Source organism: Gossypium arboreum, chromosome 13, assembly GCF_025698485.1.
Source record: "Gossypium arboreum isolate Shixiya-1 chromosome 13, ASM2569848v2, whole genome shotgun sequence".
Classification (NCBI taxonomy): domain Eukaryota; kingdom Viridiplantae; phylum Streptophyta; class Magnoliopsida; order Malvales; family Malvaceae; genus Gossypium; species Gossypium arboreum.
In genome coordinates, this window is record NC_069082.1 from 107,503,130 (window position 1) to 107,564,077 (window position 60,948).

The window sequence follows — 60,948 nt, forward strand, 5'->3', positions numbered from 1 at the left end:
TGGCCAACATTTTACAAGAAATATATCGAGATGTGGGAGTGTAAGTATGATTTCTTGCCAACGCGTAAACCATTTCTCACACTGAAGTTGACAACATCTATAAATTATATGGATTGGTTTAGGCATAATTGCAAGTCGTATCTACTGTCGGCTTCAAAAAGGAGTAGAAAATGTCGTTGTAGAAGGTCAAGACAAAGGCCCAACAATCCTAGGTCGGGAGATGAAGATGCGGCGAGATTGACATTTGCCCCATCTACATCAAAAGACTCGATTGTCGTGTAACCTCCCGATCAATGTGGTTCATTTATATTTTCTTTTAACCTAGTTTTTTTGTTACAACCATCACAACACGCACACTCGTTCCTGGCATCATCAGCTTCTATTTCGATTTATTTTACACAACCACCACATTACGCACAGTCTTTCCTTACATCAACACATTCAGCACCAGTTTATTTTATGCATGCATAATAGCACGCCCATCATTCTCTGCATCAACACCTTCTTCATGGATATATTATGCACGATCGTCACCGGCTATGCCTTATTACATGTCTATCCCACCAACAACATCGAAGCATTCGATATCACCTTTAATTTCCACCTTCTATCTGTAACCATATAGTGGCTTGTCAATAGTGTCGCAAACACCCCTAGCATCGTCGTTCTATCGAGGTGGGTCATCCTTGCAACCGTCAACTCAACTCGAGGGGATCCACAATTGTGGCTAAGACATGATTGAAGGAGACGAAGTTAGCAATCAAAAACGATGTACACGTCAAGGTGAAGCCGAAGTCGATGAGCAGCAGCCAAATCAAATAGTTCGACGGAACCCTAGGTGTGCATGACGCCCACTCGATTGTGGCAGACAGTCGAGACGCCCATGATTACATTATTCGTAACTTTGTAATTTTTTATATACTTTGTTTTACATCCAATATGTACACTTATTTATAATATACGAAACACATTTATTAAATTAGTTTGATTTGTATGCAATCAAGTTGTAAATTTAAAATTTACAATTCGAATAACTCGAATAATTGAATAATTAAAAACAAATTTTATGTGTAAAAATTATAAAATTTCAAAAATTTCTAAAAATATATAAAGAAAATTTAAAAATTAAAATCTTTGTAGAATAATAATTTTAAAGACCAAAGTTAATTAGCAATTCAAGTTTATCATACTTCAGTATTTTTTTATTTTGCTTTGAAAAAGTTTTCAAATATATATGGTTTCAAATTTATGTGTTCTAATATGGAGTTGGTTATACTGGCATAAGATTATAATTTGACATGTTTAATCTTTAAATTTAACTCAACCAATTTTACTCAATTCGACTCGACTCGAATTTCATTTCACTCAACTCAATTCGGAAAAAATTTAAGTCGAGTTAGGATGATAAAATATGACTCGTCAACTTGATTAACTCAAATTTTTTCACTAGATTTAATTGAATGCTCAACCTTACTTTACAGCAAAAATTAATGAATAAACGAATAAGTTAGTGTTTTAATTAGCTCTTCCACACATGTGATTTTTACATTTTCCTCCATCAACTTTATCCCGAGAATCTGGAGGTTCGAAGGCTCAAAAGAAATAAAGTTTTGTGGTTGAATGGCCAGAGAGAAAACACTCTTTGCAGGGGGTGCTTTCATCTGACATGGCAGTGAAAATGCTTCCTACAGGACGCGTTTTCAAGTTACACATCTGACATGTCAAAGAAAAACATCCCTTGCAGGAAGCATTTTCACTGCCATGTCAAACGAAAACGCCCTTGTAGGGAGCATTTTCCCTCTGGCCATTTCAACCACCCCAGCTTGATTGCTTTCTGAGCCTGCAGTCTGAGATTCCTGAGATAATTTTTTTCCCTTTATATCCCACCACATCCCCTATATAAATGCCCATTCTTCATCCCTCTACTCACCACATCTCAATCTCTGCTAAACTATTTTTCTCTTCTTCTTACTTGTTGAAATTTTCGGGTTTAAAGATTTATTTCTCTCTTGCTTTGAGGGAGATGCAGTCATAGTTTTAAGTTGTGTTTGGGTTCACGGTGGTGTCACAGAGTTCAGTAACCTACAAATTTTACCTACTGTGTGGGTTTGGCGCCATCACCTAAGAAACCAGGATCACTTTGCAACTCGAGGTTCAAGTTGACAATGATTATACCGTATCAGGTTAAAGTGTAATTAAAACTTCAAATTTACAAAGGTTATGTTGTCAAAGGATTACACATAAATAGGGTCGTAATTGATGGTGCTAATGCAGGCCCGACAACGAGTCTTCTCGTTAGAAGAGCATGTTTCATAAAATTCAAACATAGGTGCAATGACGGAAAATGCAAGGGGTCTTCCAGTATAATCGAGTTATTTGTGTTGTCCATCTCCATCGAAGGCGATGACCTTGTTAGTATAACATGTTACACCCTAATGCTGTCATAGGTTATAATAACGAGGTCATCACCTTTGGTGGTGGTGGATAAGACGTATTACTTGATTGTACTAAAACGCCGCTGCATTTTTCTTCCTCGTATTTATGTTTGAGTTTTTTAAAGCATCCTCTTCTGATGAGAAACTCTTTGACGTGCCCGCATAACCACCGTCAATTACTACCTATTTATGCTACATCTCTTGACAACATAACCTTTGTAAACTTGAAGTCTTAGTTACACTTCAACCCCAAACTATATAATCACTGTCAACTGGGACCTTGAATTGTAACGCGATCCAGCTTCCTGGGTGATCGCTCTATACTCACATGAAAGATGAAATTTATAGGCCATCCTGCTCCACGACATCACTGTAAATTCAAACATTCCTTAAAACTGTAACCATGTCTGTCTATCTCAAACACGGATAAAAATCAAACTACAAACTTTTAATTTCCAATTGCAAGAAAATAATAATAATAATTTTTACCTAAGTAAAAACGCGTCAGTGAAAACACTCCATGTATAACGTGTTTTTCTTTCTCTCTCCAAAAATAACGTAGATCAATAAAGTTTTAGAGTTTTAACCTAATTTCTCAATTATTTTTTAGTATATTTATAAAATTATCCATCAATTTAACAATAAAAATATTAATAAATTAATATTTAAAATATTTAATAACATAAAAATATATAATTTATAAATTTTGAACCACTTCTTATAAAATATTTATCATTTCAAAATTAAAATTATTCTATATTTAAATAATTAATTGATGCAATTTTTAAATAAAATTATGATATATAATAATGGCACAATCAAATATAATAATTAAATTGATATTTATGATATATAAATTTCATTCATGATTCATTATGCAACTAAAATAATTAACTATGAATAATAATGTGTAAAAATATAGATATTTTCGTAATAAAGATAGGTAAATTTCATACAAATATCAATAAGTTAATTACAAATATGGGTTTTGAAAAATTATTAAAAGTTCTAAAAATATATAAAAATTCTTAAAATTCATTATTTATTTTTGAAACTATAAATATATATATTAAATTATAGTTGTGTAAAAATTAAAAATCATAAAAATTATATAAATAAACAAAAATGCGTATTAATACATTAAAATTTATACAATGAACCGTTGTATCTCTTCTTCTTTCTCCCACAACTGAATTTAGAGGTGCTGAAGAATAATAGTCGTTAATGAGTTGATTTTTATGTGTGAAAAATAAAATAAAATAAAAAATAAAGAACACACAAATTTTACGTGGAAATCATTTCGGGAAAAAACTACGGCCAGAGGAGAAGAAAATTCACTATGTCGAAAAATTGAATTCAATACAAGAGGAATAGACTATGTCTATTTATAAGCTTGTAAAGCCATATTCTAATAGGATTGAAGCACCTTATCCTAATCAATATAAAATAGATGGATTTTAATAAGGTTTAAAAACCTTATTCTAAAATAAAATAAAAGAAGTCTAGTTCTATATGGATTTTACTTTTATTTTATTTTCCATTGTATTTTATTAAATAAGAATTCGGGTCACTTAATTCTAACAATCTCCACCTTGACACAAATTCTCAATGAACAAGTTCTTCATCGCGAACTTTTAATTAACAAGTTCTCCACCTCTTCCATAAAATCCCTTAAGGGTTTAACTTCAATAATGAACACCAACCAAGTCTAAGCAATGCTCAAACTTGGTTATAGGAAGTGACTTAGTCATCATATCTGCAGGATTTTCATGAGTACTAATTTTGCTCACAACAATATCACCACGAGCAATAATATCACAAACAAAATGATACCGAACATCAATATGTTTTGTTCTCTCATGAAACATTTGATCTTTTGTAAGAAAGATGGCACTTTGACTGTCACAAAATACTGTACTGATTTGAAGGTCTTCATTGAGTTCACTAAATAGTCCCTTCAACCAAATAGCTTCTTTACAAGCCTCGAGAATCGCCATGTACTCGACGATTGGTAGACAAAGCGATCGTAGTTTGCAAAGTGGCTTTCCAACTAATTACACAACCTCCGATTGTAAAGACGTAACCTGTGAGAGATCTTTTTCTATCAAGGTCTCCAGCAAAATCAACATCAACATACCCTATGACTCTATCTTTAGTTCTTCCAAATTGTAAGCAAACATCAGTAATGCCTCGTAAGTATCTTAAAATCCACTGAACTGCTTTCCAATGTTCTTTACCGGGATTTGCCATGTATCTGCTAACTGCACTGACTGCATATGATAAATCTAAATGTGAACAAACCATAACATACATGAGAGATCCCACTGCACTAGAGTATAGAACATGTGACATGTACTCAATCTCATCATCTGATTGTGGAGACAAAGCCGATGAAAGTCTGAAATGGGCTGTTAAAGGAGTACTAACAGGCTTAGTACTCTGTATATTGAACCTGCAAAGAACTTTCTCAATGTACCCCTTCTTACTTAGGTACAATTTACTTGTTTTTCTATCTCTGAGAATCTCCAAACCAAGTATCTTCTTTGCTGGTCCTAAATCTTTCATCTCAAATTCTTCACTTAGTTGGGCTTTGACCTTTCTTATCTCTTCGTTATCTTTTGCTGCTATCAACATGTCATCAACATAAAGAAGTAGATACACAAAGGAACCATCACTGTTTTTCTTAAAGTAAACACAACTGTCTAAACTACTTCTTTTGAAATCATGAGAAGTCATAAAAGAATCAAACCTCTTGTACCATTGTCTTGGTGACTGTTTCAAATCGTAAAGGGACTTTCTCAGCAAGCAAACATAGTCCTCTTTTTCTGAGACTATAAAACCCTCTGGTTGTTGCATGTAAATATCCTTCTCAAGTTCTCCATGCAGAAATGCAATTTTTACATCTAATTGCTCAAGCTCCAAATCATGCATGTCCACAATACCAAGCAAAGCTCGAATCGAACTATGCTTAACAACTGGAGAGAACACATCTGTGAAGTCTACTCCTGGAATTTGACTGTAACCCTTTGCAACAAGCCTTGCTTTATATCTGGGTTCTTCAACTCCTAGAGTCCCTTCTTTTTTCTTAAACACCCATTTACAACGAACAACCTTTTTATCTGTAGAAAGTTTCACAAGGTCCCATGTTCTATTTTTGTGGAGTGATTCTATCTCTTCTTGCATAGCAAACACCCACTTTTCTGAGTCTTACAGCTAACCGTCTCAGAATAATTAGATGGCTCTTGATTCGCATCTATATCTTCAGCCACATTTAAAGCATAAGCAACTAGATCAGCCTCGGCATACTTCTTTGGAGGTTTAATTTCTCTTCTAGTTCTATTTTTGGCGATAGAATATTGTGGTGAAGAAGCAACTCTATTCTCAATTTTTGTTCTGGCTTGAGGAGTTGACTCTGTATTAATCTGATGCTCCATCTGCTTTTGATTTTCTTTATTGAAAGAGTCTTTAAGAGATAAGTTAGGTAGCATAGCAGTTTCATCAAAAATAACATCTCTGCTAATCACAACTTTTCTATTTTCAGGACACCATAACTTATACCCTTTTACACCAGCTTTATAACCAAGAAAAACGCATTTAATGGATCTCGGTTCCAATTTTCCATTATCAACATGAGCATACGCAAGACACCCAAAAATATTTAAATCAGAATAATTAGCAGGATTACCAGACCATACCTCTTGTGGAGTCCTTTTCTCAATGGCAACGGATGGAGATCGGTCAATCAAAAAACATGCAGTAGAGGCTGCTTCTGCCCAAAATGACTTCGGTAAGTTGGCATTTGACAACATACATCGAACCTTCTCCATGATCATTCTGTTCATTCATTCTGCAACGCCATTTTACTGTAGAGTATGATGAACTGTCAAGTGTCTCATGATCCCTTCTGACTTGCACAATCTATTAAACTCATCGAGCGTAACTCTAAGCTATTGTGCATGCGGAGGTATTTTATCTTTTTCCGTCTTTTTCAATCATAATTTTCCAAGACTTAAATGCGGAAAACACATCGCTTTTCTGTTTCAGGAAGAATGCCCAAACTTTTCTGGGAAAATCATCAATAAAGGTTAGCACATAATTAGCTCCACCTCTCGAAGGCACTCTGGATGGCCCCCACAGATCAAAATGAATATACTCCAACGTTCCCTTCGTATTATGGATTCCTCTAGTGAATTGAACTCTATTTTGCTTCCCAAAAACACAGTGCTCACAGAAATTCAGTTTGCAAATTCCTTGCCCATCAAAAAGTCCTCTTTTGCTCAATTCTGCCATGTCATTCTCACTCATATGCTCTAGGCGCGTATGCCAAAGTTTAGTAATATCATCATCTGACAAAGAAGAGGAAGCAACAACTGCATCACCAGTAACAGTAGAACCCTGCAAAACATATAACTTGGCAATTTTTCTCTGCCCTTTCATCACAACAAGGGACCCTTTGAAAATCTTTAAAACTCCACTTTCAACTGTGTATCTGTACCCTTTTGAATCAAGAGTACTCAACGAAATTAAATTTCTTTTCAATTCTGGAACATGTCGTACGTCACTAAGTGTTCTGACAACTCCATTAAACATCTTAACTTTAATTGTTCCAACACCTGCGATTTTACACGAAGCATTATTTGCCATCAAAACAACATCTTCAGACACTGTTTCGTAAGTTGTAAACCAATCTCGATTGGGACTCATGTGGAAGGTGCATCCTGAATCAAGTATCCACTCCTCACTTACTTTAGAATCATTGACAGAAGCGACTAGAAGTTCGCCATCGCTGTAGTCTTCTACAACATCAACTTTACCGGAATTTTCTGGTTGTTTTCCCTTTTGATTCGCAACTTCCCTTTTAATCTTATTTTGTAGCTTATAGCACTCAGATTTAATGTGCCCTTTCTTCTTGCAAAAGTTACAAGTTTTACCTCTATTTGAAGACTTCGATCTACCCTTAGATTTACCATGAGGATTCCATTCCTGTGTCCTACCACGATCATCATTAGCATTCCGATCTTGTCTCCCACGAACAATGAGACCCTCTCCTTGAGAGTCAGATTTAACCATAAGATGTTTCATCTTATCATACGAGGTTAAAGAATCATAAACCTCATCAATTGTGAGAGACTCGAGGCTATATAAAATCGTGTCTCTAAAGGTTAAATAAGACGGGGGCAACGAACAAAGTAGAATCAACCCTAGATCTTCCTTATCATACTGAACCTCCATGGCCTCCAAGTTTGAGAGAATTTCTTTAAACACTGTTAAGTGTTCGTGTACAGACACACCTTCCTCCAAACGATGAGCATAAAGACGCTGCTTCATATGCAACTTGCTTGTTAGAGTTTTCGACATACATATTTGTTCTAGCCTCTTCCATAATACAGCGGCAGTCTTCTCTTTCATCACATCCTGCAAAATTTCGTTGGATAAATGCAGATGTAATTGTGTTAATGCCTTTCGATCCTTACGCTTCTTCTCTTCATCTGTTAATGTCGAAGGCATCTTATCTATCCCTAGCAGGGCATCCTCCAGATCCATTTGCGCAAGAACTGCTTGCATCTTAATATGGCACAATACAAATCTGGTGTTGCGATCCAACAGCGGAATTTTATACTTCAAAGACGCCATTACTGTAATTGAGATAAATAACCCGGAAGCTCTGATACCAATTTGAGAAAAATAAAATAAAATAAAATAAAAAATAAATAACACACAAATTTTACGTGGAAACCCTTTCAGGAAAAAACTACAGGCAGAGGAGAAAAAAATTCACTATGTCGAAAAATTGAATTCAATACAAGAGGAATAAACTATGTCTATTTATAGGCTTGTAAAGCCATATTCTAGTAGGATTGAAACACCTTATCCTAATCAATATAAAATAGATGGAGTTTAATAAGGTTTAAAAACCTTATTCTAAAATAAAATAAAAGAAGTCTAGTTCTATATGGATTTTACTTTTATTTTATTTTCCATCCTATTTTATTAAATAAGAATTCGGGTCACTTAATTCTAACATTATGAGTAAAAAAGCTTGGCATCCCCATGTGATGTCCTTATTAGCTTGGTGGCCTCTCACTTTCATTAAACCCTTTAATCTCAGTTTATTATTTGAATTAATAAAGTGGGAATCTGTATGTTTCTAAAACCCCATCATCATGACCGCATGCAATATTTCATCACCGACTCTTCACTTAATCAAAGGAGTACTAAGTTTAAATAGGTCTGTTAAAACTAACATCGATAATGGTAATATAAAATGATCGCAAAGCAAAAAATAAAAGAAAAAATAAAACACATAGATTTTATGTGGAAACTCTTTCAGGAAAAAACTACGGACAGAAGAGGAGAAATTCACTAATGTTAAAAACTAAATGATATAAGAGGAGTTTCGATTATATCTATTTAAAGGTTGAAAAACCTGATTCTAATAAATGTTAAATAGACAAAATATAGTTCTATACATATTCTACTTGTGCATCATGATCCGTACCACTGTATTTTCTTTAACAAGGATTCAGGTTACACAACTCTAACAAGTTCCCTAGTTGCGCTCATTCCTAGTACACAGATCCTTATCATAATAGTCAACAGTATTCTCTGGATTCTCCAAATTTTCTTAGATCATCCCAAGACATTGCAAAACTCGATTAGATTGGTACCACTCAATGCAAGAGAAGCATATAAACAATATACACGTATTAAAAACATCATTGTGTGTATATGAGTCTATCGGAAATAATCTTTTTCACCTAGTATGACATTCATATCAACTTTAAAAATAGTTAAAGAAATGAATTTAAATTCAATTATGTTAATAATTATATTAATTAAATATCAGCATAACAAATAAATTATTGAATCATATGATTCAGTCTTAATAACTGATTGTATCGCTATGATACCATCCTTCTAGTAAGTTGTATGGTCATGATGTTTGGACCATCTATTAAAATATCAAATGTTAGTACTGATATAAATCGTTTAGAATGTAATGCCTTTTTATAACATATGTGTCTAATTTTACCTTTTAGCAAGAGAGAAACTAAGAAATTCATATGGATGGACATTAGCCACAAAAGTCAATATCAACCCCCATAATTGCAAAATCACAAGGCAACCATTTCCTTCATTGTTACCCAACATGTGCACCTTACACAATGTTTTATATAGCATTCCAAAACTACTGAACCCCCACTGTAACACTTCTAATTCAATGTCGTCACTGGATTAGGTCACGGAGTATTAAAATAACATTCCAAACATTTAACAGTTCATACTATAATTATTCAATCATGATTACAATTAATCAATCTCATTCCATTCATAAGCTAATATACATATATGGACCTAAAAACGAGTCTCTAAGGCCCTAAGAATAGTTTGGAAACATTTCGGGGTCAAATCGCAACATATTGGAAACGTTAGGAAAAATTGAAAAAAAAATTGGAACAGGGGACACACAGCTGTGTGAAATGCCCCAGACTATGTGACTTTTAAAATTGGGGCACACGTCCATATGTGTTACTCGTGTATGACACACGGCCATGTGACAGACCGTGTCTCAAGCCGTATGCACTTACATGTACCTTAAAACTCAAGTTTACCAAATTATGGTTTCTTGGACACTAAACAATCGATTCATCAATCATATAACCTATTCAAAGCACAATTAAACATGCTCAAAACATGCCAAAACAACCATATTGAGTATTTAATTAATGTGTCATTCAAAAGCACCTCAACCATGTACTAAACAATCAAGTAAGTCATTTGAATCAATACGCTATCTAACATCTACCATATGCACTCAAGCATCAACAAAATGGTCGAACATAAATATACATTGATTCATTATTCTAACTCAAGAGTGATAAACATGTTATAAGGCTAATACCTAATTTAACACTTCCATGTCAACCAAATTAAATTACCAATTTTAATAGAACATCTAGCTTATTTAAAGAAAACATCATTTCCAAACATTTATATATATAAACATAATTATATCAACATATATACATCATTTACCAAGATTATAACTTATATATCATACAAGTAACATTCATCAAAACGAAAGATTTTAATCAACTAATACCCCCTAGGTACATGCCAAAAACATAAAAGAGGACATCACCGACGTTGAGTACGAGATTTTTGTAAGATGTTGATTCCGAGTCTACTATTTATCTAACCTGTAAACATGAGAACCAATCCACATTAAATAGATTTTACTTATTTGAATAACCACAAGTATATCTAAAGCATTTTAATTTATTTCACAACTTTAATAATCTAATTCAAGAAATATGTCATATCTTTCAATGAATAAATATATATACATAAGTAAATATAATTCTTCCTTAGTAATACCTATAACCAACTTTCTTCAATGGTTCATATAACCTTGATGTATAGTCCAATCGATACATGGCACCCAGTGCCTAACGGATAAACCGCGAAAGAGTTTGCGCCCAACGCTAGTCGAATAAACTGACAAATGTGTGCCTAGCACTAGTCAGATAAACTAACGGAAGTTGCGCCTAGCACTAGTCGGATGAACCGAAAAATAAATAGTGAGCCCAACTCTAGTTGGATATACCAAAGATATTTGCGCCTAATGCTAGTCGGATAAGCCGACAAATAAATAGTGAGCCTAGCTCTAGTTGGATATACTAACGATATTTGTGCCCAGCGCTAATCGGATAAACCAACGAAAAAATAATTATTTATTTTCACAATTTCCTCATTCATTAATTAACATCATCATTCAAATATGAACATAAGATTGTATATTAAGTATCTAAATAACATCTAATTACTAATTAAATAAATGATTAATAAAAAGGTTAAGTTCGAGACTAGGAACTTACAAAAATACGACGGATGCTACAAATCGAAGACGTCTACTCAGTGATCTTTTCCTTCCTACGGTTGATACCCGATCTTGTAACACCCCCTAGCCCTTATCTGTCCCCGGAACAGGATTATGGGGCATTGCCAGTCAATATAGTTCAATTACAGTCATTAATTAAAATAATTGTTTACACTTATCATGAATTTAACATATTGTCCCTTTAATCAGCCCAGAAGCCCAATATGAACATTAAAATCAATTCGGGACTAATTTAAAATCACTACGAATTTTTCTCAAAATTTCAAAATTTTCCTTATGAACAGTACCCACACACCCGTGTGGATTGCCCATGTGACTCACACAGCCGTGTCACTAGATCACACGGCCATGTCGCTAAGTCACACGGCCGTGTTGAGAGCCCGTGTAACTCTCTGACTTAAAAGTATTAAGGTTCAGTTTTCACACTACCAGTCCACACGCCCGTGTGCTAGGTCGTGTGGACTCAAAATGAGCCTTAAACAACAAAATTTACAAGCCCTGCAATTTAAGATACCAAACATTCCAATAACCATTCATTCAATTACTTTAAGTCACATTCAAACCTACTTAAAACATGTCAAATTAGATATTTTATGTGCCTATATGATGAATCTTTTTAAGTATTTCACATACATTTTCAAATAGTTCAAATTCATACTAATTAAGCAATTCCTACCATATACCATTACCAAATTTAAAATTTACTTATTTCACTTTTACATTCATAATTCAAAATGACACTTATATGAATAATATATCCTAGGTATGTGTCATTACTAATAATTAATATACTTCTCCACTTAGAGTTCGGGATCGGCTTGGGATACTGATTCAACGATCTAACTTTAACTTATCTTGCACGGGGAAACAAACCGTACGCTGAGTATGAACTAGAGGTGTGCATAAATTTGGGCTACTCTGCCCGACCAAGGCACTTTGAAAAATGGGACGGTTCGGGTAAAAATATAGGCTCGAAATATAGGTTTGGGCAAAAAATGAGGCCCGTTTAAAAAATGGGTCGGGCATCAGGTAAAACTTTTTTGGCCCGGGCCCGGCCCGAATTATATACTAAATTTTTTTTTAATCATATTTACATTTTATTTTCAATTTTAATATAAAAATTTTTATTATATTTTCAATTTGTGTATTGTTTTAAGAATTGGTTTAGTTTCATTTTTTATTTATTTCTTGTTTTAATATTTGTTTTATGTTTTTAAATGTATTTGATTTATTATATTTTAAAATTTTTATTTAATGAAATAGGCTAAAAAAAATTTAATATGGGTCGGGCAGGGCTGGGCTCGAACTTAAAAATTTTATTTTGGGCCGAGCCCGGGCTTAGAAAACGGACGTAAAATTTTGTCTGGGCCCGGCCCGGCCCATGCACACCTCTAGTATGAACTCAGTGGTATTTCTATAATCCGAACACTTAATAATATGAAACATTCACTTAAAAATCATATAAAAATCACAATTATATATTTGTTCAAGTTATATATAAATCCTTTATAACTCAATCAATTCTTTCATCTACTATCCCGTATAATTTTCCACAATATGTTCACAATTCACTTGAACAGTAATATTATTCACTTATATCCCATTTAGAGTTACATAATTCATGTGTTTCAATCATATTTCAGTTCACTGTTCAATATCAATAAATAATATTTAACAATTCACATTTCAATCAGTAATCCGTTTTATTCCAAGCTCAATATCAGTCAATATTTTTCAATATCAATCAATTTATCAATATCATTCAGTAACAGTCAGTCATTCAGTACCTTTATTTACCCCTATTAACATGACTCGGACATTGACGGATACACGGATCCAACCAACACACTAATACGGCACTGAGTGCCTCATCGGCTTCTTGATAAAAGAATAAAGTACGACACACATGGTGCCTCATCGAATCGAAGTCGAAGTAACAGTACGACACTTATAGTGCCTCATCGACTCAAGGTTGAAGTATCCCTGAACACTTCTAATCCTATAGCATGTCAACTATATCCGACTTAGCCCGATACTATTAATAGGGTTTTAATCAATTTTCAATTTTCAATCAATACATATTTCAACTAAAATATATATATATAACAATTAATCACATAAATTAATAAATCAATACAATTCAACTTACATTTTCAATAACATATATTCAAATTCCACAATAATCACATATTTATATTTATTTCACCACATTCTCAAATCAATCCATTTCAATTGTAAAAACATAATACAAATAATTCTTACCTTAATTACTTACCATAACATTCAATCAAAATATAACAATTAATAATTAATTTCTGTAACATCCCGAATTAGGGCCTAGTCGGAACAGTGGTTTCGGGACCACAAATCAAACGTAAGAAAACTTATTTTTATTACATTTTTATGGTCTACGATTTCACGGAATGATTTCTTGAAAATTTCGTTCGAAAATTTTGACATTTGGACACTCAATTTGGTCAAAAGGACTAAATTGTAAAAAGTGCAAAAGTTGAGTTCTACATGTCAGAGGTGTCAAATTGTTATGAAATTTTAAATGGGAGGTCCTTAAATTTTAATTAGACCATTAGTTAATTTTTGGAAAAAAATAGATATGAAATGGGTGTAATAAAATATTTTTAAGTTAAGGGCATTTTGGTAAACCAATAATTAAAAGAATTAAAAAGCCAAAATAGCCAAAATTTGGCCATCTTCTCCATGTACCAGCAAAAAACCCCATGAAATCCATGGTTAGGGTTTGGTTCAAGCTTCCAAGCTCATTTTTAAGTGCTCCTGAGCCCCGTTTTTAAAGTTCTTTGCATTTTTGAAATCCCGGTAACATGTTCTAGCTATTTCTTATTTTGAGCTAGGGTTTATGCTTAAAAATTTACCCATGAGTAATATGCATGCATTTTGATTTATAATGGTAGAAAATGAGTGTTGGGTGTTTAATAAACGACTTTTACAAAGCAGTTTCAATGAAAACGTCCGAAAGGACTCTTTTGTAAAAGTTGTAAAATTGGTCATAAATGGGTGATTTTTTGGAAATTGGGGGATGTTATAGTTATGAAAAATGATCAGCATGCCATAAAACATAAAAAAAATAGGATGAAGTTTAATTTTCGAGCATTGGGGCAAAAGTGCAAATATGCAAAAGTTTAGGGGTCAAAATACAAATTTGTAAAAATATGATTTTTGGACCCCTATGAATAATGTGACTAATTAGTAGACTAAATGTGATATTATAGATAAAGGAAAATAAGATTCGGACTTAGAATGAGGTCGAACAAGGTTAAGCACAAACTCGAAATAAATAGTCGTACTCGAAACCGAGGTAAGTTCATATGTCACTGATAATGCAATAATATTATTGTTCATACTTGAACTTAAATTGATGTGTTAACATTGTGTGATGGATATTTATTTAGTTTATATGAAGATTATATATTATAACAAATGCCAAATTATAATTATATGTAATACCATGTTTATCTTATGGACTAATGTTTAAATAAACATGGAAATGTGTTGAATTGGATGTACATGGCATGAGCAGCTATGCATAATGAGATACTTGATGAAAAGAGGAAAATCTCGGTTGAATAAAAAGGAAAATTCGATGGATAAACCATGGCTTACATGACTTGAGATCCTGCATGTGTTGCAGAAAAGGATTTAGCCCGGGCGGGTAATCCGTGATCTCAAGTATGAAAAGGATCTAGCCCGGACGGGTGTTCCTTAAGTGATTGAGCCTCCCGAAGAATATACGTGTATTAAGGATTTAGCCCGGACGAGTAATCCGATTGGGGTCTGAATTTAGCCGAGACTGGTAATTCAGATCCGAGCTCATTGAGAGTGCTTGTCATTACAAGGGATTTAGCCTGGACTGGTAATCTCGACATCACTCCATGAGTTTATAATACAGGGGATTTAGCCTGGACTGGTAATCCCGCCGTAAGATGTGAGGTTCGCGGGAGTGCACACATGAAACGATCACTTGTATGAATTGACGGTGAACGGGATATCCATCGAGATTTCAAGAAATTCAAAGAGATTAATATGAGAAATGAAATAAAAGGTTATTGCCATGATACATCATGTATGTTATATGATAATATTATGATGCATGTGAGTTGTCATGTTTGGACGAGTGCGGTGCTAAATGATAGCACAGGTAAGTACTCGAAACCCATAAACACGTGCTTGACATGTGAAATGAAATAGAATTATGACGATGGTGCAAATGAACGAATGATAATAAGAGATATGAGTCTAGTTTCTGGGAAAATTAACGGATATTAATTTAGAGTTTCGTAGCTCGAGTTATAAATAATTTATCTACTATAACTCGAGTAGACAGCTTGACCAGAATATGAATAAAAGCATAATATTGTTTTGCTTAAGGAAACATGTTGTTATAATGCTTATTATTTTTATATGGACTTACTAAGCCTAAAGCTTACTCCCCCTTTCCATTTCTTTTAGTTTTGACAGGTCAGCTCGGGGTTGGAGATCGTCAGAGGCAGCATCACACTATCGAGCCTTTACCCTTGGAGTATTGACATGTACATGCTAAACGTGTTCAAGTGAGTGGCATGTGTAGGGACTTAGTTTTTCTATGATCGATGTTGTTGTGATTAGCGAAATGTATTGGCTTATAATGATTTGTTGTATGTGGCCATGAGATATGGCTTATAATGATTTTGGCTTGTAAGCCTATTCATCCATGATATGTGTAAATGCCTTGTGATGTGGGTATGTGATTATACTTGTTCACTATGTATAAGAAGTATATGGCATATGTACATGGTGAGTGCCTTAGGACTATTTGAGGTGGTCATGGCTATAGAATAAATGTATGATATAGTAATAAGTTGTTAGTGCCCTGAACATAGACGTTTAATCTATAAGTTAGTAAACATAGTATAATGATATAAGGGGTAGAAAAGGGTGACTTAAGGCTTGGAAAATAGCCTATTAGGGTCCACATGGTTGGACACACGGGCGTGTGTCTAGACCGTGTGTGACATACGGTTCCCTCCCATGGGTGTGTGCTATGGCCGTGTGTCCCTTGCACTTAAAATTTTGAGTTAGTATAGGACACGGGTGGGTCACACGGGCGTGTCCCATAGCCATGTCTCAAAGTCAGTGTTGCCCACGGGCTAAAGGCATGGGCGTGCCCCAAGCTACACGGGCATGTGAGTCAACACGGCCCACCTACACGGGCGTGTGGCACTCCAAAGCTAGAAATTTATTAAGTAGCCCAAAGTTTGCCGAATGTTTTCGGTTTTGTCCCGAACCGCTTTAGTGTATGTTATAAACCTCGATGGCTTGTATAAGGGACGATATGCGTATGTTCGAAAAATTTTAATTTTGGGCGAAATTTAGTTATCCTGTTTTGTATGTTTATGAATGTTTAAGCCTGGTAATGCCTCAAGCCCTGTCCCGGTGTTGGATACGGATGAGGGGTGTTACAATTTCATTGTTCAATTCCAACCAATATCTATTCCAATTCAATTATTCATCTCAAAGCACTTACTATACATATTAAGTAATAAATTCAACAATTAAGTATTAAGTTCGGATTATAGAAATACAAACCGTAATTTCTGAGCTAACCCTCGTTGACTTTGCCTTTTCCTTCCTTAACTAAGGTTTTCCGGAACAACGTTAGCTACGGAAATTAAAACAATTAAAAATTATCAATACACTACCATTCAATTTCACATTGAATATTTCAATTTTTATTCAAATTTTGTCTAAATTCCAATTTAGTCCCTAAACCTAGTCCCTAAACAGAGACTAACTGTTATTCTTCACATTTAGCTCAATATTTTTATTCAATTTCCACTTTAAACTAATTTCAACTCTCTAATTTGACCATAAAATCATAATTTCAAAATTCTTTCAATTTAGTCCCTACTATTCAAAACTTATGATTTATTTTACAATTCGATCCTTATTTCACTTCTAACTTGAAATTCTATCAATTTAACCCCTAATTCTTCAATTTATTCAACATGAACAATATCTAGAAATCTAATAACTTTTAAAATTTCCACTTAAAACAAGTAGTATTTATCTCTAAGATTCCAAAAACATCAAAATTACAAAAACAGTGACTAAATTAACTTACCACTTAAGCTTCAATCTCTAAAACCCCAATTTCTCCTTCTTTTTTCTTTCTTTCTTTCCCTTCTTTGTTTCGTTTGTTCTTTTTATTATTATTAATAATATTATAATATAATATAATATTATTTTCTTAAATAATAAGTAAATATGTAATAATTACTAATATATGTATTTCATTTTTCACATTTTATCATATACACACGTACATTTGTCAACTTTTGGTTTATTTATAATATAATAATATAATATAATTAATAATAAAATAATATGTTTATATATATTTTAAAATATAAAAATCTAATATTTTATCAACATATGCCGCCTCATTTATTGCATTAGGTATAATTTCCTATTTAGCCCCTTCAACTTTTCTTTAATTTATAATTAAACTTTAACACTTTATTCAATTTAATCCTTATACCTAATTAATCTTTATTCACCTATCCACAATATAATTAACCTCACAATTAACTTCATAAATATTTCTAATAAATATTTACGAATCTATTTTTCGAAACCGATACCCAAAAATATACTTTTTCGATAATGATAAAATTCGGGTCATTACAGATCTATTCTTCTCATGATCAAATTAACAAATTAATTTCATTACTTAATTTGAATATCATACTTGCTTTTAATTAAATCAATTAACCTTAGGTCATAATTTATACTTTTACCCTCAACAATTCACATTTACTCAACTTAATCAGTAACATCAAAATTAGTTTGATTGCATCTTCATCTAATTTCCATAACTAACCACGTATACATATAATTTATTAACAATCCTTAAATTCTTGAACTTTATAACTTAACACCATACTAGTTTAATTTATAGCATTTAACTCCTTGAAAGATAATACTAATAAAACTCATAATACAAAATATTTTACTTGCTCACTAAACTTGGTAATTCATCTCAAATTTCCAGCACAAAGAGCAACCCACCAAAACAGTCCCTAGACTTCACAAAAAATTAACAATTTAACCTCTAATTCTATTAAAATAATTTCAAACATTAGAGTTTTTCAACAATGGCAACTTCCACAAATATAATAATTTCTCTAAATTTCCACATGGGTAATTTACTAGATAATTTTAAGGTTCCAAAAATATAAAGTTTAATTAAAAAAAATCAAATCATACCAATAAAGTTAAGTTAAAAAATGAAACTTAAAAGGCTGAATGGTGCTAAACTTTTCCTTCTCCAAATCGGCATGCAAAAGAGATGAAGCTTTCGTTTTGTTTCTCTTTCCCCACTACTCTATTTGTTTCTTTTATTTTATTCATATTTTCATTTCATTTTATTTTTATTATAACTTAACATAATTACTAATTTAAGCATTATTATAAAATTAACAGATATATATATATATATATATATATATATATATAATTCCCTCGTAATTATCCACTAACCAAAACTCATCAAATTAATGGACTATCTATTTAGATAGTCCCTTATTCTAATCCCACTTTGAAATTTAATACTAATTGCTAATTTATCACCAGCTTATTTTAATTTAATAATTCAACCCCCAAAAATTTTTATACTCAAACTTTTAACCCTTTAAACAAATTTAACATCTTTGCATTCAATACATATACCATTAAATCCTTAATCCAAATTTTAGTTTTCCTAAATCAGTTCCTATCAAACCAATTTATATTGTTTTCCAGCATTCCCTTAATCACTATTGTGAAAAATAAAATAGAATAAAATAAATAAAAATAAAGAACACATAAATTTTACGTGGAAACCCTTTCGGGAAAAAAACCACGGGCAGAGGAGAAGAAAATTCACTATGTCGAAAAATTTTTACTCAAATACAAGAGGAATAGACTATGTCTATTTATAGGCTTGCAAAGCCATATTCTAGTAGGATTGAAACACCTTATCCTAATCAATATAAAATAGATGGAGTTTAATAAGGTTTAAAACCTTATTCTAAAATAAAATAAAAGAAGTCTAGTTCTATATGGATTTTACTTTTATTTTATTTTCCATCGTATTTTATTTAAATAAGAATTTGGGTCACTTAATTCTAACAATCTCCACCTTGACACAAATTCTCAATGAACAAGTTCTTCATCGCGAACTTTCAATAAACAAGTTCTTCACCTCTTCCAAAAACCCCTTAAGGGTTTAACTTCAACAATGAACACCAACCAAGTCTAAGCAATGCTCAAACTTGGTTATAGGAAGTGACTTAGTCATCATATCTGCAGGATTTTCATGAGTGCTAATTTTGCTCACAACAATATCACCACGAGCAATAATATCACGAACAAAATGATACCGAATATCAATGTGTTTTGTTCTCTCATGAAACATTTGATCTTTTGTAAGAAAGATGGCACTCTGACTGTCACAAAATACCGTGCTGATTTGAAGGTCTTCATTGAGTTCACTAAATAGTCCTTCAACCAAATAGCTTCTTTACAAGCCTCAGTAATCGCCATGTACTCAGCTTCAGTGGTAGACAAAGCGACTGTAGTTTGCAAAGTGGCTTTCCAACTAATTGCACAACCTCCGATTGTAAAGACGTAACCTGTGAGAGATCTTCTTCTATCAAGGTCTCCAGCAAAATCAGCATCAACATACCCTATAACTCCATCTTTAGTTCTTCCAAACTGTAAGCAAACATTAGTAGTGCCTCGTAAGTATCTTAAAATCCACCTGAATCGCTTTCCGTGTTCTTTACCGAGATTCGCCATGTATCGCTAAGCGACCGACCGTGCATATGATAAATCGGACGTGAACAAACCATAGCATACATGAGAGATCCTCTTGCACTAGAGTATGGAACATGTGACATGTACTCAATCTCATTATCGATTGAGGAGATAAGGTGATGAAAGTCTGAAATGGTTGCTAAAGGAGTACTAACGAGCTTAGCACTCTGCATATTGAACCCGCAAAGAACTTTCTCAATGTACCCTTCCGACTTAGGTACAATTTACTTGCTTTTCTATCTCGAGAATCTCCATACCAAGTATCTTTTTGCTGGTCCTAAATCTTTCATCTCAAATTCTTCACTTAGTTGGGCTTTAACCTTTCTTATCTCTCTTTATCTTTTCTTTGCTATCAACATGTCATCAACATAAAGAAGTAGATACACAAAAGAACCATCACTTATTTTTCTTAAAGTAGACACAACTGTCAAAACTACTTCTTTTGAAATCATGAGAAGTCATAAAGGAATCAAACCTCTTGTACCCTTTGTCTTGGTGATTGTTTCAAACCGTAAAGGGACTTTTTCAGCAAGCAAACATAGTCCTCTTTTTTCGAGACTATAAAACCCTCTGGTTGTTGCATGTAAATATCTTCCTCAAGTTCTCCATGCAAAATGCGGTTTTACATCTAACCGCTCAAGCTCCAAATCATGCATGACAACAATACCAAGCAAAGCTCGAATCGAACTATGCTTAACAACCGGAGAGAACACATCTGTGAAGTCCACTCACGGAATTTGATCTGTAACCCTTTGCAACAAGCCTTGCTTTATATCCGGTTCTTCAACTCCTGAGTCCCTTCTTTCTTTTAAACACCCATTTACAACGAATGCCTTTTTACCTTTAGGAAGTTTTACAAGATCCCATGTTACATTTTTGTGGAGTGATTCCATCTCCTCTTGCATAGCAAACATCCACTTTTCTCGAGTCTTCACAGACTAATCGCCTCGAATAATTAAATAGCTCTTGATTAGCATCTATATCTTCAGCCACATTTAAAGCATAAGCAACTAGATCAACCTCGGCATACTTCTTTGGAGGTTTAATTTCTCTTCTTGTCTGTTTTTGGCGATAGAGTATTGCGGTGAAGAAGCAACTCTATTCTCAATTTTGTCTTGGCTTGAGGAGTTGATTCGTATTAACTGATGCTCCACCGCTTTTGGTTTTCTTTATTGGAAGAGTCTTTAAGAGATAAGTTAGGTAGCATAGCGTTTCATAAAAACAACATCTCTGCTAATCACAACTTTTCTATTTTCAGGACACCATAACTTATAGCCTTTTACACCAGCTTTATAACCAAGAAAAACGCATTTAATGGATCTCGGTTCCAATTTTCCATTATCAACATGAGCATACGCAGGACACCCAAAAATCTTTAAATCAGAATAATTAGCAGGATTACCAGACCATACCTCTTGTGGAGTCTTTTTCTCAATGGCAACGGATGGAGATCGGTTGATCAAAAAACATGCAGTAGAGGCTGCTTCTGCCCAAAATGACTTCGGTAAGTTGGCATTTGACAACATACATCGAACCTTCTCCATGATCGTTCTGTTCATTCGTTCTGCAACGCCGTTTTGCTGTGGAGTATGACGAACTGTCAAGTGTCTCATGATCCCTTCTGACTTGCACAATCTATTAAACTCATCAGAACAGAACTCTAAGCCATTGTCTGTACGGAGGTATTTTATCTGTTTTCCCGTCTGTTTTTCAATCATAATTTTCCAAGACTTAAATGTGGAAAACACATCGCTTTCCTGCTTCAGGAAGAACGCCCAAACTTTTCGGAAAAATCATCAATAAAGGTTAGCATATAATTAGCTCCACCTCTCGAAGGCACTGGACGGCCCCCAGATCGAATGGATATACTCCAACGTTTCCTTCGTGTTATGGATTCCTCTAGTGAATCGAACTCTCTTTTGCTTCCCAAAACACAAGGTGCTCACGAAATTCAGGTTTGCAAATTCCTTGCCCATTAAGAAGTCCTCTTTTGCTTAATTCTGCCATGCCATTCTCACTCATATGCCCTAGGCGCATATGCCAAAGTTTAGTAATATCATCATCTGACAAGGAAGAGGAAGCGACAGCTGCATCACCAGTAACAGTAGAACCCTGTAAAACATATAACTTGGCAATCTTTCTTTGCCCTTTCATCACAACAAGGACCCTTTAGAAATCTTTAAAACCCCACTTTCATTGTGTATCTGCCCTTTTGAATCAAGAGTACTCAACGAAATTAAATTTCTTTTCAATTCTGGAACATGCCGCACGTCACTAAGTGTTCTGACAACTCCATCAAACATCTTAACTTTAATTGTTCCAACACCTGCGATTTTACATGAAGCATTATTTCCCATCAAAACAACACCTTCAGATACTGTTTCATAAGTTGTAAACCAATCCCGATTGGGACTCATGTGGAAGGTGCACTGAATCAAGTATCCACTCCTCGCTTACTTTAGAATCATTGATGAAGCAACTAGAAGTTCACCATCGCTGTAGTCTTCTACAACATCGACTTCACCGAATTTTTCATTTGTTTTCCTTTTGATTCGCAGCCTCCTTTTAATCTTATTTTGTAGCTTATAGCTTTTCAGATTTAATGTGCCCTTTCTTCTTGCAGAAGTTGCAAGTTTTACCTCTGTTTGAAGATTTCGATCTACCCTTAGATTTACCACGAGGATTCCGTTCCTGTGTTCTACCACGATCATCATCAACATTCCGGTCTTGTCTCCCACGAACAATGAGACCCTCTCCCTGAGAGTTGGGTTTAACCACAAGATGCTTCATCTTATCATACAAGGTTAAAGAATCATAAACCTCATCAACTGTGAGAGACTCGCGGCTATATAAAATCGTGTCTCTAAAGGTTGAATAAGACGGGGGCAACGAACAAAGTAGAATCAACCCTAGATTTTCCTTATCATACTGAACCTCCATGGCCTCCAAGTTTGAGAGAATTTCTTTAAACACTGTTAAGTGTTCGTGTACAGACGTACCTTCCTCCAAACGATGAGCATAAAGACGCTGCTTCATATGCAACTTGCTTGTTAGAGTTTTCGACATACATATTTGTTCTAGCCTCTTCCATAATGCAGCGGCAGTTTTCTCTTTCATCACATCCTGCAAAATTTCGTTGGACAAATGCAGATGTAATTGTGTTAATGCCTTTCGATCCTTACGCTTCTTCTCTTCATCTGTTAATGTCGAAGGCATCTTATCTATCCTAGCAGGGCATCCTCTAGATCCATCGTGCAAGGCGCTTGCATCTTAATTTGCCACAACGCAAATCGGTGTTGCGATCCAACAGTGAATTTCATACTTCAAAGACGCCATTACCGTGATCGAGATGAATAACCTGGAAGCTCGATACCAATTTGTGAAAATAAAATAAATAAAAATAAAGAACACATAAATTTTACGTGAAACCCTTTCGGAAAAAAACCACAGGCAGAGGAGAAGAAAATTCACTATGTCGAAAAATTTTTACTCAAATACAAGAGGAATAGACTATGTCTATTTATAGGCTTGCAAAGCCATATTCTAGTAGGATTGAAACACCTTATCCTAATCAATATAAAATAGATGGAGTTTAATAAGGTTTAAAAATCTTATTCTAAAATAAAATAAAAGAAGTCTAGTTCTATATGGATTTTACTTTTATTTTATTTTCCATCGTATTTTATTTAAATAAGAATTTGGGTCACTTAATTCTAACAACTATAAATCAAATTTAAACCATGTTATTTTGAATTTACAACAGTTAAGTCCTTAGAGATCAATATCAACAAAAATCACCACTCAATTTGACCAAATTAGCCCACAAGACTTATAATTTACTCATCACCTCAAAGACAATTAACATTCTAAAAAAAAGTAGTACCTACACTCTTCATGATTTATCAAATCAGTCCTTACTTATGCTTGGTCTAGCTTCAACAATTTTGAAGGTGCAAAATTTACTAAAGTGATAGCTCAAACACTTACATATATATAAATATAATTTCATAATCACTCACAAATTTAACATCCAACAAAACAACACCATCGATGGTAACTTTTACAAATATCATTAATTCTCACCATTTCAACATGAGCAAATTAACTCAAAAACATAAATTTCATGTAAAAATAACCAAATTAAACCTGCAACAAGAGCTCTTGGCCGTGCAACTTCTCCCCTCTTTCCTTTTTGTTTCCAAAAGAAGAAAATTTTTGCTTGAATTTCTTCTCCCCGCTAACCATTATCTCCCATCTATTATTATATATATATATATATATATATATATATATATCCTTTATAACAATATTTTTAACTTAATTATTATACTAACTTAACACATATAATACTTATAATATTTACTAAAACCGTCCACCATCACATACTTATATAAATAATGGCTTATTTATTTAATAAGTCCCTTAATATAGATCCACCTTATAATTTAGTATTAGTTCTTACTTCTACCACTTATTTGATTTTGTCCCTTTACTTCAATTAAACACTCTTTCGTCAAAATTACATAACCAAAAATTTAATTCACTTCTAATATAACTCTGTAAAATTTAATAAAAATATTTACGAGTCTGGTTTAGGGAAACGAGGTAGAGGTGTACATGGGCCGGGCCGAAGGCCCGCCCGAAATGTGGGAGGGTTTGGAAAAAAATATAGGCTCGGACAAAAAAATAAGGCCCGTTTAAAAAATGGGCCAGGCTTGTGTAAGGCATTTTTGGCCCGAGCCCGGCCCGAGCTAGGCCCGAATTCACTAAAGGACAAAAAATTTTATTTTTTAAATGTTGTTTTCTTATTGTTTTTCTCCCTATTTTGCTACCATTTTACTATTATGTTGCTATTATTTTGTTGTTATTGTTTAGATATTGTATAAAACTTATTTTATTGTTAATTTTGTTATTATTTTAAAGACATTTGTTAATTTTGTTATTATTTTAGAGGCATTTGCTTGTTAAGTTACATCTATTTTAGTGTTATTTAAGTCTACATATTTTTTAAAATTTATTTTCAATTTGTTGAAAAATATTTATTTTGATTTTTAGTATTTTTGAGGTATTATTTATATTTAAAATTATATAAAATAATATAAAAAATTAATATGGGTGGTCGGGCAGACTGAGTTTTAGCATTTTTATATGGGCCAGGCTTGGACAAAATTTTAGGCCCATTTTTTGGGCCCGGCCCGGCCCGAGCTCAATGAACGGGCCTAAATTTTTGGTTGAACCTGGCCCGAACCAGGCCCGGCCCGACCCATGTACACCTCTAAAACGAGGTCCCGATACCTCAATTTCCAAAACTTTCGACTTTAGAATTGATACACTTGTACCTTGTCTAACTTTCTAATAATTAAAATTTTTAGATAAACCTCAATATAATTCTGTAATACCTTTGTAACTATGAATAAATAATATTCACTAATTCTATCTTCAGAAAACAACATTCTGAAATCACCGTTTTCAATTCCACTAACTTTTGAGTCGTTACACCCACTGTATGTTATAGTCGTTTAAAAATAGCTCATAATGGGAGAAAGATGGTATGATATTTATTGCGAAACTTTTCTGGTATCAAAACATTTTTAAACAACTAGAGAATGTAAGCTCTAACATGACACTCAATATCAAGGCAAATTTGATTCTTGGGAGATGCTTAAAATGGCTATTCAACAATGTTAACTTAGTTTGAAGCCCATTGGAATTGAACTTATAGTTGATGCCAATTTTGAATGTTGCACAAATGCAATTGTACTCAGAAATACCCATTATTGGATGCTCATCCATCCGAAAACCTGTCAATAAAGCTATATCTGTCAACGTTAGTGTAGCTTCATCACTTAATAAATGAAATCTATAGGTCTCAAGTCTCCATCATTCAACTAGAGCAAAAACGAATGCTGGCACGAAAGTAAAAATCTCAAATTGACTAATGTGATAGAAACTAACACCTTTTAAATAATGAATGATCAACTTATGAGGCTCTATTATTTCCATATTAATATAACATAAAGCCACTAGAGAATACTCTATTATCATTGCATCTTAAGCCACAGAGCCTCTTTCAATCTTAATAAAGAGACAACCTTTATAAAAATTCAAAATTTGGATTTAGAAAATCTCGAGAGTGTAGGATAGTATAGAATGTATAGAAGAAAGATTTGGGTTTTCTATGAAAAATGAACAAGTGGAATGGGATATTTATAGTTTTAGTGTTAGGATTTTGTTAGGGATTTATGGTATCAAAGTCAATTTAAATTTTTGAGATTTTCTTCTTTTTAAAAAAGAAACATTTAAAGATTAAGAATTCTAAATAGACCTCGATACTCATAGGTGGTGTTTGTTTTCTTATTTTTAAACAAAATACAGTGATGGTTAAAGTTTATGTGACCTAAACAGTTAAGGATATCAAGTTCTATTTAAATAGTGTATAAAACAGTTACAAAAAAATATAGGGTAAACTACAAAAATAGTCACTTTTGTTTGCCTCAGATTACATTTTAGTCACTTATGTTATTATTTTGTTACGAAGTGATCACTCTTCCGTTAAGTTCCGTTATCTCCCTAACGGTAATCCTACGTGGCAGTCCAACTAGATTTTAAGTGTCAACTTGGATTTCCTAATGGAATGAGAATAGATTTTTTATTAAATAAATTTAATTAATTAAAAATTTTAAACCCTAAATCTTAGTTAAAAAACCATTGACCTCCCCCTTTTTTTAGTTTTCTTTTTCAATTGACTAAAAAAGCTATTATCATCAAAAAAAATTATTCACTTACAAAAACAAAAAAGAATTCAATAGAGGGTCTAGGTATATCTTCTTCACCGACAAATTTATGTTCTAAGAGTTAAAATGAAGTGGTTGTCGATAAATAAAAAGATGGTAATCATTTTTGTTCCTAATCATTATATTTTCCAATTCTTCACGTTCTTGAATAATTGGTTTCTGAATCTGATTTTTTCTTATCTGAATCGGCTTGTTTGTTCACAATTCCTTTGTGGGTATCCCTTTTTTCTAATCTAAAATTTTTTTAGTTGTTAATATTCATATCAAGAATTTTAATTTAAGGTTTTTATTAAACAATAAAAATTTTAATCTTTTTGTTTTTCAGTATTGAATAAAAGAGATAGATGAATGCAAATAAGACATGCCTAAACCCTCCATTGAATCCATCTTTATGAAGCAGTCAATTTGATTTTAATTATTTTGATCTTAATAATAGTTTTTCCAGTCAAATGAAAAAAAAACATTGAAAAAAAAGAAGAGAATGAAGAAAAATTAAAAATTAGAGATAAACAGTTGGCATCTAAAATCTAGTTGGATTGCCACGTAAGATTACTGTTAGAGAGATAACGGAACTTAACAGTAGATTGATCACTTCGTAACAAAATAGCAATATAAGTGACTAAAACGTAACATTTCAAACATAAGAGACTAAAATGTAATCTGAGGTAAACAAAAGTGACTATTTTTGTAAATTACCCAAAAATTAATTAATAGTTTATTATTTTTAGTTATGAAAATAAAACATCAAAAAAATTAATTTTAAATCTTCAAATTATTTGAAATAAAAAAACATGAGAAGAAGTGAATTTCCAGTCTTTGAAGCGGTTGGTAAAATATAAAATTTAATTTTCGGTTCAGCGACGCTAAGCTGTTGTTTTAAGACTTTGCGAGAAGTTCAAATAATAAACCGCAAGTCGCAGTGAGGTACATTAGCATGTTACACGAGGACGTAGAGTGTAGCCCCCCACGTGTCATTATCATATTTATCCACGTCGCCGTCAACTACCCCTGCCCACCTGCCTTTTAGCTCCTTCATTTCTCCACCTCATCTAATCTTCAATTTTCTCCTTCCCTCCACCATGGCTACGCTGCTCCGGAAAGTCTGGGAGTCTGTCTCCACTCATTCTTCTTCCACCTCCCACTCACCTCTCCAGTTAACTTCTTCTTCAGCCACTTCATCCGACTCATCGCTCGGACCTTGTTTCGACTCTATTCCGCTTGATATTCTGCTACAGATACTCCGGCTGGTCGGCCCCAAGGACGCCATCAAGCTTGGTTGCGTTAGCCGAGCCTGGAGGTCCCTTGTCTCGGATAATCTCCTTTGGATATATTTTCTCCAATACTATGAAGGCCACGATGATCCCTGGGACTCCGTTTTCTTCGCCGAGTTGAACTTAAGATCCGGTTATCCTCTGCAGTTCGTGCCCTTTCCTCTTCACCCATTTTTCACTTAAATCATTTGGATTTGTTTGTATATTTTCATGATTGACGTTGCCTCGTAATCCCCAAATTTTCTGCAAGAATCTTTCTATACCAATTGACAAATATATCCTCTTTTACTTGCGTTTCCATTTTTACTAATGACAGTTATATGGGTTCATTTTAACTATTTTATTCCACGAGTTTTTGAACCAAGTACATTTTGATTTGCAGAACATTCCCAAGTCGCACAGGGGAGTTATCTTTCATGCGCATTTATGGTCAACGTGCACAAGTCCCTGGTTCTGTTATCATTGATGGTAATTTAACTATCTCTCAAGTCTCAGTTACACCCAGTACTGATGCTGACTAACTGGATTTTAACAAAGTTAAACACCTGATACTGTGGGCTGTTCTTGATGTTTGTCTTGTTCCCCCTTTGGAAACTTGAAAAAGGTGGTTCGGGCTATTGCAAGTTTGGGTGGAGCAAGTATGCTTGTCCATCTGGGCGGTCTGCAACTTTTCTGGTAAGCTTGTAAGGTTTTACAAAGACGGATTTTCTAGATGTGGGAAACTCCATTCTGTTGTTAGATATGTCTTCATCTTTCCTTATATATGTATACTACGTGATGTTAATTTAACATTTGTCTTTGACATCAATGTTTCAGGAGTTTGGTAACATCGAATCTCCAATGTATGCTAGACTTCGACATTTTTTTGGCACTATTTATAGCAGGTTTGTTGTATTCCAACTGGTTCATTCCTTTCCTTGGCTTTCCTCTAATTTCTTGAACTTACTCTCGCATGGGGATTTTGGATTGTAAATATGACGACGTTCTTCTTCTACAGGATGCAGGTTAAGCCATCCACTCAACCAATTGTCCTGTCCATTCCAATATGCCATTATGATGGTTGGCTACTATCTTCTTCTTTTTCCTAATCATGATTTTTAATGCTCAAATTTTATGAATCTCATGCCATTATTTGTTGGAATGAAGCAATATCTCTTCATAGCTATACTGAAACTTTTACGACTTTAATACCCTTCAATCTTCGTACTTCCATTTTTGTAGTATGCTTTTTAAATCGTATCTTTCTAGCTAGTTGATCTGGGTCTATAACCTTCCCTGTCGGTATGTATTGGTCAATTTGTACAGTATCCAGAGCAGAGGGTTATCCCTATGGACGAAGATGATATGTCACATGTGCTTGATCAAGCACTTGTTGTGCTTTGATTATTGAATTAACAGTATTGATTGCATCACATAATTCTCTTCATGGGAATCATGGGAAAACATTGAGATAAGTATTATCTCTGAGAAGAAGAGAATACACCACTGATATTTTTGTCAGACCTGATTGTGTAAATTTGGTTGTAGCCAGTGATAGTTGGGCTAGCATGGTTAACATCCAGGTTTTAACCTCTTCTGAATTGATTTCTCCAGATACAGATTCGGCCAAAGCATCAAGAAGGCAGCTTAAAGATGCCATCCACACTGTCTTATTTGACATGAATGTTCCTGCTGTTTGTGCTGTGAATCAGGTGCATCATTGTATTTTTAGATACTGTCTAGTACTAATCTCAAAAGAAGCAACCAAACAAGAAATAGTCAAAGCAACACACACAAGTAATATGGTTGTTTTAAAATGCTTATTCCCTCTCTTAAAGCTCATGCACAACGCAAGCTAGATGAACCTTACATCTTTCCCCTAGTCATGCTTTTTCTAGCCATATGTGGGGATGTTGCTTTCTCTCCATTATTCATTGTCTTAACACAATGACTTTTGCAAGTGATTCATTGCAGGCAACATTAGCTCTCTTTGCAGCAAGACGGACATCGGGAATTGTTGTTAACATTGGTTTTCAAGTTACATCTGTTGTTCCCAGTACGAACTTGACTTTTCTCAAGTCCTCTTCTCATCTGTTGTTGATAATATATAATTAATGGTGATTTATCATGTGTTCATTGTTATCCTTTCTCTTTAATCCTTTTGTTTTCATTTTTTCCCTATTAAAAAGGGAAATAAGAGAACTGATGAATTTGACTATTTTCAGCCTAATTTATATTTCACTATGTTCTCTCACCTATTTTTTTTTTAATAGAATTCTGAATTTGTATGGTTTGTCTATGTGTTTTATAGTTTTAAATGGGAAAGTTACACGTAAGGTGGGTGTTGAAGTTATTGGACTGGGTGCATTAAAACTCACAGGATACCTCAAGGAACTCATGCAGCAGAACAATATTAACTTTGAATCATTGTACACCGTGCGGACTCTAAAAGAGGTATGCTTTAATCCTTTGCAACTTTAGATTGAGGCTGTTTCGGTGTTTCCTTTCTACGGCTTGAGTAGTAGAAGGATAACCACACTTGGATTGTTTCCTTGCCAAAAAATTTGATAATTCAAGAATAACAAATCCAACATATATCATGCTTCTGATGTATTAGTAAATATATAACTTATCATTGCATATATTATGTGCTTAATTGATATTGCCGAAGGTGATACAAATTGATAAATTTTACTTTGGTGCATTTGTTCCCTTTTAGAATCAATGCCTTGTTCTCCTTTAGAAACTCCTCACCTTCACTCGATAATGTTCATGCAAGGCAGTTCCTTTTACTTTCTTCTGTAATTGGCAACATGCTCATCCTAGTTTCTTGATGCTCTTTTAGTTTGCTTAAAATACAGAACCTATGCTATGTTGCTGCTGATTATAAAACAGAACTATTGAAAGATACTCGAGCATCAATGGAGGTTCCAGCCGTGGGTTGGTTTACTTTGTCAAAGGAACGTTTTCAAACTGGAGAGATCTTATTCCAGCCACGTATTGGAGGAGTGTAAGTCTATAACTTGTAGCACCTATAAAGTTGTTTCTGTCAAGTACTTAAGGAAGATGCACAGGTGCTATTCGTGAGACCTTACTGATACTTGCAAGTTGCAAATGATTAAAAAATAAAATTCTCAAGGAACTGACCTGAATACAAGTAAAGACATTATAAATTGTTCATGAACCATCTTAAGATTAATTGAATACCAGTAATATTCTTGAGGTTTTATTGACACCTTGCACATGATTTGAAACCGAAACACGAAGAATTTTTTTTTTTTTAAATGTTTATAAGTTGTATCTTTGTACAGGTGTGCTATGGGATTGCATCAGGCGGTAGCACTTTGCATGGATCATTGCCATGCTGCAGAATTGACATGCGATGATACTTGGTTCAAGACTATAGTTTTGTCCGGGGGAACTGCATGTTTACCGGGACTAGCAGGTAGAATCTGGAATTTCAGTCTTCTATCATTCCTTTCCTTTTCTTTTTGGATTAATAGACACTAGCAGGGTTATATCTAAGGTTTTGAGTATGTGGCAACTGTTTTCCCAGAGAGGTTAGAGAAGGAACTACATGAGACTCTTTCCCCTTCCCTAGCAAATGGATTAAGAGTCATTCCTCCTCCTCATGGTCCAGATACTGCATGGTTTGGGGCCAAGTTTATCAGCAACGTAAGCTACTTAACCATATCAATGAATACTACATGAAAATAGTTATCGGTGTTCACTTGCATTAAAATTTTTTGCTGTATGACCGACATCTGTTGGTTTTGTCACTTCAATGATTCTAGATGCTATGGTTTTTTCTATGTTACTCGATACAGTTATTTTCGGGTTTTTTTTTTTCTTGTATTTAGAGGATCTTCGAAAGGTTATTATATTCCTATGTCCTTGCTTTTACGGTCATGAGCTTGATGTTACATGATAAAATGAAATTGCCCTTTCGTTTTTATCTGGTTTATGTGTGAACATAGACCTAACCCTACCCCTTTATAAATGGTGTGTTGTAGTTGAGCACGTTCCCAGGGACCTGGTGCATAAGAAAGAAGCAGTTCCGACGTAAATCCAGAGCCAACATCATGTGGTAAAGCAGATTGAGGTTTTCTAAAGTCTACCACCTTCATCCCCGTCGTGATAGTTGTATAATGATATAATAACGAAGCAGCCCTTGGGCTTCTTGCCATGGCTTCGCTTGGCAACAGTTATGGTAGCGTTATTGAGCTGCTGTCCTGCCACCTGGATTTAAGGGCGGTAGGGCATAGTATAAAATAGCACACACGAGTTTATCTTAGACTCAATTGAACTTAATTTTAAATAGCACACATATGAGGTAAGTTTTTTTTTTTTTTAAATTATTTAGAATCTAATTATCCCTAATGTTAGTAATTTATAATATTATTACTGGTAGGTATTAATATTTTTGTTATGTAAAAAATCTAATAAATTATAATTATTGATAAATAGTTATGTTGTAAGGATGTAACTCTTGTACCTGAAATTATTTTATAAAGATAAAACTTTATGTAAAGTTTTGTAAAATAACACACTCTTATACAAAATTATATCATTGAATTCTTATGGAAGTGTATCATACGAAAAGTTATTTGGTATTTTTACTTTTTATTAGTTATTCTTAATGTTTTTAGATCGGACCGTTTGTCGAATTGATCAATTTGATTAGTTTAGTCGGTTTGATTAGTTCGATTAAAAAATTATTAAAATTTTAAAAATTAAAAAAATAGTTCAATTAATTTCTAATCGGTTTAATTGGGTTTTAGTCAGTTTAACCAGTTCGTATCGAATTTTGATCTAATCCATTCAAAGCCACTATTCAAATCATTACTTTAGTCGATTATTGGTCCAACCGATTTAATAGGTCAGTTTGATTCGGTTCAAACAATATTAATATTTTACTATTTTACTTAGATTGTTGTGAATTTTGATGCATCTTAGAAGCATATTATAACTTCAAGGAAAATGTTCTATACATTATATTTTATTTTTATTGCTTAAGTTTTTATTATTATTTTAACAATCTTAAAACATTAAAATGTATTCCATGTAAGGTAAGAATTATTTTGTGGATACAAAACATAATGTTTTAAGATTATTCCAAAAAGGGAATTGATGATTACAAAGATGAAATGAATGTTTATGATTGAGGAACAAGTTGATTTTTCAATAAAAAAGTAGGATAAGTTTTCTAACTTATAATATTATGTTTGTATACTTGCTTTATGATTGTTACTATATAACAACTAGGGAATTTTTCTAAATATTTTAAGATCCCTCTATAAATGCTTGTTACAAAACCATCTAGTAATGTACTAATGGTAGCAAAATCGTCGATAAATGGTTATTAAAATGATGGGATGAAATATTACCAATAATCGTTTTGCTGACGAAAAGGCTAATAGTATATATTAGGTGTAAGCCGACGAAAATTTAGTGTGTGAAAGTTTATATCGACACACCACTATAGCAATCGCATATTTTTCATCATATCTCATATTATTAGCTTTGATGTTTCAAGATTTTGATATAACAATATTTAACATAAATTTTATATATTATATTTTTAAATTCATTTAAATATAGTTGAAAATTTTATCAAACATTCTCAAAACAATTTTAAGACTTGAAAAATAGTTTTTAAGAATTTTTTAAGTGCGGCCAAAAGGTGTGGTACCTAGAAGTCAGTGTGCAAAAAAGTATAGAGCTACAACACCCTTTTACTTTGATACCGTACCCTACTCAAGAGGTATACACTCTTCCAGCTAGAGTGCAATACTTGTAGCTCAACGGTCAAATTTTAAAAAAAGGTATCGCACCCTAAAGGCTAAGTATCGCACCAGAAAGCTTTGCAAGTTTTTCTAAACCCGAAATTAATGCTTCTAACGACTAGAATTCATCCCCAATAGCCGTAAACGTCAAAAAACTCATTCCTTAATATAAATACAAGTCAAAAACACATCAAGACACACGAGATGAGCATCCAAGCATAGAAATCCAAAGAAGCCTCCAATTTTTTATTTCATCATTTTCTCTTGTACATACCTCTTAAGTACTTATTGTTAGATATTTTTGTCATTATCATTTTCATTCTTTGAGAGAGCTTAGCACTTATAAATAGAGGTGTGCATAGATCGAGTTCGGGCTGAACTCAACTAAAAATTTAGGCCTGTTTGCTAGGTTCAGGCCCGACCTGAAAAGTGGGCCTAAAATTTTGCCCAAGCCTTACCCGGATAAAAATGTTAAAACCCGAGCCCGACCTTGCCCGCCCATATTATTTTTTATATAATTTTAAAATATATATAATACAAAAATATTAAAAACATCAAAATAAATATTTCCCAACAAATTAAAAATAAATTTTAAAAATATGTATACTTAAATAACACTAAGATAGATGCAACTTAACAAGCAAATGTCTCTAAAATAATAACAAAATTAACAATAAAATAAATTTTATATAATATCCAAACAACAACAACAAAATAAAAGCAATATAATAGTAAAATGGTAGCAAAATAGGGAGAAAACAATAAGAAAATAATATTTAAAAAAAAAGTAAATTTTTGTCCTTTAGTGAATTCAGGACGGGCCGAGCCCAAGCCAAAAATACATTATCTAAGGCCCAGTCTATTTTTTAAACGGGTCTTATTTTTTATCGAAGCCCATTTTTCTAACCTATATTTTTGCCCAAACCCTCCCACATTTCGGGTAAGCCTTCGGGCCGAGCTGGGTGACCCGAACCATGAACAGGTCTACTTATAAACACACAGCTTTGAAATGTCTTCATTGTTTACATCTTTTCTTTATATTGAAACATCTACTTAAAGTATTTGAAGTATAGAACCTTAAGTAATTTGTGAAGGATTTTAGTAGAGCGTTATAAAAACTAGAGGGTTCTAGTTAAGCCATAAAAACTAGGAAAAAAGTTCTATCTTAGCCTTGTGAAAAAGATAGAGATTGTAAAGGTTGTACTTTTTTCCTCGAAATGTAACAATTCAAGTATAGTGAACTGAGAGATCTTTAATTGAGGTATACCAAGGTAATAAAAATAGACAATTGGGGCTGAACCACTATAAATCAAAATGTCCAAGTTTTTTTTTTTTATTTACTCATCATTTAGAAAAGTTTGCAAAGAATTTTAAAATACCAATTCACCCCCTCTTGGCATTTTCGGGTCTAACACATGTTTTCCGATCGATAGTTTTTATATTTAAAGTGACTAAATTTATCTTTCAATAAAAAAATTATTTTTTCTAGTATTTTGTCTTATTTAAGAATGTGTATAGTTGGATTTTTTATAAAATAAAAATAAATTTATGAGTTCATAATATAAAATAAAACCACTCTCAAATTTACGTTTCAAATTAGAACTTTATAAGACCAAAAGTTTGTCCTTTCATTGGGATGATTACTAACAATTATATTTATTTGTTGTATTGTTTTAATGATTAAATGTCAAATAAAAAGACTATGTGGTGTGTTTGCTTAAAATTGAAATATGGTGTTTATTGGTAAAGGCATTAATATTGATACACTATAAATATAGATTTGTATTATATTTGTAAAACACAATGATGTCAAGGAATTAGATATTTTATTTTGAGAGTCATTATATTTGATATATACTTACTTTTATTAAATTTATCAAAAGTACTAAAACTTTATAGAAAAGTTTAAAATATTACTACTTGTGTCAATGTTATTTCACTAAGGGTGAATAGTTGGAGGCCTCCTAGTTATGTGAAAATAATATTTAAAACCCACCAAATATTGAAAAGATAAATAAAAGAGCATATTGATATATATGGTATCTTGACTCTTGAGTGTTAAAATGAACCCTCTTTAGTAAAAGAATGTACATTTTGCACAGGGTGAGTGTGTTGGTTTCTTATATATTTAGAACAAAATAGAATCATATATATATACTACCATAGTATTGTAAGATTTGATATAGTTTCACATTGTGAAAACATACAAACTAATAAGTTTAGCTATCTTTGAAAAAAAAAAAAGCCTAAGTTAGTTCTTAATCTTGAAGAATTAAAGTGGTTAGCTTTTTTTTAATCCTTTTATCAAACTTCAATTTAGATTAAAATTATGGAAATAGAATGGTTGAAATTTATATTAATGAGAATTAGAGTTTTGACCACAATCAATGCTAACTATTTTCTAGAAAAATGATGTCTAAAAGCATGTTGTAAAATAGCAGTTTGGACATGTTAAAATATGAATTAATTATATTGGTTCAATCTCTAATTTAAGATAATGACACTACAAGAAAATAGACTTTTAGCGGCATTTTTTTTACTTTTAGCGGCGCTTGCCACTAAAGCTAACGCCGCTAAAGATCATGACTTTTAGCGACGCTTTTATAAAAAAGCGCCGCTAAAAGTCTTGAATTTGTGTACATCTTTAACCGTTAATCATTTGGTGAAACTTATATTTGGCGAATAACCTTAGCATGTTATGTTTTAAAATTTTCCATTTGAATCTTAAACGTGCTTGAATCTATTGATGATAGCTTTTAAATGTGTTTAGAATAGTTTTAATGATTTTAAAACGAAATTTCTTGTTAAACTTTGCATGTAAATGTTCCTGTATTTTACTGTAAGATCTCATAACCTGGATTCGGTGATCAGACCGAATAAAGGGGGTTACATAAATTAAGTAGGCAAAAAATTAAATTGCATTTGTGTTCATGATTAACTTTAGATTCAGGTTTTTAACAAATTAGCTAAGAATTAACCTAGTTAATACCTTTCGGCCTATAACTAGATTAATTGATCGATTCAACCTACTTATCTTTCAACTTAATAGCTTAAATCGGATTAGATTAAGTTGGTGCTAAGTAGGTTATCCTGTCGGCCTTATCTACCTAAGTTACTTCCTGGTGTCGTCAATCCTAAGGTTTAATCTCACTTAACTTATTCCAACTAATTTGTGGTAAACCCCGAACCTTTACTCAATCACTCCCACTTTCACTTGTCAACCTTCCTAGAGTTTTTAGTTCTTGGCTATACTAGATGCAACTTTCCCTACTCGAATATTGCCCATTCAAATTAAACGTAAAAATAAAAGAAGGGAGGAGAGAAATCTAAATCCGAAAATATTTGTTGAAGCTTTGATTTGTAAAACCTTTGAATTATTTAGGTTGAAAAACAAAAATAAAATAAAATTGCTAAAAGAACTAAAACTAAAATTCAATTAAAATAAGAGTGTTTGAAATAAAAGCTGAATTATTTGCAACTAAAATATAATAAATAAATTATCTTTTAAATCATATTTTTGTGGAACAAAATGTTTATAATTAATAAATTAAAATTTAAACTTAAATAAGATTCAATATAAAATCTATTTTTATAAGCGATATCCACTTCTAATTGTAAAGCTAGAAAAAATTGATATAAAATAATTTTATATGAATTTGGTAATGACATATGATTAAATAAAATAAAATAAATTAAACATTTAAAGTTTTAATTGAGTTAATGCCACTCTCAACCGAATCTTAATTTAATTTAAAATTTCCTATATTAACAAAAGGGTAAAATAAAATTTTGAAAATATTTTTATCCATTTATGTTTTTATAAAAATCTAGATTCAAACTCAACATTATAAATTAGTATATTTAATATTCATATAAATATTTTACAAATTTATTAGTAGTAACTAATCTATTAATCTCTCTTTTGTTAAACTTCCATATCAAGCGAGTAATGGATTGAGTCAGGCCTACTATGCCCAACATGGGCGCTGGGAGCCTAATCGGATCCAAGCCCTGTTTTTTGGTCTAAATAGTTTGTTCAACTGTTCAAGTGTCAGCCATTATCAGTGTTTCAACTAATACAACATTAAAAATAGTTATAATCCATTCAAAATATTAGAGCAAAGTCAAAGAACAGAGGAAGAGGCAAATTTGGGTTTCTCGAAATCGATCCAACATCCAAAGGTAACCACTCTAACTCTACTGCTTTGGTTGCCTTACAAACCAAAGGAATTTTTGGAATCTGAATCTAATGTTTTGTTTCTTTTTGTTCTTGACTTTAACCAACCCGATTATTACTTCTTTTTTTATTTGATTTGATTGTAAAAGAAAAATACCTTCTTTTTATCACCAATGCTGGATACCCAAGTTTGGGTTTTAGGTGTTTAGAATTGGCTAGTGCTTAAATTAAATCTATGCGGTAGTGGTTGCTTAGTTACCCATAATAAAGAAAAGTCTGGATTTTGATGCTTTAATTAGACATTGGTTACTTGCTCTTGTTAACTTATTCTTTTACAAGTCTGGAACTTAATCTTTCTTGTTCAACGTAAAGAATATGCATCTAGTTCCTTGCTTACCTTCTGTGTGTTTTGAGCATCTCTGCAATCCGTTTTTCTCTTATGCACTATATCCTTGGCAACCTAGTCAAAAAAATCCAAGTTTTTTTATCTACCAGTATTGGGATCAATACAACCTTGTACCTTCTCGTGCTTGGTACTTAGCTTCAATGGTCATTTGGGTTTTGCCTAAGGCAAAGTAACATATTAACAGTTAAGTGAGTTTACTAGGTATTGTGATGTCTTAAAGTCAGTAACCTGTAGTCTAGATGTGATATGCTTTGCTGTTTAAAGATACACATTTCCATCAGTTCTCTTCCGGGAGCAATATTGGCTATTATTTAATTTCTTAACGCTTCTGCGTTTCCTGTTTCTTTAGTCATGATGAACTGAGGAACAGTCATTTAGGACCTGAACAAACAGTCTATAGGTCTGATGCAAGGAGTACATTGACTATCATCTATCCCACTATCACCATATTCTGTCCACATTGACTATAACTATGAGTATATAATAAAACCCAGAAGCACTTTGCTTGCTAACACACCCTACCATGTAATGTGTTCCTCCAGATCTAAGCTTCGATTCATTTATCATCTTGTACTCAAATACGTAATTGGTATCCTGTTTGTTCAGGTCTTAAAAGACTGTTCCCCAGTTCATCATGATTAAAGAAACAGAAAAGCAGAAGTGTTAAAAAATTAAATAATAGCCAATACTGCTCTTGGAAGAGAACTGATGGAAATATGTATCTTTAAACAACATAGCATGGCACATTTAGACTACAGGTTCCTGACTTTAAAACACCACAATACCTAGTAAGCTCACTTAACTGTTAATATGTTACTTTGCCTCAGGCAAAACCCAAATGACCATTGAAACTAAGTACCAAGCACGAAAAGGTACAAGGTTGTATTGATCCCAATACTGGTAGATCAAAAAGCTTGGATTTTTTTACTAGGTCGCCAAGAACATAATGCATAAGAGTAAAACGAATTGCAGAGACGCTCAAAACACACAAAAAGTAAGCAAGGAACTAGATGCATATTCTTTACGTTGAATAAGAAAGATTAAGTTCCAGACTTGTAAAAGAATAACTTAACAAGAACAAGTAACCAATGTCTAATTAAAACATCAAAATCCAGACTTTTCTTTATTATTGGTAACTAAGCAACCACTATCGCATAGATTCAATTTAAGCACTAGTCAATTCTAAACATCCAAAACCCAAACTTGGGTATCCAGCATTGGTGATAAAAGAATGTATTTTCTTTTACAATCAAATCAAATAAAAAAGAAATAATAATCGGGTTAGTTAAAGTCAAGAACAAAAGAAGCAAAACATTAGATTCAGATTCCGAAATTCCTTTGGTTTGTAAGGCAACCAAAGCAAGAGAGTTGGAGTGGTTACCTTCGGATGTTGGATCGATTTGAGAAATCCAAATTTATCTCTTCCTCGTTCTTTGACTTTGCTCCAATATTTTGGATAAATTATAACTATTTTAATGTTGTATTAGTTCAAACACCGATAATGGTGACACTTGAACGGTTGAACAAACTATTTAGACCAAAAAATGTGGCTTGGATCCGATTAGGCTCCCAAATACCATGTTGGGCAAAAGTAGGCCTGACCCAATCTATTACTTGCTCGATATGAAAGTTAACAAAAGAAAGATCGATAGATTAGTCACTACTAATAAATTTGTAAAAATATTTATATAATATTAAATATACGAATTTATAATGTTTTGAGTTTGAATCTAAATTTTTATGAAAACATAAAAGGATAAAAATATTTTCAAAACTCTATTTTACCCTTTGATAATATAGGAAAATTTTAATAAATTTTAAATTAAATTAAGATTCAGCTTGAGAGTGGCATTAACTCAATTAAAACTTTAAATGTTTAATTTATTTTATTTTATTTAATCATATGTCATTACCAAATTCATATAATATTATTTTATATCAATTTTTTCTAGCTTTACAATTAGAAGTGAATATCGCTATAAAAAAGATTTTATATTGAATCTTATATAACTTTAAATTTTAATTTATTAATTATAAACATTTTGTTCCACAAAAGAAATTGACTTAAAGATAATTTATTTATTATATTTTAGTTGCAAATAATTCAGCTTTCTATTCCAAATACTATTATTTTAATTGAATTTTAGTTTTAGTTCTTTCAAGCAATTTTACTTTATTTTTGTTTCTACTTCAACCAAACAATTCAAGAGTTTCACAAATCAAAGCTTCAACAAATATTTTCAGATTTAGATTTCTCTCCACTCCTCTTATTTTTACATTTAATTTGAATGGGAAATATTCGAGTAGGGCAAGTTGCATCTAGTATTGCCAAGAACTAAAACTCTAGGAAAGTTGATGTTTAAAGTAGGAGTGATTGATTGAAGGTTCTGGCTTTACCACAAATTAGTTAGTATAAGTTAAGTGAGATTAAACCTTAAGATTAACGACACCAGAATTAACTTAAGTAGATAAGGTTGAAAGAATAACCTACTTAGCACCAACTTAATCTAATCCGATTTAAGCTATTAGGTTGAAAGATAAGTAGGTTGAATCGATCAATTAATCAAGTTATAGGCAAAGGTATTAACTAGGTTAATCTTAGCTAATTTGTTAAAAACCTGAATCTAAAGTTAATCATGAAAACAAATGCAATTTAATCTTCTGTCTACTTAATTTATGTAACACCCCTTCTTCGGTCCGATCACCGAATTCAGGTTACGAGATCCTACAATAAAATACAGGAACATTTACATGCAAAGGTTAACAAGAAATTCCGCTTTAAAATCATTAAAACTATTCTAAACACATTTAAAAGCAATCATCAATAGATTCAAGCATGTTTAAGATTCAAATGGAAAATTTTAAAACATAACATCCCAAGGTTATCCGCCAAATATAAGTTTCACCAAATGATTACTCGTCAAATGATTAATCTAAAGATGATACACAAAACTATTATTGATCGAAATTTTAAACTAAAACGTACCTTAATAATTTCAACAAGCTGGTCTACTCCACTCTCACCAAGAAACAGAGACTGCAGTCAGAATAATAGTATTTGTTAAGTAATTTAAAAGGAAAATGAATATAAATAAGCAAAAAAAATAAGCAACGAAACATGTACCTGCCACAGCCGGCAGACCAGATGTCAATGGATGTGGTGTATTTATTATTCAGGTGGTCGCTAGTACCTACAACAGATGTAATTCTATAAGAGTAGCACCAAATATTAATTAAGTTTAACCAAATATAAAAACTTCATCAATATCACTACCAAATATTAATTCGAAGATTAAATGGCAGCTTCAGTTGAACCAACAGCTGCAGGAGGAGCAGGAAGCAGTAACTGAAATACAGACAACATTAATTCACTAAGACTTTAATTTAAAAATAGAAAACAAAAATAAAAATAATATCAAACAATTGAATTTAATTCACTAATACTTTAATTTAAAAGTTCAAAGGCATATGTAAATATGTAAGTACCACATGGTAAGAAAATTTAATACAATTTAAAGCCAATGATGCTGTGTTGCTAACTGCACAGCAAAACAAGGTACAAGAATCGGGTCTGGTTCAAGTTTATTTAAAGGGCTGCAATTCATACATTTGATTAATGTTATGAAATAAAGGTTGTGCTTGTTTTTCTATCCCATAAGGATTAGACATTTCAATCGCCAACCCTAAGGATGAAGAGAACTTTGCAAGGACTTTCAAGAGTAAGCCTATCAATTACAGTCCACATTCACTAATATAGCTATCATAGTTCCTAATGCATATATGATAACGATACTCACAGTTTGATTAGTTAAAGCTAGAAAAGCAATAACCAAATGCACAATCCCGAACTTAAATAAGAAAGCTCATCTGCTGATAAAAATGTGAATTGTATCATGCCTCAACTAGATTGCTAACCCTAGCAGCAAAAATGCTTCTAAATAGTATAAGGACTAGCTGCTGCTGCATTAAGATTTTTAATCCTTCAGATTTGGTAGGTTCATGCCATCACTGTCAAACGCAATGAAGTTACAAGAACTATTTTGGAATCCATATAGCATCCAAATTAGGTAATTTGTTAATTTTATATAAGATGAACTTAGGTCATTTGTTAATTTCATTTTAAATAACTAAGGTTCCTGATTAAACACAACTTGTCTTGAATAAATTTAAAATAAAATAAAATAATACTTTAAATACAATTTAATTTAATTAGGTAATTTAAAAATAAAATAAAAGTAGATAAAATATTTTTGTGATTAAAATAAAAAACTAAAATATTTAAAATAACAATAAACCGTTGGGAAAAAAACAAAGGGCATGTGTTTGGTAAATATCACTTATTCAACGTGAAATTCATAAAAATACAAGACTTTTGCCAATTCCGAAAATAAAATAAACTTTACAATCCGGCAAACAATAAAACAAAGTTTACATATCAATCAAGCCGAACTGCTGCTTGTCACGACCAAAATGTTGATTTTAAAGATTAAATGGGGTTTTTTTTCCAGCTTCTAATCCTGCCTTATGGTAATTGCTTGATCAAATTTATGCATCTTAATCAAGAAGAAACCAGAAAATTAAAGCATATGAATAAATTTTCAACAAGAAGATGAAAAGGAAACAAAAACCCCAAATCAAAAGTGAGTCAAGGGAAGATCTTAGAAAAGATTGGAAGCAATAACATAGAAATATTTCAAGAACAAGCAAAAACTTTATCAGGATTTGTGAAAATTAAAAGAAACAGAGAATTAGAAATTAAAGTTACCTGATACTTTTGTTTGCCAGTGAAGGGAAAAAAAAACCACCACTCACCATGAAAATGAATTTATAGAATGTTACAGTTTGAGAGCTTAGAAAGAAGAATAAAAAGGCGAAATTGAAAAAATATACTAACCTGTTGGATGGGAGATGATGAGCAGCAAATGAAGGTCCTTATAATATGATGCCAAACTGCTAGAAAATAGGCACTCCAAAGGGTTTTCTATGCCTAGCCTTGAATCAGCTACAACCCAAAGCAAACCAATGCAAAAGACAAATAACTTTTCTCACTAACACTAATACTATTCACTCTAAAACATCTTGATTACATTTCTATATAAAACAATCACTTCATGCAAATGAAACTAACAGGATTAGGAGTGTTAATAGAACTTCAGAAACCAAATAACTGCGCATCAATTATGTTATGAACTAGGTAAATTTTCACTTGTAACTGAAAAGAAATATTTTCTAGATCTGGAAATGAATTACAATGGTATATTCTGAATCTTGAATGCTTAGCTTTCTCTGTACACTTACTAGTGTATATATAGAAACATTTGATCAATAACTGCTCTTCCAACAGATTCTTAGCTGAACAACAACTCAGCTAACTGACTTGAACTAACTAACCACATATTAATACTAACTCTATCAAATTAGGATTTAAAGCAACACTTACGATGTATATTGCCCTAGACAACAAGCAGATTGTTCAGCAGCACAGTGAAGGCTCATCAGATTTGTCACTAACCCAACTCTTCCTAACTTACCTGCAATGTGAAAACAGATTTTCTAATAACAGAAGACAATTGAAACAACAATATGCCTAGATTTATTAACTATTTTAAGATCACTTAAGCAAACAAATCTTGGAACCACAACAATCTGTTAACTGAACTCAAGTCTATTTCAGAAGAGATATCAATATGTCTGTTGAAAGCTAGTTTGTAGGCGTAATATCAACCTGAGTCTACAAAAACAAAATTAGTAATTCCAAGATTGGTCTGTGTTAAAATAGTCATAAATTTTGACATATTATTGATAATGAATTTCTACAACAATTTCAAATTTTAAGATGAAATACAAACGAGAAAGAAGTGCAAACTGAAAAGATGATAAATTTAAAGAATAATAGGAAAAAAAGACATAAGAAAGGTTTGAATGTTACTTGGGGAGATCTGGAGAGTGAAGTGGAATCGAGGACTTAGAGAGAAAGAGAGTTAAAAAAAGAAAGGAAGATTTGTTTGAGAAGAAACATCAAGCTCAGGCCTTGAATCAGTGAAATATGGAGGAAAGCAACTTAGGGTTTGATTTGGGAAACTGAGGGTATAGGGAAACTTTGTTTTGAGAAAAATACTAAGTATCGGGACTTAGCTTCGGGGATAAAATGTATGAAACAAAGACGACGCCGTTTAACCCATTATAAAAGTGGGTGAAATCGACATGGATGCATCCAGAAATCGACGGGTGAGCCGATTAAGGGATATGGTTGTTGTTTCAATGAAATTCAGTGTTCTTAATTAATATATTTGTATTTGCATACTTTTGCAATTTCAATGGAGTTCAACCAATCCAACTTCACTCGAAACCCTTTGTAATTCAATACCAATTCTAAAAGCTTTGTAAAGGATCTACCTTAAACTGTGCTCAATACTCTCCATTACTGGCATTCCTATGTTGGAAGCCCTGTCAACAACAATACTTATTCTAACATTATTACATATAGGAAAAATACTTAGAAAAATATTTTAATTTATATTATTGCCTAGAAAACATTTGAAAAATGGTCCCACCAAAATTTTTAGAATTTTTATAAAATAAATTATTTTATATCAAAACAAATTCACTTCCCACTCATTAATGCCTAAAATCTCTAATTTTTTTATTTTCTTTTAGCATTTCTCTCTTCTTCTTTTTTAATTTCTTTTATTTTCTCACATTTTCTCTTTAGAATTTATACAAGATAAGTGGTGAATCTTTCAATACTTTTAAGCATGTCCATAATTTGGTGACTTTTTTTTTCTAACTTCATTGATTAATCTTCGAAATAGCCTAAATCATATTCATTTGTGTTACAAACTCATGTATTAGCCTAAAAGGTCGCAAGATCTCAAATATGCTCACAGTCACACCAAGAATTGAAATATCCAAACCAAGGCATCAGATCTGATAGCAAATATTTTTTATCTTAATCTAAACAAAACTGACCCCAACAAAGGAAAAAGATAGAAAAAAGAACCTTTCTTAGCTTGAAGGAGGTGCCTTCCAGTAGAAGTGAAAGAGTCGAAAACACCATCTGTACTCATTCAAATCGTCGCATATCAGGAAATAAAAAAAAAAAGGTTTCACAACAAACAAAGAGAAGCTATGAATTTATTGATAAAATACCAGAAATCGAAGTGCAAGCAGAGAAACCCAACAAAAAGAAGAAAACTGCAAACCAACACAGCAACTTATTTATCCCCGTCAATTTTTATTTAGACGACTATGCAGCAGATCAGGCTTGCTAGTTTAAGGGGCAGAGTATTATAAATTGAAGCTTCTTTAATCTAGGAGCAACTTCAGTCGATGTTTTCTGAAGGGAAGAAGCTTAACTATGGCTGAAAGTTTGAAAGTTTAATGGGAATTGAGAGTAATATAAAAGTAAGAGAAGACAGAGAAAGACAGGGAAGAAGGAAAACCGTGTTTTTGTTATCACTCAAAATTGATAATAGCTCATCTCTGGCTTTATTTTCTTTTTTCCTTTTCCAGCTACTAACTCTGATGGATTTTTTTCATGTTAATGGTTTGAATAATAAGGATGAAAATGATATTTAATATTGAATTATAATATATATTTCATTCAAATAGTTTATGTCTCTAATTAACTTTTAGATTTATTTCATCAAAATTTATAGCTAATTGAAGGATGTTTTCTTAAATATTAATATTGATTAGGTGTAGTGGTTAACTTATTTTTTGTATCATGTTATATTATCTAATATCATCATCACCGCCGCCTAAATTAAACTTTAAGGTGGGTTTGGATAAGATGGTAAAATGTATTTAACTTACTTTTTGTCTCACGTTATAGTATCGCTACAATATATAATCTCACCGTCACCACTATTTTTATACTAACCGCACGTAAATACACCGTACATTCAAACTCACCCTCACTCGGCTTTAGTAACTTAATTGAATAAGCTCAAATAGTTTACATTTTATTTTGAATTCAAGTAAATAAATAAATAGCCATGATTCGACTGAAACCTATGGTTCATTCCAACTGTTAATTCGATATAAATAAAATAAAATAAAATAGAGCTTTCCAGTGAAATCCCTAAATCATGTATCAAGTACACTTTCCAATCACAAACCCTAAATCCACTCAAGGCCTCTAATCAAACCCTAAATTGAAACTCGATTGCTATTGTTTTTTATCAGTGAGGGCAAAGGTAAGTCAGAATGGCATGTCGAGAAATTACTATTGTTTGGGGCTTTCGTCTTCCATCTCTTAAACAGATCCTTCAAGTGACACACAAGCACCCTCTTCTCTGTTTCATTTTGTGCTTCTTGATTGATGGGTGATGCAATTTGGCAACTCCCTGTTTTTCTATCTCTTCCCTGCCTAATCTCCATATAGATTTGTGCCTCTAACTCCCACGACGCTACTTTTTGTCTTCATTCTTTTACCTAATCAAACCAACCAACACATTATTAAGTACAAATATATATAGTTCCAGGGATGAAGTAGCTAATTATGAAATAAATCTTACAGCAAATTGCAGAGATTGAATCTGCTTCCCAAAGATCACGAGATGCATCAAGTTCTTCCATCTCATCCCTTACCAACACCAACATGTCTTGCATCTGGGACCATTCTTCTGTCTCACCTCGAATTTGCTCTATAACCTTCACTCCTCATTCCACAAGACCCATTAGAATGAATTGAGGGAGACGAAGAAAGAACACGACCAGGTGAAGGATTTAATTGGGTTTAAATTTCTTTACAATTTCAAAAATAATTAACATTTTTTTTCATTTTTCGTCATAAAAATGTTTATGACTCTTTTATTTATGTTTCACCACTACTAATTAAATTACTTTTCAATGTTGTAATAACACATGCTTTTATTTTCAAAAACCTTGTGGAAATATAGCGTTCAAAGATGGTAAAAATGCAATGTGTATATGTTCCACAATTTTGGTGGGAGTATTGGACTGGAGTTTTAAGTCTTAACACATTCATCCATAAAAGGGGAAAATAACACAGTTCTCACAGGTTAGTTATCCATCAATAAACGTGTTTTCACCTATCATATCATTATAATTAGACTGGTCGATTAAAGGATTTATCAAAAATAGACGTGGAAGGATCGTGCTGAAAACGACAATTCAGCTTGAAGATGCCAAGTATGTTTTACGCCATATCATAAATTTATTTCATATTTATTCAATTTTCTACACGCTCTCCTCTACAATATCCACAAAGGTGGAAGATTTGCACAATTACAAAGTTATTTTAATTATTCTCCTTTAATTAAACATTCACAAAAACATCTACTAATAAATCATCACCATTATAATTGAAAATACCGCATGCAATTCTTCACTTCTTCCTTTTTACTTACCCTTCCAAGAACACAGCATCTCCTGCTCAAACATTATTCACCAATACAGTATACATTGCACAATTCATCAATATCATTCAACAAGGTTTTTTTTTATTTTTTTAAGGTATTTCGTTTTATTGTATATTTATGAGACAAAATATTTATTTTAACAATTATTACACACTTCGTCATTGTTAACTTTTATTTACATTTTTTAAACATATAGCAGATACGTAACAACATTTTATATGGAATTCGGCTGGTACTACTTAGCATGTCTTATTCATAGAACAACGGTGGAATAAGTGGAAGGAGGTTTTAAATGTAACAATAGTGGTGATCATGTACAGCTCTCGATTCCTCAATATCATTTAACTTATAATAATATAAATTATTTTTTCAAAAAATCTAACATTAATATTTAATATGATTACAAATCTATCATTATACAAATATATAATTCTATATTTGAATACTTATTAACAAATTATTTACTTACTACTAAATTTCAAGTTTAAATTTACTATTACAGTTGTCGATGAGACCACTACAACATTTTGCGCTATTTAATATGTTTTTGAGATCGCTGCAACTAGGTCCAGCTATGAAAATTTATCATCGATGAATCTTATAAGTTTTTTAAAGAAATTGTTAGATTTGGAAACTATGAAATGTTCAAAAACTATTTGATTAAGAAAATTTTGTTAATTTTGTATTTAGGGACTAAGTTGTTAAAATAGTAAAATTTCATGAAATTCTTGTGAAAATGTAATAAATATGGGTTGTATAGGGACTATGGAAAATTCGGTCAACATGATTCGAGCTTAATTATGTTAAATTTAAAATTTCAGTTTTAGGGACTAAATTGAATAAAAGCTGAAAGTTCAGGCTAAAAGTGTAAACTTTTGATAAAGGATAAATTACAGGAATTTAAGTATTTGAATTGGATAATTGAATTAAAATATTATATATAAATCAAGAAACAGATCAATCGATAGATAAACGCAGAAAAAGAAAAATATGTTGATTAGTCCTTGGAGTCGTATTTGCTGCAGAATTAGTTTAAGTAAATTCGTAAATTGATTTGACTAATTATTTGTTGTTTTGTGATTTAATGGTGATCCATATATGTTGTGATTAAGTTCATTTGTTTGATAATTGATAAGTAATGAATTGGATTAATTTATATATATAATTATTAATGAAATTATTTGAATTACCATTTTAGCTAAGTTAATGATAATGATCGTAAATAGAAATTATATGGATACGTTCTTGTTATGGTATGATATGAAGAAATTTAAACAAATTGGAATGGATATTAGCTCGTATAAACCTTGTGAATGTTTAGGATACAAATGACATGACATTAGGGTTATTACAGTTCGAGTGTTAGTCTTGGATGTCTTACTGATGGTCGGGGTCCTGCATTTGTTACAGATTCTTCGTAGCTCGTGTGAGCAGACCCATTTCACAAATCGTGTGAGCATATACAGTTACATGTTACAATCACAGCTTGTGTAAGTAATTCTCGAGTGTTCGATGTTATTTCATTTGGTTCAACGGGTGATAAAGGTTTAAATGAATATGTACATATATGAAATGTTATATGGTTAAGACGTGAATTGGAAGATGTTGATATAAATACTTGAAATGGGAAGCTATGTTTATAGAACACATGATGGATGTAATATGTACTTGTTATGTTATTATTACATGTTCCATTATTTGTTGGAATTATATGTTTCTTTGTGATACCTACTAGCCTTGTGAGGTTGTTTTGTATATGAAAACAATGTAAGTACAAAATTTAATGAATGAATATGTGTTAAATGGTAAAAGGAAATGTTTAGATGAAATGGTTATACTGAAATGTTTTTATGAATATAGATATATGAAACGAATGTATAAAGTGTTTATACAAAATACTTTTAGGAATATAAATATATGAAAAAGAATATTTGTAATATATACTTGAATAAATATGTTAAATGTTAAATGAAATGTGATGTTTGGTTTATGTACCAAATGAGTTTTTAAGTATATATTTGATGACATGATAAAGTTACATGTCTTATATATGAACTCAATAATCTTGTGAGACTTGTGATGTGTATAGGAAATTAACCAACTCATGACCAGGACATTGAATTATCTTGTAAAATGTTTTATTGCATCTTTTCTGGTAAGTCAAAGTTTAAGTTTATCACAAATTTACTAGGCTTTATGCAAGCTTACATCGTTTTGGTTTTTCTTCTTTATAGATCATTAGATTCGAGCTGTCGATTGGATTACTTTTAAGGACCACACTATCCGTTCAACAATTCGGTATAAGATGTGATTATTTCTTATTTATGTTATAAGTGGCATGTTCTAGGAGCATTTAAGCTCTTTTGCTATAATGATTTATTTAAACTTAGTTTAAACATATATATATGTATATATCTTTGGATTTGGCTTGTATATATCTATATATGTATGTCCTTAGTTGTTTGGTATATGTTTCTTGGGAGTGTTTGAAATATGGTAAGATTGAATGTGAATGGAATGGCTAAATTGGTACAAATGCTTCGATAACTGGGTATATCTTGGTTGATGATTTTGGTCATAATAAATGAGGTAAATTTGATAGTTTAAGAAGTATGAATGTAAAGTACCTGTACTTGAATGGATTATGTTTCAATGTTTGATTTGTGGTGCCAAGTGATGGCATATTGGTTAGACATATAGGATGAATGATTTTGACATGTTTTAGGTATATTTGAATGTGTTTTAACCATGTGAAAATTATTGAAAAAGGTTTGGTTTGGTGTTCAAGAAATGGATGTTAAATTAGTTGGCATTAAGGGTTTTTTGAGGTGCACACGGGCTGTCACACGACTACCTCACAAAGGCGTGTCTTATTAATTTTAGGTACAGGATTTTTCACATGGTCACAAGCACACGGGTATGTGTAGTAGTCACATAGGCGTGTGGGATAGCTACACAGCCATGTCTCTGAGCCACACAAGCTGGCATTTCTCACACAGCTGTGTGACCCCTGTTTTCATTTTTTCCACATCTTTTATTTTGTTTTAGATTAGTCCCTGTTTCTTTCCGAACTGTTTCTAAAGTCTCATAAGTTTGTATAAATGTTATAATTATTGATTTATGATATTTAGATTGATTTTTGAATTGTGTTTAAATATTATTGAATATGTTAATCGTCATAATATCCGTGACCCTATTCCAACGACAAAGACGGGATAAGGGTGTTACATAGAAACATTGTTCCAATACCAAATGATTTGCTAGAGACTGTCATATAGAGAGCTTTTAATTTCTTCTATAAGGCTAACGTCTTGTTCTCCATGAGTACTTCTTGTAACACATTTGTAAGACATAATTGAATTGCAGATAGTGTTTTCTCATCAAACTCATCATTTTCTGTCTAATTCGCATTCGTGGGCTTTTGCCCTGTAACAGCCTTCTTCAAATCGTTCTGAACCAAAATTGTTATCATCTGAACTTACCATAAACTGAAATTTGTGATACCATCGAACTTCTCAATATCGTATTTCATTGTCGCCATCTCTAAACGAGTTAAATGTGGAATCCGAATTAAGCTCTAGTACCAATTTATTGGGTATCGGCTCGTATAATCAATAAATCAAAAAAGGTAAAGAAGATCGAACACAAATTTTACGTGAAAAACTCCTCCAAAGAAGATAAAAACCACGAGCAAATAAAACTTCACTAACAAGCAAAACCGAAAGAGTACGAGATGGATAATCAAAACAAATCCGAACTAAAAAACAAAGTTCTCACAAAATTCCCATAAAACTCTCTTAATTTCTCCTATCAGTTTTGTATTTTCTATCTTTTAATTCTAGCATATCATTATCAAGGAAGCTTTTATGACTGTTTCCTTAGCTTGTCCAAGTAAAAATGAATTTGCTGAAAATTCAATATGGCCCACAGAAATTGACGAAAACCAATCTCCGGCCAAAGAACCGAAGGCGAGTATAAATAGCAGTTTGCACTCTGCCATAAAAGAAAATTGCTCAAACGTGTCTCACCAGAAGTACGTATTATGATATCAGGGTCAGGTGCAGCTGCCATATACATATGCTTCTCGATATCAGTAAGTTTTATAAGGTGATCCATTTCATCCTGTTCATATCCTCCAAGGCTGATTAAGCCATAACCTGCTCCACTTGAATTCAATAGAGTAATTTCATCCCATTTTTCTTCACAAGATTCTTGAACAGCATGCATGATCTCATTAGTGGAAGTGTAGGCAACACAAATGGACAAGACTGCCTTGGAGTTCTTAGCAGTGGCAAGCATAGCTCTCTCCGCTGCCAACCTAACTGGTTCACTCAAGAGTTTCAGGTTCCCTGAAAATATAACTCTAACACCATAGCGGTTGACAATGCTCTGTTTCTTGAGTATCTCTTCAATCTTTTCTAGCATCAAGTCCATTAATGATTGAACTTCTTCAGGACTTCGCTTGAAATTTTCAATGCTGAAGGCATAGACTGTTACGTATCTCACACCAAATTCATAGCAGTACTTGAGCATGGACATGAGAGCTGAAAATCCAACTTTATGGCCTGCTCCTTCCATCAACTTGCACTTCTTTGTGAATCTTCGATTCCCATCCATAATAAATGCAATATGATTAGGTATGGGACCAACAGAAAGAATGCAAAATATACATTTCTGCAATAAACTAACTAAGTTGCCATATATCTGGATCACTCTCTCTCTAATTCTCTCCATATCAAAACCTTGTAAGGATTTGAAATCTGTAAGAACTGTCAAAATGGAAAAGATAAAGAATTGAAATTTGGTTAATATACGTAGGGAAAATATTTCACAATCTATCAATCAAATATGATGTGACTATTAAGTAGCATTAAAACATGGCTAAAGATTTAGACAAGAAAAATGTCACAATGTTCTGATAAATGAGGATAGTTGGTAAGTTTCATGCTTATGTTTGTACTCCTTGCATCAGACCTATAGGCTGTTTGTTCAAGTCCTAAAGGACTGTTCCCCAGTTCATAATTACTAAAGAAACAAAAAAGCAGAAGCGTTAAAAAATTAAATAATAGCCAATACTGATCCTAGAAGAGAACTGATGGAAATGTGTATCTTTAAACAGCAAAGCATAGCACATCTAGACTACAAGTTCCTGACTTTAAGATACCACAATACCTAGCAAACTCATTTAACTGTTAATATGTTACTTTGCCTCAGGCAAAACCCAAATGACCATTGAAACTAAGTACCAAGCACGAAAAGGTACAAGGTTGTATTGATCCCAATACTGGTAGATCAAAAAGCTTGGATTTTTTTACTAGGTTGCCAAGAACATAATGCATAAGAGTAAAACGAATTGCAGAGACGCTCAAAACACACAAAAAGTAAGCAAGGAACTAGATGCATATTCTTTACGTTGAATAAGAAAGATTAAGTTCCAGACTTGTAAAAGAATAACTTAACAAGAACAAGTAACCAATGTCTAATTAAAACATCAAAATCCAGACTTTTCTTTATTATTGGTAACTAAGCAACCACTATCGCATAGATTCAATTTAAGCACTAGTCAATTCTAAACATCCAAAACCCAAACTTGGGTATCCAGCATTGGTGATAAAAAGAATGTATTTTTCTTTTACAATCAAATCAAATAAAAAAAGAAATAATAATCGGGTTAGTTAAAGTCAAGAACAAAAAGAAGCAAAACATTAGATTCAGATTCCAGAAATTCCTTTGGTTTGTAAGGCAACCAAAGCAGTAGAGTTGGAGTGGTTACCTTCGGATGTTGGATCGATTTCGAGAAATCCAAATTTATCTCTTCCTCTGTTCTTTGACTTTGCTCCAATATTTTGGATAAATTATAACTATTTTTAATGTTGTATTAGTTCAAACACTGATAATGGCTGACACTTGAACGGTTGAACAAACTATTTAGACCAAAAAACAGGGCTTGGATCCGATTAGGCTCCCAGCGCCCATGTTGGGCAAAGTAGGCCTGACCCAATCTATTACTTGCTCGATATGAAAGTTAACAAAAGAAAGATCGATAGATTAGTCACTACTAATAAATTTGTAAAAATATTTATATAATATTAAATATACGAATTTATAATGTTTTGAGTTTGAATCTAAATTTTTTATGAAAACATAAAAGGATAAAAATATTTTCAAAACTCTATTTTACCCCTTTGATAATATAGGAAAATTTTAATAAATTTTAAATTAAATTAAGATTCAGTTGAGAGTGGCATTAACTCAATTAAAACTTTAAATGTTTAATTTATTTTATTTTATTTAATCATATGTCATTACCAAATTCATATAATATTATTTTATATCAATTTTTTCTAGCTTTACAATTAGAAGTGAATATCGCTTATAAAAAAGATTTTATATTGAATCTTATATAACTTTAAATTTTAATTTATTAATTATAAACATTTTGTTCCACAAAAGAAATTGACTTAAAGATAATTTATTTATTATATTTTAGTTGCAAATAATTCAGTTTCTATTCCAAATACTATTATTTTAATTGAATTTTAGTTTTAGTTCTTTCAGCAATTTTACTTTATTTTTGTTTCTACTTCAACCGAAACAATTCAAGAGTTTCACAAATCAAAGCTTCAACAAATATTTTCAGATTTAGATTTCTCTCCACTCCTCTTATTTTTACATTTAATTTGAATGGGAAATATTCGAGTAGGGCAAGTTGCATCTAGTATTGCCAAGAACTAAAAACTCTAGGAAAGTTGACAAGCGAAAGTAGGAGTGATTGATTGAAGGTTCGGGCTTTACCACAAATTAGTTAGTATAAGTTAAGTGAGATTAAACCTTAAGATTAACGACACCAGGAATTAACTTAAGTAGATAAGGCTGAAAGAATAACCTACTTAGCACCAACTTAATCTAATCCGATTTAAGCTATTAGGTTGAAAGATAAGTAGGTTGAATCGATCAATTAATCTGGTTATAGGCCGAAAGGTATTAACTAGGTTAATCCTTAGCTAATTTGTTAAAAACCTGAATCTAAAGTTAATCATGAAAACAAATACAATTTAATCTTCTGTCTACTTAATTTATGTAACACCCCTTCTTCGGTCCGATCACCGAATTCAGGTTACGAGATCCTACAATAAAATACAGGAACATTTACATGCAAAGGTTAACAAGAAATTCCGCTTTAAAATCATTAAAACTATTCTAAACACATTTAAAAGCAATCATCAATAGATTCAAGCATGTTTAAGATTCAAATGGAAAATTTTAAAACATAACATCCCAAGGTTATCCGCCAAATATAAGTTTCACCAAATGATTACTCGTCAAATGATTAACTGCTAAAGATGATACACAAAACTATTATTGATCGAAATTTTAAACTAAAACGTACCTTAATAATTTCAACAAGCTGGTCTACTCCACTCTCACCAAGAAACAGAGACTGCAGTCAGAATAATAGTATTTGTTAAGTAATTTAAAAGGAAAATGAATATAAATAAGCAAAAAAAATAAGCAACGAAACATGTACCTGCCACAGCCGGCAGACCAGATGTCAATGGATGTGGTGTATTTATTATTCAGGTGGTCGCTAGTACCTACAACAGATGTAATTCTATAAGAGTAGCACCAAATATTAATTAAGTTTAACCAAATATAAAAACTTCATCAATATCACTACCAAATATTAATTCGAAGATTAAATGGCAGCTTCAGTTGAACCAACAGCTGCAGGAGGAGCAGGAAGCAGTAACTGAAATACAGACAACATTAATTCACTAAGACTTTAATTTAAAAATAGAAAACAAAAATAAAAATAATATCAAACAATTGAATTTAATTCACTAATACTTTAATTTAAAAGTTCAAAGGCATATGTAAATATGTAAGTACCACATGGTAAGAAAATTTAATACAATTTAAAGCCAATGATGCTGTGTTGCTAACTGCACAGCAAAACAAGGTACAAGAATCGGGTCTGGTTCAAGTTTATTTAAAGGGCTGCAATTCATACATTTGATTAATGTTATGAAATAAAGGTTGTGCTTGTTTTTCTATCCCATAAGGATTAGACATTTCAATCGCCAACCCTAAGGATGAAGAGAACTTTGCAAGGACTTTCAAGAGTAAGCCTATCAATTACAGTCCACATTCACTAATATAGCTATCATAGTTCCTAATGCATATATGATAACGATACTCACAGTTTGATTAGTTAAAGCTAGAAAAGCAATAACCAAATGCACAATCCCGAACTTAAATAAGAAAGCTCATCTGCTGATAAAAATGTGAATTGTATCATGCCTCAACTAGATTGCTAACCCTAGCAGCAAAAATGCTTCTAAATAGTATAAGGACTAGCTGCTGCTGCATTAAGATTTTAATCCTTCAGATTTGGTAGGTTCATGCCATCACTGTCAAACGCAATGAAGTTACAAGAACTATTTTGGAATCCATATAGCATCCAAATTAGGTAATTTGTTAATTTTATATAAGATGAACTTAGGTCATTTGTTAATTTCATTTTAAATAACTAAGGTTCCTGATTAAACACAACTTGTCTTGAATAAATTTAAAATAAAATAAAATAATACTTTAAATACAATTTAATTTAATTAGGTAATTTAAAAATAAAATAAAAGTAGATAAAATATTTTTTGTGATTAAAATAAAAAAACTAAAATATTTAAAATAACAATAAACCGTTGGGAAAAAAACAAAGGGGCATGTGTTTGGTAAATATCACTTATTCAACGTGAAATTCATAAAAAATACAAGACTTTTGCCAATTCCGAAAATAAAAATAAACTTTACAATCCGGCAAACAATAAAACAAAGTTTACATATCAATCAAGCCGAACTGCTGCTTGTCACGACCAAAATGTTGATTTTAAAGATTAAATGGGGTTTTTTTTTTTTCCAGCTTCTAATCCTGCCTTATGGTAATTGCTTGATCAAATTTATGCATCTTAATCAAGAAGAAACCAGAAAATTAAAGCATATGAATAAATTTTCAACAAGAAGATGAAAAGGAAACAAAAACCCCAAATCAAAAGTGAGTCAAGGGAAGATCTTAGAAAAGATTGGAAGCAATAACATAGAAATATTTCAAGAACAAGCAAAAACTTTATCAGGATTTGTGAAAATTAAAAGAAACAGAGAATTAGAAATTAAAGTTACCTGATACTTTTGTTTGCCAGTGAAGGGAAAAAAAAACCACCACTCACCATGAAAATGAATTTATAGAATGTTACAGTTTGAGAGCTTAGAAAGAAGAATAAAAAGGCGAAATTGAAAAAATATACTAACCTGTTGGATGGGAGATGATGAGCAGCAAATGAAGGTCCTTATAATATGATGCCAAACTGCTAGAAAATAGGCACTCCAAAGGGTTTTCTATGCCTAGCCTTGAATCAGCTACAACCCAAAGCAAACCAATGCAAAAGACAAATAACTTTTCTCACTAACACTAATACTATTCACTCTAAAACATCTTGATTACATTTCTATATAAAACAATCACTTCATGCAAATGAAACTAACAGGATTAGGAGTGTTAATAGAACTTCAGAAACCAAATAACTGCGCATCAATTATGTTATGAACTAGGTAAATTTTCACTTGTAACTGAAAAGAAATATTTTCTAGATCTGGAAATGAATTACAATGGTATATTCTGAATCTTGAATGCTTAGCTTTCTCTGTACACTTACTAGTGTATATATAGAAACATTTGATCAATAACTGCTCTTCCAACAGATTCTTAGCTGAACAACAACTCAGCTAACTGACTTGAACTAACTAACCACATATTAATACTAACTCTATCAAATTAGGATTTAAAGCAACACTTACGATGTATATTGCCCTAGACAACAAGCAGATTGTTCAGCAGCACAGTGAAGGCTCATCAGATTTGTCACTAACCCAACTCTTCCTAACTTACCTGCAATGTGAAAACAGATTTTCTAATAACAGAAGACAATTGAAACAACAATATGCCTAGATTTATTAACTATTTTAAGATCACTTAAGCAAACAAATCTTGGAACCACAACAATCTGTTAACTGAACTCAAGTCTATTTCAGAAGAGATATCAATATGTCTGTTGAAAGCTAGTTTGTAGGCGTAATATCAACCTGAGTCTACAAAAACAAAATTAGTAATTCCAAGATTGGTCTGTGTTAAAATAGTCATAAATTTTGACATATTATTGATAATGAATTTCTACAACAATTTCAAATTTTAAGATGAAATACAAACGAGAAAGAAGTGCAAACTGAAAAGATGATAAATTTAAAGAATAATAGGAAAAAAAGACATAAGAAAGGTTTGAATGTTACTTGGGGAGATCTGGAGAGTGAAGTGGAATCGAGGACTTAGAGAGAAAGAGAGTTAAAAAAAGAAAGGAAGATTTGTTTGAGAAGAAACATCAAGCTCAGGCCTTGAATCAGTGAAATATGGAGGAAAGCAACTTAGGGTTTGATTTGGGGAAACTGAGGGTATAGGGGAAACTTTGTTTTGAGAAAAAATACTAAGTATCGGGACTTAGCTTCGGGGATAAAATGTATGAAACAAAGACGACGCCGTTTAACCCATTATAAAAGTGGGTGAAATCGACATGGATGCATCCAGAAATCGACGGGTGAGCCGATTAAGGGATATGGTTGTTGTTTCAATGAAATTCAGTGTTCTTAATTAATATATTTGTATTTGCATACTTTTGCAATTTCAATGGAGTTCAACCAATCCAACTTCACTCGAAACCCTTTGTAATTCAATACCAATTCTAAAAGCTTTGTAAAGGATCTACCTTAAACTGTGCTCAATACTCTCCATTACTGGCATTCCTATGTTGGAAGCCCTGTCAACAACAATACTTATTCTAACATTATTACATATAGGAAAAATACTTAGAAAAATATTTTAATTTATATTATTGCCTAGAAAACATTTGAAAAATGGTCCCACCAAAATTTTTTAGAATTTTTTATAAAATAAATTATTTTATATCAAAACAAATTCACTTCCCACTCATTAATGCCTAAAAATCTCTAATTTTTTTTATTTTCTTTTAGCATTTCTCTCTTCTTCTTTTTTTAATTTCTTTTATTTTCTCACATTTTCTCTTTAGAATTTATACAAGATAAGTGGTGAATCTTTCAATACTTTTAAGCATGTCCATAATTTGGTGACTTCTTTTTTTTTCTAACTTCATTGATTAATCTTCGAAATAGCCTAAATCATATTCATTTGTGTTACAAACTCATGTATTAGCCTAAAAGGTCGCAAGATCTCAAATATGCTCACAGTCACACCAAGAATTGAAATATCCAAACCAAGGCATCAGATCTGATAGCAAATATTTTTTATCTTAATCTAAACAAAACTGACCCCAACAAAGGAAAAAGATAGAAAAAAGAACCTTTCTTAGCTTGAAGGAGGTGCCTTCCAGTAGAAGTGAAAGAGTCGAAAACACCATCTGTACTCATTCAAATCGTCGCATATCAGGAAATAAAAAAAAAAAGGTTTCACAACAAACAAAGAGAAGCTATGAATTTATTGATAAAATACCAGAAATCGAAGTGCAAGCAGAGAAACCCAACAAAAAGAAGAAAACTGCAAACCAACACAGCAACTTATTTATCCCCGTCAATTTTTATTTAGACGACTATGCAGCAGATCAGGCTTGCTAGTTTAAGGGGCAGAGTATTATAAATTGAAGCTTCTTTAATCTAGGAGCAACTTCAGTCGATGTTTTCTGAAGGGAAGAAGCTTAACTATGGCTGAAAGTTTGAAAGTTTAATGGGAATTGAGAGTAATATAAAAAGTAAGAGAAGACAGAGAAAGACAGGGAAGAAGGAAAAACCGTGTTTTTTGTTATCACTCAAAATTGATAATAGCTCATCTCTGGCTTTATTTTCTTTTTTTCCTTTTCCAGCTACTAACTCTGATGGATTTTTTTTCATGTTAATGGTTTGAATAATAAGGATGAAAATGATATTTAATATTGAATTATAATATATATTTCATTCAAATAGTTTATGTCTCTAATTAACTTTTAGATTTATTTCATCAAAATTTATAGCTAATTGAAGGATGTTTTCTTAAATATTAATATTGATTAGGTGTAGTGGTTAACTTATTTTTTTGTATCATGTTATATTATCTAATATCATCATCACCGCCCGTCTAAATTAAACTTTAAGGTGGGTTTGGATAAGATGGTAAAATGTATTTAACTTACTTTTTGTCTCACGTTATAGTATCGCTACAATATATAATCTCACCGTCACCACTATTTTTATACTAACCGCACGTAAATACACCGTACATTCAAACTCACCCTCACTCGGCTTTAGTAACTTAATTGAATAAGCTCAAATAGTTTACATTTTATTTTGAATTCAAGTAAATAAATAAATAGCCATGATTCGACTGAAACCTATGGTTCATTCCAACTGTTAATTCGATATAAATAAAATAAAATAAAATAGAGCTTTCCAGTGAAATCCCTAAATCATGTATCAAGTACACTTTCCAATCACAAACCCTAAATCCACTCAAGGCCTCTAATCAAACCCTAAATTGAAACTCGATTGCTATTGTTTTCTATCAGTGAGGGCAAAGGTAAGTCAGAAGGGCATATCGAGGAATTGCTATTGTTGAGAAATTAGAATTGTGGCTTTTATTGTGATAGAATGTGATTTTGTTTGTAAGATTCAATTTTTTTATTATTGATTGAATGATTTAAGGATATTGATTTTGTATAAGTCCTTGAAGAAATTAATATTGATTGTCTTGAATATTGATTAGGAATTTGACATTTTTATTTAAAAATTGTTATTGCTAGTGTTCTTCTATTGTTTGAATATTGCATTCTTGATATAAAAAAAAATACTTAAGTTTTTTTATTTTCGGTGAAAGAAAATTATTGGTTGTATGT

The 60,948-nt window shown here is 32.1% G+C and overlaps 2 protein-coding genes and 2 long non-coding RNA genes across 11 annotated transcripts; 1 reads left to right on the forward strand and 3 right to left on the reverse strand.

Moving 5' to 3' along the window:
- The first annotated feature begins 27,859 nt into the window (after window positions 1–27,859).
- On the forward strand, window positions 27,860–32,780 carry LOC108461408 (actin-related protein 8). Its single transcript, XM_017761253.2, has 12 exons — window positions 27,860–28,416; window positions 28,653–28,738; window positions 28,875–28,945; window positions 29,087–29,154; window positions 29,268–29,329; window positions 29,864–29,961; window positions 30,224–30,305; window positions 30,561–30,703; window positions 31,111–31,259; window positions 31,561–31,694; window positions 31,806–31,924; window positions 32,263–32,780. Exons 1-12 carry the CDS (start codon window positions 28,079–28,081, stop codon window positions 32,338–32,340), a joined length of 1,428 nt encoding a protein of 475 aa, XP_017616742.1. The 5' UTR covers window positions 27,860–28,078; the 3' UTR covers window positions 32,341–32,780.
- LOC108464536 (uncharacterized) lies at window positions 31,951–46,038 on the reverse strand. Of its 2 annotated transcripts, XR_001868319.2 has the most exons (9): window positions 45,768–46,038; window positions 45,619–45,675; window positions 45,015–45,065; window positions 44,059–44,149; window positions 43,513–43,620; window positions 41,893–41,964; window positions 41,743–41,809; window positions 41,605–41,655; window positions 31,951–32,488 (listed from the first exon to the last, which is right to left on the reverse strand). It is a non-coding gene; the product is annotated as an uncharacterized LOC108464536 (long non-coding RNA). The 2 variants fall into 2 exon arrangements; XR_001868317.2 differs by lacking the exon at window positions 45,015–45,065.
- An 844-nt stretch (window positions 46,039–46,882) lies between these two features.
- LOC128286741 (uncharacterized) lies at window positions 46,883–47,425 on the reverse strand. The gene is made up of 2 exons (XR_008277409.1): window positions 47,138–47,425; window positions 46,883–47,054 (listed from the first exon to the last, which is right to left on the reverse strand). It is a non-coding gene; the product is annotated as an uncharacterized LOC128286741 (long non-coding RNA).
- A 4,228-nt stretch (window positions 47,426–51,653) lies between these two features.
- Window positions 51,654–59,989, reverse strand: LOC108463837 (dehydrodolichyl diphosphate synthase CPT3-like). Of its 7 annotated transcripts, XM_017763782.2 has the most exons (9): window positions 59,577–59,989; window positions 59,428–59,484; window positions 58,816–58,866; window positions 57,857–57,947; window positions 57,311–57,418; window positions 55,683–55,754; window positions 55,533–55,599; window positions 55,395–55,445; window positions 51,654–52,773 (listed from the first exon to the last, which is right to left on the reverse strand). In XM_017763782.2, the coding sequence occupies exon 9, from the start codon at window positions 52,736–52,738 to the stop codon at window positions 51,869–51,871; it is 870 nt and encodes a 289-aa protein (XP_017619271.1). In that variant the 5' UTR covers window positions 52,739–52,773; window positions 55,395–55,445; window positions 55,533–55,599; window positions 55,683–55,754; window positions 57,311–57,418; window positions 57,857–57,947; window positions 58,816–58,866; window positions 59,428–59,484; window positions 59,577–59,989; the 3' UTR covers window positions 51,654–51,868. The 7 variants fall into 7 exon arrangements, 6 of the variants coding, with proteins under 6 accessions (XP_017619271.1, XP_017619269.1, XP_052880313.1 ...); XR_008277410.1 differs by lacking the exon at window positions 58,816–58,866 and having other exon boundaries at window positions 51,654–52,604; XM_017763780.2 differs by lacking the exon at window positions 58,816–58,866.
- Between the last annotated feature and the right edge of the window lie 959 nt (window positions 59,990–60,948).

Coding starts and splice junctions, on each gene's coding strand:
- LOC108461408 (XM_017761253.2), top strand. CDS start 28,079: ATGGCTACGCTGCTCCGGAAAGTCTGGGAGTCTGTCTCCACTCATTCT. Junction 29,155..29,267: donor TTTGGCACTATTTATAGCAG/GTTTGTTGTATT, acceptor CTTCTTCTACAG/GATGCAGGTTAAGCCATCCA. Junction 30,306..30,560: donor AGTTACATCTGTTGTTCCCA/GTACGAACTTGA, acceptor TGTGTTTTATAG/TTTTAAATGGGAAAGTTACA.
- LOC108463837 (XM_053024354.1), bottom strand. CDS start 52,738: ATGGAGAGAATTAGAGAGAGAGTGATCCAGATATATGGCAACTTAGTT.